General features: G+C 47.0%; 2 protein-coding genes and 2 pseudogenes across 2 annotated transcripts; all 4 read right to left on the reverse strand.

Moving 5' to 3' along the window:
- Positions 1-11130: 11130 nt before the first annotated feature.
- On the reverse strand, positions 11131-11680 carry LOC144930604 (olfactory receptor 5G9-like; annotated as a pseudogene).
- Positions 11681-25044: 13364 nt separating this feature from the next.
- LOC144930605 (olfactory receptor 5AP2-like) lies at positions 25045-25639 on the reverse strand (annotated as a pseudogene).
- A 4289-nt stretch (positions 25640-29928) lies between these two features.
- LOC144930697 (olfactory receptor 5J3-like) lies at positions 29929-35701 on the reverse strand. The gene is made up of 2 exons (XM_078853477.1): positions 35690-35701; positions 29929-30858 (listed from the first exon to the last, which is right to left on the reverse strand). The coding sequence occupies exon 2, from the start codon at positions 30853-30855 to the stop codon at positions 29929-29931; it is 927 nt and encodes a 308-aa protein (XP_078709603.1). The 5' UTR covers positions 30856-30858; positions 35690-35701.
- Positions 35702-48239: 12538 nt separating this feature from the next.
- Positions 48240-57250, reverse strand: LOC140912590 (olfactory receptor-like protein COR4). The gene is made up of 2 exons (XM_078853041.1): positions 57236-57250; positions 48240-49205 (listed from the first exon to the last, which is right to left on the reverse strand). The coding sequence occupies exon 2, from the start codon at positions 49062-49064 to the stop codon at positions 48240-48242; it is 825 nt and encodes a 274-aa protein (XP_078709167.1). The 5' UTR covers positions 49065-49205; positions 57236-57250.
- Positions 57251-71835: the final 14585 nt, after the last annotated feature.

The raw sequence follows: 71835 nt of genomic DNA on the forward strand, positions 1-71835 counted from the left end.
CTGATATCCCCAGCCCAGCAGACAAACAGCTAGGAGGACCCTGCTGGGTTCTCCTGGCTTGGGGGATTCCAGGAGAGATCGGATTTCATGGGGCAGGGATACTTCGATCTAGCCAAGAAAGGCACAACAGGAACCAACGGCTGTCAGTTGAAGCCAGAGAAATTCAAATGAGACGTAAGGCACACATTTTTGACAGTGAGGGAGACTAAACCCTGGAACAAATTACCCAAATTACCCATATTCTCTGTGTGTATATAAAGTCTGCTGCAGTTTCCACGGTAAACATCTGATGAAGTGAGCTGTAGCTCACGAAAGCTCATGCTCAAATAAATTGGTTAGTCTCTAAGGTGCCACAAGTACTCCTTTTCTTTTTGCGAATACAGACTAACACGGCTGTTCCTCTGAAACTAGGGAAGAGGTGGATTCTCTGTTTCCTGGTATACTCGCATCACAACTGCTTATCATTCTGGAAGGTGCCATGGCACCTTTTTGTGAATTACAAGCAATTGGGCTTAATATGGCGGTAAGTGTGTGAAATGTCATAGCCGGTGAAATAGAGGCCGGATTAGGAGATCAAATAGTTTCACAATCTATGTCTGTATGGAAAACCCAGTGTGGGGTGAAGAATAGCCTCTGCTGTTTTGCTGGGTGGCCTGCTTGCTCCCCAGAATCAATAATGAGCAAGTGGGGAGATCCAGGGTGCAGCTGAAACATCCAGCCGGGCTGGCCAGGGGCAGACATCAGGCCTGCAAGGGAAAGGTGAGTGTGGCAGTGACTTCACAAAGGCCTTTGGCAGGAACTCAGCCTATTGGGCAAAGATGATGAGGCGGGTGTGACCCCACAGAGCTCCCTTGACAACAGCCCGGCAGGACAGGGGTGTGGGGCAGGGGGAACCTCGGAGACCCCTGTAGCCTTGCTGCAGCAAGCCTCCATCTCGCAGTCTCTCGGTGAGGACCAGGAGACGGTTGGTGTGGAGGAGATTCTCCGGGATTTTTTTCATTACTGTGTTGATTTTGTGGAAAGAAATCATCATCTGTGTAGAAGGTAAGAAAAAATATAGGCTCTAAGTAGAAGATGGGGGACTCTATCCGAGCAGATTCAAAGGCATCCCCAGCCTCCCAGTGAAAAAGGTTTTCCTAATATCCAAGCCTTCCACACGGCAACTTGAGATCATTGCTCCTTGTTCTGTCGTCTGCCAGCTCTACGAATTTCATGAGAATCAAACTTTCATTAGGAAAATAATTGAAAAATACAAATACAAAAAACTTGGAGTGAAATCAGTCCATCCTGATCTTTAGTATCTCCGTGTGTGGGCCTCAGAGGCCAGACTGAGACTCTCATTGGCTAGGGACACCCAGGAAGCCAGTAGAAAAAATCAAGTCCACTTAGGAATCAAGCCTCCATAATCCAAGGAACACTTGAGGGCTGCGGGAGACAGGGGGGTGCTGAGAATGTCTAACTCATGTTTGCAGATACAGAGATGTGTTATTGGCTTTGGATGGGGGACAAGTATCAAATCCACCAGGATTCTTGACCCGAACAACCATCACTCATTGTCCTTTCGAGCACAAGGGCTCTAACACATCTGACGTAATTAAATCTTTTGCTTGCTAGGACTTAGAGAATTTTCTCCATCCCCATGATACAGAGGGAGAGTGAAAAGAAGTGACCTCCCTTTGGTCACGCACCAAGGTCATGCCACCCTAGAACTACCCTGTGCCCATTGGCTCACCAAGGTGCCAGGACTGAGCCACAGGAGCCCCACTGACACCAGTGGGAGTGGCCCAGCCACATCCGGTGGCAGGGGATGCTGGGCAGTGTCAGGGGAGCTCCAGCCTCCCCTGATGATGTTGGGATGGGGGGCTGATGGTCACGGGGCCCTGAGGCTGATGGGGCTGAGGGCATCTCTGAGAGGGGCAGGGTGGGGCCCTCAATGCCGTGGGGTTCCTTGAAGAGGAGGGGGGACATTGAGCCATTTCTCTAGTATGCATTCCCACAGCATCAGCACAAATGACCCTTTCTCCTTCTCTCCCTGGTGCAGAGACCCTCAGTGCCCAGCTGGAGGATGAGGATGAGGATGAGGCGGAGGAGGATGTGTCCCCTGAACAAGACACCATCAGGGTCATCCAGCAGCACCTCCAGGACAGAGCTGAGATAGAAAAATCTTCAAGCTGTGCTGCCCCCGAGTCTGTCCTGCCCCTTGTTCCATCCCCACCCACACTGGGGGGTTTTGTCCCAGAGAATCCGTGACCCTCAACGGGGAGAACTTCTCCCCTGTTATCTGGTACCCCAAAGTGGGGGTGTTTGTCTCTCGCAGGCCAAGGTGTCCGCTCCCCGCAGACACTGACCCAGTTACAACCCCATCTGTGCAGGGCGACACTGGTTTGGGGAAGCAGGGCGGCTTTCCCTTTCCAACTCCATGGGGTTCCTGAGCCCGGGAGCTGGTGTAGGTGGGGTGGGGAGGGCCCTACCTAACCATCTCTCTCTCTCCACCAATCCCACTCTTAGTGGGTGGAGGACAGGGACAAACAGCTCCACTTCCTCCACGCTGTCCCACGTCTGTGCTTGTCGGCACAGCAGCAGGGGCGGGACACTCTGGAGCCGCAGTTCTCCAAAGCTGCCCTCGTGCAGAGCATTGCGGTGAGTGGGACCCTGTGCCTGGCCCCTGGGGTGAGGAAGCCCAACATGGGAGGAAGAGTTAGTGGGGCTGGAGTGGGGAGCAGAGCACAGGGGTTCCTGGGACTGAGGGCTGGGGAGCAGGGAAGGGGGAAATTCTGACTCTGACACTGATGGGGAGGTGGCAGTAGGGGAATTGTAAGGCCGGAGGGGCAGCTGAGGCTGAGGGGAGGGAGGAATTGGGTGGGAGAGGGGGAAGGAAGGGGTAAGTTTGATGGATGGGAGGAATGAGGGGCCCAGCTGGTTGCGGGTGGGGGTGACACTGACTGTTTCTGCAGCGCACTGTGGCCTCCTCCCGGGGAAGCACCTGAGGGTCTGCGCTGACTCTCACATGGGGTTTTATCTTCTTGGGGTCTGTCAGGAGCTGATTGAAAATCTGCCCATGGAGTCTGAGCTGAGCTCCATCGTCTCCAGCTCCATGGCCCCGGTTTGCAACCTAGAGGTACCAGGACCCTCCCATCCAGCTTCCCTAACCCTGGTGCTGATCAGGTCCAGAGCCAGTAGCCCCAGATCCTCTCCAGCCTAGATTACCCCCAGCCATGGCTGTTTGCGTCCCACAGCAGAGGAGGTGGGAACATCCCCTCTTTCCTGGCTGGGGGGTGATTTCACTCCCGTAATGTTACAGTGGCCATAGGGAGGGGTCATTGCAGGGGAGGAGGGTCATGTGCATAACACGGTCTCCTCTCTCCCACCAGCAAACTGAAGCCACCACTTGCCCTGGAGCTGGAGTCTTGCCTCCTGCGGGCTCTACAATACACCATCTTCACCATGGGCACTGGGCAGACACCACCCACTTCCGGGTAGGTCATGATCCTACTTTTCTGTCCCAGGAGCAGGAGCGGCCTCTGGTCCCTGCTCCCTTGGTTTGATGGAGCTGCTGAGAGTAGGGGAGGGGTGAGCGGAGCTGGGAACAGGCCCAGTCAGGGTGGGGTTGGGGGGGAACACCACAAACTCTCAGGGAGGACCCCTTCCCCTCCAGAGGGGATTGCGTTACCCCTCTGTGGCTGATCCCAGCCTTTCCTCCTCTCCTCAAGCTCTGCTTTGCTGCCTGGACTCTCCCGGGGATCCTACCTCCAACCCATTGCAGTTTGGCTGTTCCATACTCTGCTGGGTACCAGGCCCTGCACAGAGAACTGCTAAGGGCAAGGATTGAAGAGCCAGAAGGCATCCGGCCATGAACTCTTGCGAAGTGTCCCTGCAGTGATGTGAATGGCAGAGGCCAGGATGTACCTTTTGGGTCTGGCCAGGGCTCCCCAGAGAATCCTCCAGATCCCCTGACTGGGGTAGCCCCATGTCCCATGACTGATGGGCGCAATCACAGACATGAAGGTCGCTATCTTAAAACAAAAAAACTTCAAATCCAGACTCCAGCGAGAAACTGCTGAATTGGAATTCATTTGCAAATTGGATACTATTAATTTAGGCTTAAATAGAGACTGGGAGTGGCTAAGTCATTATGCAAGGTAGCCTGTTTCCTCTTGTTTTTTCCTACCCCCCCCCCCCGATGTTCTGGTTTAACTTGGATTTAAACTTGGAGAGTGGTCAGTTTAGATGAGCTATTACCAGCAGGAGAGTGAGTTTGTGTGTGTATGGGGGTGGGGGGGATGTGAGAAAACCTGGATCTATGCAGGAAATAGCCCGACTTGATTATGTAAAGAGCTGTCACTTTGGATGGGCTGTCACCAGCAGGAGAGTGAATTTGTGTGGGGAGGTGGAGGGTGAGAAAACCTGGATTTGTGCTGGAAATGGCCCACCTGTTGATCACTTTAGATAAGCTATTACCAGCAGGACAGTGGGGTGGGAGGAGGTATTGTTTCATATTCTCTGTGTGTATATAAAGTCTGCTGCAGTTTCCACGGTATACATCTGATGAAGTGAGCTGTAGCTCACGAAAGCTCATGCTCAAATAAATTGGTTAGTCTCTAAGGTGCCACAAGTACTCCTTTTCTTTTTGCGAATACAGACTAACACGGCTGTTCCTCTGAAACCTCTTCTTGCAGGCTCTGCACAACACCTATTCAGAGAGCCTTGGACACCATGCTTGGGGGCCTGCTCACCGAGACCCCCACCACAGACAAGCTGCAGCACCTCTTGGAGGTGAGCAGAATGGGAGGGTCTGGGGGGGGGGGGATTTCCTATGAACCCCGTGGGAGGGCTGCAAAGGAGAGACTGGAAGAACCATGTTTCCATTGTGTCCTCCCACCTCGGTCCCAGGTGGCCACAGTTCCCCAGAGCCATCAGTGCAGTGCAATGTTGGGGCCCTTCCGCCATCCGGGGTAGTGGCGGACGGGAAGGGGGGGCAAAGGGAAGGAGCTGGGACTGTCAGCCAGAGCTCTGCACGGTTCCATTGAGCACTAACAGTGAGCACCAGGCCTGGCTGGGGACTGAGAGACTGAAACCCCTGAGTGATCTGGGACACAGGCCTCTGAGAAACGTAACTGGCTCCTTTCTAGGGAGACCCTGAGATACAGGAGGAGCCTCAGGAAATCAGCTCTTCTGTCCTAGAGACACAGCAGTTCCCGAAGGGATTGAACTCATGGTCCATCCATCCATCCTACCAAGGCCTCTGGAGCTGGGGGCTGGGGGGCCCAGGGCATGTGCCTTGATCCTGATGGGCTGTTCATGGATCAGGGGTTAAGAGCAAATAGACCATCCCCAAGGCCGAGCTTTATCCCAGGCTGGAGGGACACTGACAGCTTGTGCCCAGCAAGACGTGGGCAGTGTCATGAACCCCCACATGAGGAGTCAGATATTCCACCCTGAACATAAGGCCTCAGACTCTTGTGGAGTGGGACGGGCTCGTCTGTAGAGCACGTACGCCTGCCCGCTGACCCTCCCCACCTTCTTCTCCAGCAGCATGTCCATTTCTCGCTCAACTCCAGGAATACCAAGGAGAGAGCCAGGGCCATAAGGAGCAACGCTGCCCTGCTCCGATTCGCCACCTCCCTCGCCGGATTTGACATAAGTGACCTTTGATCCCAGCATCCTGCAGAGCCAGGGCTTGAGTCAAATTCCTCATCCCCTGGTTAAGTGGTCCCCCCTGGCTCCGTAAGGGACTGTGATGTTCCATAGGCCACTGGCTGGAAGGGTCGTGTCTGGCCTCAGTGCCCTTGTTACTCTGGAGAAGCCTGGCAGCTAGTGCTCATAGAGGGCCCAGGCCGTGGGTCCCTTTGCTCCAAGCTCCCTTGGGGGCAGAGAGAAAGAGGGTTCTAGTTCCTCTCCCCCAGCGCCTCCTACAGATGGATGGGAGCAGAGCTCTGGCCCAGGGAACTGGGGAGCTGAAGGCAGAATGTTGATGGATTCCCCTCTTCTCGTTCTCCACCAGACCTCCTCCGATTTCCCCAAGGCGGGCAACTTTGTGCTGCAGCTGGGTCTCTACATCTCTGACCCAGCCAAGGACATCAGCCAGCAAGCCAGGGATGGGATCTATTGGCTGCAGAGGCTCCTGCTGCAGAGGAGGGGTCAGAAACCCAGCTGGGCAATGGGTCCCCATAGAAATGAGTCCCTTGGAGACTAGCTCCAGCTGGCCATTGGGACACCAATAGAACTAAGGTCTTGTCTGTTACACTAACTGCAGCAGGGCAGAGGGACCCCAGTGGAAAGAAGGCCCCTGTTTTGGGCCATCCACTTACTGGCCAAGGGACCCTACAGAAAGAAGCCTCCTCCTCTGAGACTGACCCCAGCTTAGATGATGACTCACACTCATCTCCCTAATTCAGGGAGCGAGGAAGGGGGTGAACATGCCAAGGAAATTGGTTGCTTTTCCTCAGAGCCTGGCTCTGTCCCTCAGTCCAGGGAAATCAGCCCCCCCAGGGGGCTGCCAGCTGGTGAGGGGACAGGAACAGAGCTGTTGAGACACATGGAGGGAAGGAGCCATCATGAGGGCAGGGGACGGACACAAAGCTTGTAGAATGTCACCAGTTGGGTAGCTAGGGTCAGATCCTGAAGTCAGTGGCTGTGGGGGGCTTTCAGCATTAGCAGCCACCATTATCAGGCACCCATGCCCAGAGCACAGTGACCGTAAGGGTCAGATGATTACTTGGATGAATGAGACAAATCCCCCTTCAGGTACTAAACCACCTGGGGGGGACCCTGCGAGTCCATTGGGCCGTGGATTCCAAGAGGACCCCGGCTAGTGTTCACCCAGCAAAAGGAACAGAAGGAAACAGGCACTAAAGCCGGATGCCAAACCTCCCCAATGGGTGTGTCTTTCTCCCCCAGGGCTAAACATCAGAGAGGAGAGCAATCTGTGGTGTCGGGACGGGCTCCAAGACACCGAGTGCCTGGCCTACAGGAACATGGCCAGTGTCGAAGAGGTAAGGTTTCTCTGCCGGTGCTTTTCAGTAGATCAGGTGTGGAGCTGTCTCCCCCTGCACTGAGTGTGTTTTGGAGGGGGAGGGATAGCTCAGTGGTTTGAGCATTGCCTGCTAAACCTAGGGTTCTAAGTTCAATCCTTGAGGGGGCCATTTAGGGACCTGGGGCAAAAATTCACTGGATGATTTAGTCGGGGATTGGTCCTGCTTTGAGTAGGGGGTTGGACTAGATCAACTCCAGAGGTCCCTTCAAACCCTGATATTCTTGAATACTTATTTCCAGCAGAGAGTGTTCAGCTGCAAGAGGCTGAGGACCTTGGGTTGGGTTGGAGCCTTGCTAACTTTCCAGACTTGTGGGTGTTGCATGGGTCCATTGTTACGTAGCATAAAAGGGATCCCCTTGGGGGGTTGAGTTAACAGAGGATTGTATCTACAGGGATCTGGCTCTGCTCACTGTCTCCCTGGTTGACACCCTGGTGTCTGAGAGGGGAGCCCCTGGGTCAGTGAGTTGGGAAGCTCACACCAGCAAGTGCTGGAACAGGTCCTTGTTGGATTCCCTGCACCTCTAGAAGCACAGGCAGGATGTTGAGTTTGCCAGGCACCATGGAGAGTCAGGGAGCAAAACCTGACCTGCCCCTGCCCTGGGCGTTGGGTGAGGGACACTGAGCTCCTTTTCTGGGCTGAATCACAGCACTTTTCAAGGTTCCTTCCCCACTCTGAACTCAAGGGTACAGATGTGGGGATATGCACGAAAACCTCCTAAGCTTACTTTTACCAGCTTAGGTTAAAACTTTCCCAAGGTACAAACTATTTTACCCTTTGCCCCTGGACTTCCACTGCCACCACCAAACTTTATCTGGGTCCTGAAAAAACGTAGTTTGGACACGTCTTTCCCCCCAAAATCCTCCCAACCCTTGTACCCCACTTCCTGGAGAAGGTTTGGTAAAAATCCTCACCAATTTGCATAGGTGACCACACTCAAACCCTTGGCTCTCAGAATAATGAAAAAGCATTCAGTTTTCTTACAAGAAGACTTTTAATAGAAGTAAAAAGGAATCACCTCTGTATAATCAGGATGGGAGATACCTTACAGGGTAATTAGATTTAAAACATAGAGAATCCCTCTAGGCAAAACCTTAAATTACAAAAAAGACACACAGACAGGAATAGTCATTCTATTCAGCACAGTTCTTTTCTCAGCCATGTCAAGAAATCATAATCTAACACATACCTAGCTAGATTACTTACTAAATTCTAAGACTTCATTCCGGTTCTGTCCCCAGCAACGCATCACACAGACAGACACAGACCCTTTGCTTTTCTCTCTCCTCCCAGCTTTTGAAAGTATCTTGTCTCCTCATTGGTCCTTTTGGTCAGGTGCCAGCGAAGTTACCTTTAGCTTCTTAACCCTTTACAGGTGAGAGGATTTTTCCTCTGGCCAGGAAGGATTTTAAAGGGGTTTACCCTTCCCTTTATATTTATTACAGCACTGTATGTGATGCTCGTGGGATTGTTGGTGAGGAGCAGGAGTGGAAGCAGATCAAAAAGGCCCCTTACATCTAGTGGGTGAGCCACAGGAGATAGCGCTGCTGGGAGCAGTAGGGGGCCTTTGTTGTCATTGTGAGCTGGGATCCAGAGCGCGCAGACACGTTCCCAGCCTGTCATGGCACCTGTGGTGAATCCTGCTCCAGAAAGAGCTATTCCTCAGTGCCTGCAACCTCTTACTGAAGGGGGGGTTCAATGATCCATGGGACCCCAAAGGTTGGCTGCCCCAGGTCTCTTATTCACCTTGTGAGATGCGATTTGGAGCCTGGTTCTGGGCAATTGACAAGGGCTCTGGTGCTGTTGGTTTTCGGTCTTTGGAGAGATCTTCATGGAAGGCCAGAAAAGATCTTTCCTCCAGGCGATGCTTCTGGCCATCCATGACCCCCAGCTCTGTGTTATCCAGGCTGGGGTGGTGATAACAGATTCCATTCAGGGTAAGTCGGCCAGCTGATAGGGAATGAGGTAACCAAAGAAGGATCAATTGGGGAGGGACCCCCAGGGCCTTTCACCTCCAGGCCCTAGTAGCATGTTTTCCCAGCCACCACCTGCTCTGGGAGAACTGGAGAAGTCAGTCAGCAGAGGCTGCTGAAGTGCCCCATTCCCCTCAGCTACTGTCCAAGGCATCATCTTAATCACAGGGGTGGGGCCCTTGGGAAAGGTGTCCTCTCACCCCACAGCACTACTGCCCAGAGCCTTCCAGCCCCTCAGCTGGATGGGGAGAGGGAGGCTGAGGGGATTCTGGGGAGCGGAGTTTAATCCCCGGCTGGATTGGAAGGTAGAACAGCTCTCCCAGTGGGGCTGAGAGGAAGGGGACAGGAGTTCATTCCACAACGGTGGGAGAGGGGTTGGAGGTCACTAGGGAGGACACAAGATTTCATCTTGGGGGTTGGGTGAGGGAATCTGTCCCTCAGACGTGGGGAAGGTTGGGGTGGAAATTTTGCTGGTTCCCTTTGCCGTTAATGCCCTTCGTTGCCGTGTATGTCAGAATCTCTGACTGATTCTTGTTCCCTTGCAGCAGGAGGAGGTTACAGTGATGATAATGGCCCACCTCTTCTACATCCGGTGCTTGTGTCAGGTGCCCAAAGCACTTCAGGGGCCAGGCGCTGGGGCCAGGCCAGATACGGTCCCTCCCGCATGCCCAGAGGCCAGTTTCAGAAGCATCAAGCTATCAGGGCCGTGGGGCTGGCCCAAAAATGAGAGCATCCTCAGGGCCAGGGGTTATCCTCAGTAACCATTGCAGTCTGGGAGGGCTGGCCCAATGTGGAGCCCCTCCCCTGTCATCACTGCTCAGACCTCCCCATGGCCCATGTCACCCCATTGCAGAGAATGTCTGACTATCCCCCACCTGAGCCCAAGCCACTCACCTGGTATCTGAACCCTTCCCATCCACAAAGGAAACTCCCCCCTAACACCTTGGGGCAAGGTAGGATTCTCCCCATCTGGCAGGTGGGGTCTGAGACACAGAGGAAGGGCTGAGATCCTGGTCACACACTCCTGGGGGTAGATCTGGGAACTGGACTGGGTCCCAGGCTAGTCCCTTTCCCTGAGGAGCAACTTCAGGTTCTGCCCTTTAGTCTCCCCTCCTGCTGGGGGGAGTCTCTGAGTGTGAAATGAACAGGGAGGTTTATGGGGTCCTAGCACAATGCCTGGGTAGTAGCTCCCCTTGGCTTGCATCCCAGGGTCAGAGACATCTTTGTCATCTTGCTCTCCTTCTTTTATTCCTAGAAAGAGAGACCCCCCGCCCCCGATGAGGGGTCTCTAGGGATCCAGCTGGGCAGGGCCTAGGAGAACCTGTAAGTCATCCTGGTTCCCACCTGCATGCACCACCCTGTCGTGCTCTGCCCTCCGGTTCTTCACTGTTTACTCTGGCTTGACCCTTGGCTCCGGGCTCTGATTATGACTTTGGCGTGACCCTTCTTAGCTCCAGATGTTGGCTACCCATCCTAGTTCCATACTCTCCTTGCCCTTCTCTAGCCCCACTCCAGGCCCTCCACCAACCCACTCCAGCATTGCATTCTCCTCCCGATCTTCCTCAAGCACTCGGAAATTGGCTACCCGTCTTTGACCCTGTATCTGGACTCTGGCTTGCATTGACTTGGCTGATCTTTGCTCTCTGACTATCCGGCTATGATCTTTGCTCTCTGACTATCCGGCTATGACCTTTGGCAGGGATTTAGACTCTGGCTCTGGTTCTCCTTCTGCTTTTTTGATGGACTCTGATCTTGGTTTGGACCGTGGTGTGTTCCTGGACCTTGATTCTAGCACCACTCTCAGCCTAGGCGCAATCCTGCACCTCACTGCAACCTGCGCTCTAACCCCTGGGCCTAATTATCGGATGCAGCACGTGACATTAGGTGGTGCAACTTTTTGGAGAAAAGCAGGCTCTACGCAAGTAAGTGGCCCGTATGCAACAGGGACACACCACACCAGGTGTGAACAATGACCTCACTACATGAGCCTAGCCCGATGATGTCCCTGCTGGAGTTGCGCAATGGAAATGACTGAAAAAGTCGGGGGTTCCTTGATCCAGCTTCCGCCCCCGGACCAACTCCACCTTCTTGACTCGGACACCCAGCATTCCTGATCAATACCCAGATTACATGGATACCTTTGAAAGAAATGGGGACTCGTTGCCTTTGCTCGAGGACAGACTGAATAGAAAGAGAGTTTGCACAATTGAATTCACAGAGCCACAGACATATGTGCCAGCCACCAACAGGACACAGTGTCTCTTGGGCATAATGGTTCTGTAGAGCAGTGGATTACAGATAGCTTTGAAGCAGTCATACGCAATCACAGCCAGGAGGCAACATTCACTGGTCACAAAGAAACAGACAAAGAATAGTTGTGCCGCACACTCAATGAAAGGAATGGTTCTCGTCTCTGCTACCAAGGTCATGAGCAGCCTGGGAGCTATGGCTGTGGAATATCCAATATCTACAATGGACATCTGGCTTAGGAAAATGTACATGGGGGTATGAAGTCGTGTTTCAACCATGATTAACGCTATCATCCCAAGATACCCCATCAGGCTGACCACATACATCACTAGGAACAACATAAAGAGGGGGATCTGTAGATCTGGATGAACATCTGAATCCTACAAAAATGAACTCTGTCACCGTGGTGTGATTTCTCTCTGCCATTTCTTCCAGAAACTCTCTCCTCTGCTGGTGAAAAATAAAAATAAGGATTCCAATTAATCAGGGGCCAATAAAGTACTGAGTACAGATCCCTCATAATCCCGTGATTATACACCATTTCATAAGAACAAACATAATACATCAAAGGACACTCCTAGGGAATGTTCTCTTTGTATTACCCACATGCTTTCCATTAGAGATAGGATATGTTCTAGCTACAGAAATATTGTATACTCTGTGTTAATATGCATGAAACCATCCAGTGGGGCAAACCTTCTATAAAATAAGAGATATATAGATTGGGAGTGTTTAGTTTAGAAGGGAGGCAAATAATCTCCTATCAATGTACACAAATAATCAATGCTATAGAGTTTATTCATTGTCATTGATTTTCTCTTCCTAATCCAAACAACCTCAAAGGGCACAAGGGATGCTCAGTACCCCTTTTACATAGGTGTCTAAATAGAAATTTAGGTGCCTACGATAAGGCAGCCCCAGCAGAAAAGTTTGGTATCACTGTCTATGTAGCCTTAAAGTGTCACAGTCCTATTGGAGTCAGTGTATGTTTTACAGACATTCTTTGTCACCATGTGCATTACTTTTCCTCCCTCTTACAAATCCTCCCAGAGGTACTAACATTTGTAAGTGGTATGGACTGTAACTGATTCTATGGTTACTTTTGACTCTCAGATTCCCAGAGCCTAGAAAGGAGAAAATGCATCTCCTAGGGATAAATACTAAGTTAACCTGCGGAACACCTTGCCAGAAGATGTTTTGAGGGCCAAGACTATAGCAGCGTTCAAAAAAGAACTAGATAAGCTCATGGAGGATAGGTCCATCAATGGCTATTAGCCAGGATGGGCAGGGATGGTGTCCCTAACCTCTGTTTGCCAGAAGCTAGGAATGGGCGACAGGGGACGGATCACTTGAGGATTGCCTGTTCTGTTCATTCCCCCTGGGGCACCTGGCCCTGGCCACTGTCAGAAGACAGGAGACTGCGCTAGATGGACCTTTGGTTTGACCCAGCATGGCTGTTATGTTTCTATGGAATTTCAGTGCCACATTCACCAAGAGATGCTCAAAAGATAATAATAATGACATTTCTTACCAGTCATGGTGTAGGTGTACACTCAGTAAATTCCATTGTGGTTTGTATTTGGTGGAGGAAGTGATGGGCTGGTTTGGCTCCCAATAATTGATGAGGAGGTGTCAATTCCAGGAGAGGCAAAGCTGCTTTTGTAGTGAGCCAGCCACTCCCACTCCCTATTCGACTCCAGTGACGCCATCAGAGGACCCAACCACATCAGCCACACCATCAGGGGCTCATTCACCTGCAGGTCTACTAATGTGATATATCCCATCATGTGCCAGAAATGCCCCTCTACCATGTACATTGGCCAAACTGGACACCTCGTCATCAATTATTGGAAGTGGACCACATCCACCCTGATTGAACTGGCCCTGCAAACACTGGCTCTCCACTTGTGAGGGAACTCCCTTCTCTTCATGTGTCAGGATAACAATGCCTGCATCTGTAATTTTCATTCCATGCATCTGAAGTGGTGGGATTTTTTCCCACAAAAGCTTATGCTCAAATAAATCTGTTAGCCTTTAAGGTGCCACCGGACACCATGTTGTTTTTGTGGATACAGACGAACATGGCTACCCCCTGATAGAATGTCAGAAGAGATCATGAAAATGTCTTTGATGTCTCCTGGAGGCTGGGGATAATAAATCACAGATTCCAAAATAGAACAGCTCTAACAGGAGAGATTGAGGGAGAACCACACCAGAATATCGCATATTTCAGCAACTAGAGTGCCCACAGGAGAGGTGGGAGACACCTGGTGAAATCTCTTCTCCTTTGAGGTGGAAGAGGTAGGCATCTGGATGCTCAGAAAGAAGTAGCAGTGTGCATCCTCAGAGGCTGAAACAGGCACAAAGGAGCTTTTACTGCAAGAATGTAGGTGCCAAGTGAGTTTAGGCATCTATGGGATTTGGCCTCAGTTGAGAGGGGATTTCAGGAATAGCAATGGGGCCTGGTTCTGGATTGAGATGCCCAAAGTGGCAATTCAATTTAGGAGTACAGGTTTCATCTCTGCCACGTGCCAACACTTAGATCTGGCCTACAGCCGAAAGATTTACAGGTGTTGCTATATCTGTTAGGGATGTGCTTCTCCTCTGATATACTGGTATAAGCATCGGCGTGGATGAAGTTATATCAATATAAAGGTGCCATATACTGAATAGGTCCATGGATTATAGGCCAGAGAGGACCATTGTAACCAGCTAGTCTGACCTCCTGCATAATACAGGCCATAAAGGAAATGTTGAAATGATTGACTCAGGTGAAACCCCAATCTGTGCATCTCCACCTCCATTAGCAGGGATCATGGACTAGCCATTGCACCACAGAGCTACCTATCACATTGCATCAGTGCTTTCTCCCTCGTGCTACCCTAGAACAAAACAGCTTTACCCTGCTGTAGCTGAGTCTATTCTACAGGGCAGAGCTGAGTGAAATTCAGAATTTCCATGCCATGGGAAAAACTGACTTGAGATCTAAACAAATGGTGACAAATCAAGGAAAAAAGCTAAAATATTAACATTTTGAACAGAATGGAAATTCTGAAAAATGTCCATTTGCAAATGTCAAAATCTTTGGTTTTCAAATTTTTGATCAGCATGAAACATGTGGATGTTCCAAAATTGAAATGCTTCCTGTCGGTGTATTGACCTGACTTAAAAGGCTGCTGCCTGCCTCAGATTGAAATGTAGTTAATTGGAAACTTTCAGCCTCCTCTGCCATTTCTGAGACCAAAGCTAGGAGAAAAGACATTGTTGTGCCCACATTAAAAAAAAAAAAAAAAAAAGCAAAACCCTACCACAGATGAATTTTCCTCTGAAAAGCTCTGGTGACCCCAAGCTTTGCAGCAGTGACTTGAAATGTGACAGGGTGGTGCCTTATGCTGGTCTCATGAAATTCTGCTCAAATTTGACCCTTTAAAAAATTGCTGCTCACACAAGATCAATCGAGATTTGCTAGAGCTTCCCAGTTTAATCCCCCCAAGAGTCCATCTGCCCTGGGCAGGCAACATCCCAGGGATTCCAGGGGCTGAGCAGGAGATTTTCCCAGCAATTCCAGTTCTGGGCTGCTGCAGGGTCTCAAATTGGGCACCCAAAATTAGTGGCAAATTTTGACCTTAATTTCTCTGTGCCTCATTTCCCTACCTCACAGGGGCATTATGAAAATAAATTCACACACTACAGTGATAAACACCTTGGAAAAGCACATGAGCAAATTATGAATTCTGTCTCCAGAGCAAGGCTGGAAGAGTTTAAATAAAGCCTGGTGTAGAAGGGCTCTGCAGGGCGCTCTTAGCTCCTGCCAGGCTGACAATGTCCCTAGGAGACCCTGGGGTTCAATAATCACTGGTGTCATTCATTTACAGGTTCTGTTTCCACCACCTTTTCACCATACACAGATTTAGGTTCCCATTCCACCTAGGAGAGATGCACTATCTCTGCCCCCACTCCCTTACTCTCCCCCACTTTTGGCGGCTGTTCTCCCAGGCTTTTCTATAGCCCCAGGCTAATTGGGTGGGTAACTGTCTCCCATTCACCAACTCGGTGCAGGTTTTTCTAGCCAGCTCCAATTTGCTTCCCTTATTGGGAGCTGGCCTGACAGAGGGCTGAGTCAGCAGCTCTTGCCCAGCTCTCCGTCACACCTGGGCCCACACATTGAATGATGAGGCTAAAACAAAATACTGAACAGCTGCTCACAAAGTGGGCAATGTCCATTCTCTGCACTCAAGCTGGCTGGGAACTTTTTAATAACATGGATTTTCCACCAAATATGGATTTGCCAAATAGGAATCTTTTAATTGGAATGTCTCAGTTTTGATTCAACGTTTCTCAGGTTCAGGGTGGAATTTGTGATTAAACTCCAGAGACATAGAGAGAACAACTCCAAAATAGCCAAATCCCAGCTAGCAGGGCATGCACCTGGGATGTGGGAGACCCTTATTCAAGTCACTTCTCTGCCTAATTAAGAGCAGGGAAATAGATCTATGTTTCCAATATCACAGGGGAGTGCCCGAATGTCTGCCCTGTTTTCTATTCTATGGTGCATCTCTGTCTCTCAATCTCTCCTGTTGGATGAACAATAAAGGATTCATTGGGACACACAAAGAGAAAGTCTATCTTGATAGCCCAGTGATTGTAAGCCTGATCTGGGATGTGAGAGACCCAAGTCCAAGTGCCTGATTTAGAATGGGGAAGAAGGAGTTGTGATCAGCTTGGAGGGGAAGATAGTGAGTTTGGGGAGAGTTAGGTGTGGCCTGGGGAAGAGCATCCACAAGAAACTGTGGGTTTGCCTAGAGGGAAGAGAGCTATGGGGAATGGTACTGCAGGTGATGGACATGGATGATGACAAACGGATGCACCCCTTTCTATAAGTGTTACTAGAGACTCTCCAGCATCCTTTCTCCCGCAACCTTTTCTGTGGTGGTCAAGTCATCCTGACCCACCAGGCAATTGCTTGGTGGCATTTTGAGTGGTAGTATCCGGGACTTATCTGGAGGGCCATGTCACATTAGTGACTGTCAGCAAGTCTCCCTGGAACTGTTGAAAATCACCAGTTCATCCCTTAACCTAGATGAGTACCCTAACCACTGGGCTACTGGTTATTCATGGGTCAAGCTTCTCTATCTCCCACTTTCTGTGAAGTTTTTCCAGAAGACCTGGTTTCATCCCAATGTAGAATGGGAAAATATTTTGAAATCTTGAATATGTTCAGGAGACAGGAAATCCTTTTCCCACCTGTATCTACTCTGTACCCACTTATAATATTACCACTTAGATTAATTATCCTTTAAAACAATTGTCAAAGTTAGGTTTTTGGACCTACACCACTTCTGTAGAGATTGAGGAATACCCAAGCTGAAATCACACCTTGGAATGGTGCATAGATATACCCAATTAGCGGGGGGTGGGGGGGGAAATGATTTTTAGAACTTCTTATGGTCCTTATGTTAGCTATCACTTATGGTCATCTACATGTATTATTGCCCTTTGGTGCTCATGACTCTCTAAAGTTGAGCAGATCTTTCCGTTTAATATTTAGCCTTCAGGAAGAAAAAAAGACATTCAATGACATGAATGTCTCTACAGGTACATATTAGACCTGCAACACCTTTCTGCTGGGGATTCCCAACGTTAGACACAGATCCTTTGTAGGACTTTTGCTTTGAGTTTCAGTGGTGCCAAGTGCCATCAACTCCCACTGACATTGATGGGAGCCAGAAGAGAAAACCAGTGTAAATGAAAATGTTCTACACCATTCATTATTGTCTATACATTTACAAGAGATGATTTACCTCCTTTCCAAACTAATCTGATTTAACAACAGAGAGGGTGAGCAAAAGAGACATGGATGGCAAAGCCCTGTGCCCTAAGGGACATTTCTGGGGAACAATTCAGATTTGGACAGTCTCTCGTATTGTGGCGGAATCTCTGCACATATTTAATTGAATGAAAAACAATGCACAGTGTGCTGTGTTTCTGTAAGGAGACAGTGCACCAGCTCCAGGGGGAAGTGTGTGCATAACCCATAATACATTCCCCAAGACACACTATTTCACAGGAGCCGTCAGAGTTGTTACAAGGAATCTACACATGCTCCCTTTTTGGCTCCAGTTTATTTGCAAATTTAGATTTCCCACCTATGCCGCCTCATACCATGGTGACACAATTGATTTTTCTGGGATTCATTGACCACCCAGAGCTGCAGGTCCCACTCTTCATGTTGTTCCTACTGAGCTATGTTATCACACTGGTAGGCAATCTTGGGATGACTGTTTTAATCAGGATTGACTCCATCTTCACACCCCTATGTACTTCTTCCTCAGTAATCTGTCCATTGTAGATGTTGGTTATTCCTCTGTCATTGCACCTAGGGTGCTCATGACTTCTGTAGCAGAGAGTAATAGAATCATTTCATTCACTGAGTGAGCTGTGCAATTTTTCTTTGTCTGTGTCTTTGTGACCAATGAATGATGCCTCCTGGCCACCATGGCCTCTCACCACTTCACAGTCATCTGTAACCCCTTGCTCTAGAGGGTCATCATGTCCAGGAAACTCTGTGTGCTGATAGTCGTTGTGTCTTTGTGAATTCAACGGCCCGAACAATTTGTATATTCAGCTTGTCTTTCTCTCACCCCAGAGTCAGCAATCATTTCTTCTCTGACATCCCTCCCCATCCTTAAGCTGTCCTGCTCTGACATACACAACGCAATGATGTTATTCATTTCACCTTGTTGACTATATTTGTCAAGGTTACTATGCTAGTTGTTCTAGATAGTCTCTTATATGTACAGCCTTGTCGCCATCAGTGGTCAGATGTTGGCTGCGTGTGTGTTCGTTCAGTGTGCTGTCCCAGCTCTGTGGAGATAGCAGATCTCAATTAAACAGCCCAGTAAATCCACAGACTCAATTTTCAGTGAAGGCTCCTGGCCAGGTTTACTGTCAATAGAGCACAGTAATAGTATCTGGATGGATAGTCAGACCTGTATGCTTGTGTCAATGGACGCAACTCAGTCAGTGGTGGGACTCTCACTGCTCCCTAGGCTGGCCAAAGACACTCCCTCTGAGATACATCTTTATACACAAATACAAACAAGTGACGTATTGCCCCTGACGTATCAGAATGACACCCTCTTACGTATTAGGGTGCCACCCATTGATGGATCCAAGGGCTGCCCATTACCTTGTACATGTTGGTTTGATTAAAACATCTCTATCCATCATGCTGTCATCCTGACCTTATCCTTAAGATGGGTCAGCATGCTCCTGTTATCTCTGGGGCATGTGGTTGGTATCGAGGTGTTCTGGTACCGCCTTTCTGGAATGTGCTGGCGTATATATACTTGTGCCTAGCACTACTTAAGCACGTGTGATTCTGCAATATCAGCCCTGGTCTTGCCAGATTCTGTGAACAGGGTCTGTCTCTTGCTCACAGCTTGGCTTTGGTTTAGATCTGCAAAGTTTTGGTTACTTTAGCTCAGGCTTTAGGCCTCACACCAGGACTCTGATACACGGCCTTATGTTTCAGGCTGTCTTCTTAATACACCATCCTGAAGATCCACTGAAACCTTTCTGTACTTTTGCCTCTCACCTGACAGCTGTCACTACCTTCTACAGTACTCTGATTTTATGTTTTTACGACCCAGTTCTGGCTACACCTTGGACCAAGACAACGTCACCTCTGTGTTCCCTATGCTGAACCCTCTGATCTACAGCCTTAGAAACATGGAGTGAAGGACGGCTTTAGAAGAATGATATACTAGAAGATATTTTCTCAATAAATGCAGTCACTGATTTTTTAAAAAAATCAATAAACAGCTGTGAGAGAGGTGGCAAGTTCTCTGGGTCACCATCCTGATTTTTCGGGTTGCACTATTTCTTTGAATTGCACAAAAATAATTGTGCATAATGCAGGCTCGTTAATATTGGTAATCCCAAGAGCAACATAGGACAGGAAGTGACCCCCCGAGGTCATTGAGTCCAGTCTACTGCTGTTGCAGGCAGCAATATGATATAATCCCATTCATAAACTTATTCAGCTCCACTTTAAATTGTTGTATAACTCCACTAATTCTAGTGGGAGGCTGTTCCTGAACCTCCCTCCTCTGATGGTTAGAAACTTTCTTCCACTTTCCAGACTAACTTTAGTCATAGACATTTTATACCCATAAATAATAAACAGGCCAGGGCTAGCTGACCCTGGTTTCAATCCACTGACCACTGGGTTATTATGGGAGTAGCACACTTCCAGCATTCTACTTAGAGGGCGTCTGCAGTTTGTTGTACTCAGTAAGGCTAGACCTCAAGAGATTCTGTTTGTAAATCACAGGCCTCTTATTCTTGATTTAAAGGTGAATTGCAGTTACCATTAGTGCTTTGGGTTGGATGCCCTCTGTAGATTAAAACTCAGGTAGAAAGATGCTGAAATCATACAAATACCTGAGCTGTTCTGAAATTGCATCTCAGTAGAGAATGCTGTTAAATATACAGGCCCATCCATTTTATATTCTCTTTTGTTAGACTGTGCTCAACTTCTGATGTGCTAAGATCACACAATCTCAATTCTAGCACTACTGTGACAGAATTGTAAGGAGGCCAGGACTGCAGAGAACAGTACATGTCAATCCTGTGGGATCAGAGAGAGAACTCAGGGCCTGGTATGTGGAAAATATTTCCATCAAACTCATAGATCATGTGAGGTTGACTCTGATCCCAGTGCAGACTCAGATATGGACCTGTACAAAGTCAGGGCGGGTTGTGGACAAAGCTGACAGTGCAGATGATTCTTAGGGAGAACTGATTAAACAACGTCAAGGGTTAGTTCCACCCAGGAACTTATCCTTGCAACAAAGCCCGTTGCCAATTGTGCCCACATATCTATTCAGGGGACACCATCACAGGGCCTAATAACATCAGCCACACTATCAGAGGCTCGTTCACCTGCACATCCACCAATGTGATATATGCCATCATGTGCCAGCAATGCCCCTCTGCCATGTACATTGGTCAAACTGGACAGTCTCTACGTAAAAGAATAAATGGACACAAATCAGATGTCAAGAATTATAACATTCATAAACCAGTCGGAGAACACTTCAATCTCTCTGGTCACGCAATCACAGACATGAAGGTCGCTATCTTACAACAAAAAAACTTCAAATCCAGACTCCAGCGAGAAACTGCTGAATTGGAATTCATTTGCAAATTGGATACTATTAATTTAGGCTTAAATAGAGACTGGGAGTGGCTAAGTCATGATGCAAGGTAGCCTTTTTCCTCTTGTTTTTTCCTACCCCCCCCCCCCCCAGATGTTCTGGTTTAACTTGGATTTAAACTTGGAGAGTGGTCAGTTTGGATGAGCTATTACCAGCAGGAGAATGAGTTTGTGTGTGTATGGGGGGGGGGGGTGAGAAAACCTGGATTTGTGCTGGATATGGCCCACCTTGATTATCATGCACATTGTAGGGAGAGTGGTCACTTTGGATGAGCTATTACCAGCAGGAGAGTGAGTTTGTGTGTGTGGATTTTGGGAGGGGGGTGAGGGGGTGAGAGAACCTGGATTTGTGCAGGAAATGGCCCAACTTGAATATCATGCACATTGTGTAAAGAGTTGTCACTTTGGATGGGCTATCACCAGCAGGAGAGTGAATTTGTGTGAGGTGGGTGGAGGGTGAGAAAACCTGGATTTGTGCTGGAAATGGCCCAACCTGATGATCACTTTAGATAAGCTATTACCAGCAGGACAGTGGGGTGGGAGGAGGTATTGTTTCATATTCTCTGTGTATATATAAAGTCTGCTGCAGTTTCCACTGAATGCATCCGATGAAGTGAGCTGTAGCTCACGAAAGCTCATGCTCAAATAAATTGGTTAGTCTCTAAGGTGCCACAAGTCCTCCTTTTCTTTAGACAATTCACACTTGCCCCGTGGGTGGATAATTTGATGTGCATCTGTAACACCGACAGGCCCCAGTCTTCGGCGGTCAGGATTGAATTTGGTAACTCTGCAGCTTAGTACATGAGCCTCTACCACATGAGCTAAAAGTCACATGGCTCTTGACTAAGGATGTAGGGTAGACTCATTAAACTCTCTCTAAGTGGTCTCAATGCCAGCAGATGGGACAGAGCACCACACCCAGGCGGTGTGTGGGTTACATATCTACACCAGGTTACAAGTTAAGGACATGATCTGCCAATTGGATAGAACAAGCCAGACTGCTGCCCCAATAAGGGGCGTTTGCCCGTAAGTCATTTATGTGCCTTGGGAAAGCCTATGGTCATAAGCGCCAGATCTTCTTCTTGTATAAATGTGTGTAGCCCCACTGACGTCAATGGAGTGACACCAATTTTGACTAGTTATGGTTCTGGCCCAATGCGTTCAGTCGCGCTCCACCTATTTACTTTGGGGTCTCACGCATTAACACCAATGGAGCTAATGCTGATTTTCACCTGCTGGGGATCTGGCCCCATTGACTGCAATGTAGTGATGCTAGCTTACACCAACTGGAGCTGGAACGCCATTGATTTCAATCTGTATCTGTGAGGTTTGTGTTGAGGTTGATGGATTTCCACTCAATTTAGCCGTATGGAATTGATTTCAATGGGGCAAAGATGATTTACACCCACTGGCAATATAGCCACATTAATTTAAGTGGCACTCCCTCAAGTTACATTACATTAGCTGGGGTTTCTGCCCCTTTGGCATCAATGTGGTGATGCTGATTTACACTAGCTTAGAATCTGGCCGAGTGTATTTCACTTCACCATCATTTTCAGTACTGATTTGTATTAATGTTGAATTGACATAAAACATTCTGAGGATTGCACTGTTTCTTCCAGATTAAATAAGATATTCTGCTTATTTCCCTAACATAGTTTTGTGGCTTTTTAATGGCAGATTTTTATGCCCTTACCCACACTTTTTCAGCAGGTGGAAGTCCATGAGACCACTCTCATAGTAAGGGGCTATTCAGTGTAAGGACAACAGAATCGAGCCTATAGTTTCGAGATGCTCTAACATGTTATTATGTATGGGATAAAGCCCCTTCTTGTCTGTCTTGTGCACATTAAAATTTTTAGTTTATTTGGAACCTAAGCCGATCTGGCTTTACTTGCACTGAGTAGAACTTGATCTCATTGGGGCTCCTGCTATGAGTAAGTGCTAGTCAATGTGAGCAAGGATCATAGACTCACGCCCGCAGTGACCTGGTTTAATTTGTCATGGCTTTGGACACAATGGGCCAAATATAGCCCTGGCATAAAAGAATGATGCCAGAGATGAATTTGGCCCAAAAGCGAAGATATTGAAAGGGGAAAAAAAGGGAAAGAGTAAATGCTATTGTCCAGCACTGGTTATGCCAGTAATGTTCATATTGACATAATTCTCCAAAGTTTGGAAACTATGTAGATGGCATCCATTATTATGGATTATAATAAGCTGCTGTGGGCCTCATTAAAAGATTGTTTTTTGAGCAATTCTGTCGTTATCTAATTGGGCAAGAAAACATATTGGGAATGGTTAGCAAAACAACATATGAGTCATGATACAGAAATAATGTCAATATTAACACTTGCTCTGCCAGAGTAATGAAGAAGTAAACCTATTTGTAGTGTAACTGAAGTTAAGATAATTTGCCAAGACAATTTGTACAGTGGCACCTTCTCCCAGAGAACAGCTGTGTATAAAAAAAAGAGCTGCCCCTTCTCATTCAAATCAATCTGAAAAAAACTATACCAGCCCCCTTGTCATTCATTAAGGACCAGAGCCATTGGCCATTGGACTCAGTGGAGTCTCTCCAGTGCATATTAGTTCAGCACCATAGATCTCAGTCCTGGACATTGTTATGGGAGTGCTTCAATTTACTTCTTTATCTTCTCTCCAAACCATGAAAGAGTTTCTCTGGTGATCATGAAATTATGTCAAAGATCTGCTTTGTTTGGCTTTCTTTGGACTTTGTAAACCCTGAGACAGATTCATCCTAGAAGTAACTCCATTGACTTGCGAGTATGATGTGGGGACAGATAAAGGATACATGTAGTCCAATCAATTCATAAAGATGTACGATTGTGATGTACTAGTACCTGTTATGAAGTACTAGTGTGATGGGGCTATCAATATTCATAGCACTAGCAAGCTTGCTCACACACTGACATATGAATATTCATCTGCTCTGGTTAGTCCAGGGAAGTTTTCTCTGAATCATCAATCACTTAAATCCACTTCTTGTGCTCCTAGGAATACTACTTATGATTTTTTCCATATATGTGCAAAATGGAATGAAGCTATACTGCCATAACTAAAAAGACATCAAAGTTACTCTATTGATTAACGTCATGATGTTCTTAAGCTGGCAATATGTGTGTGGGCCAAACTCATTTGGCTTCCAATGCTATTTTCCTTTCAACACTTCAATACCGGTCAAGGATTGGAAACCCCATAGTGCAATCAACAACTGCCCGTGAGCAAATGCACATTTTCAATGAGCAGTTAGACATCCAGTTCCCTGGACAACTCCCTGGAATGGGAGTTTGGTGCCTTTTGAATATCCCCACTTAAACTCCTGCAGACTGAGCCAAATATTGACTGAAGTCAATCAGAGTCTTTTCATTGGCTTCAATGAGCTGTGGATCTGTTTCTGGCTGGGGGTGGTTGAAAATTTCCCATCTAAACTTTCTGTTGATGCGGGCGGGAGGCGGGAGGGGGAAGCAGTGGTTGCTTGGTAGGGGTATCTGGCCATCCGCAGCGGCTGATCATGAGGTCACCTGACAGAGAGTAAGATGCTTATAAAAGGGCAAAAGCTGCTCAATTTGGGCTCTACCTGGCCATGTTTGACCAGCTCAAACTGAGAGGAGCTGCGTGTAGGAGCTCGATGAGGGGGGAGAGGAGCAGTCTTTCTGAACATAGATGTATACACAAGGGGACTCCCAAGGAAAGGATGAGCTAGTGAGGCCCATTGAAGTTAGGATGTGTGTCCTTTTCTGAATGAGCTTGTGCTTTACTGGTGAAGTGTTCGCTCTGCCGTGTTAGATTCCTGTTCAGAGTGTCTCTCTCTCTCTGTTATATTTTTTATACATACTGTGTGGCCCTATGGGAGAGTTCAGCTGTAACCTAGAAGGCTCACACTGTTTGGTGGCATTCTAGGACAGGGGGTGTTTAAGCTATGGCAGAGTCTAAAAAGTCATCCCTGAGCCCAGGGACTAGGCAGCTAGATAGCAGGTTCTAGCTCTCCAGAAAGGGCACTAGGCAGAGGGCCTGCACCCCATAGTGTGCCTAGGAACCCCAAGACTGCAGCAGTGACTAGCTCCATTCAATCTCTGGCACCTTAAAACAACTGGGGATCCCCTCAACACAAGTCGGTGCATATCCAGCAAAGGGAATCAGAGGGAAACTGTGACAAATGCTCCTTTACAATAGTGCACAGACTCTCCCCGAGTTACGCAAATCCGAGATTAAGGAAAAAATTCCGTAAACTAGAAATAGGAGTTTCTTTGGGGGTTTTTTTGCACGTAATGGTCGGAGATATGTTTCTGACTTACACAAAACTCGAGGTACACGAGGCATTCTGGAACGGAATGCTTGCATAAGTCGGGGAGCGTCTGTATTCTTTGCAGCCTCGCAGTCATTCCTGAACATGGGAAACTGAATTTTCAAGATTAACAGTCTTGGATTCTTTTATTTTTTTCAAACAAGCCACAGAATACAGTTAAAACAAAGAAATCAGAGCTATGACACAGAGAATGCACTATTAATTCATTACTTGTTTATTGATAAGCACAAATCCCAATAATTATATTAACTGAGAACAAACCTTCCTGTTTATCATCCTTCTAAAGGCTTCCTTCATCTCCTTGTTCCTCAAGCTGTAGACCAGGGGATTCAGCATGGTAATTATGAGTATATAAAACACAGAGATGATCTTGTTTGGGTCTGTGGTGTAGTCGGAACTGGGTTGTAAATACATGAAGATCACAGTCAAGTAGAAAATTGTTACGGCCATCAGGTGGGAGGTGCAGGTGGAGAAGGTTTTGCGTCTGCCCTTGGCAGAGTGGATCTTCAGGATGGTAATGAGGATGTACATGTAGGAGAATAGTACAATGAGAATCGTAGCCATGACCACGATAGTGGACAAGGTGAAATACACTGTGTTAGCATTGTGGGTGTCGGAGCAGGACAGCTTAAGGATTGGGGGGATGTCACAGAAGAAATGGTGGATGACATTGGAGTCACAGAAGGACAGGGTAAATTATAAATTGAGTCTGAAGAACTGCATTCACAAAGCCACATATGTAGGAAGCAACCACTAGTATCACACACAGTCTCGTTGACATGACGAGGCTCTTGAGCAAGGCGCTACCGAGGGCTAAGAAGTGATCAGATGCCATTACCACTGCCAGGCAAAGCTTCCTTGGTCAGAAATTTACAGACAAAGGAAACCTGTGTTGTGCATGCGGCGAGAGAAATGGGTTTGCCCTGAACCCCAAAAGTCATCAGCAACCGAGGCATTACTGACGTCGGCAAGAGACAAACTGCTGAGGAAATAGTACCTGGAGGTGTGGAGTCCGGAGTTGAACCTGATCAAGGCTATCAACCCTAGATTCCCCGCCAGGGTGATAACATAGATCATTGGGAACAACACAAAGAGGGGGACCTGAAGCTCCGGAAGATCCATGAACCCCTGGAAAAGGAAGTCTGTAACCACGGTGTGATTTCCCTCCGCCATTTCTTCCACCCATGATCTCCTCCTTTACAGGGGAAAAGTGAAACATACAATTAAACAGGAGCCAAGAAAGGACCAAGAGTGGATCCTTCACACGCATTCTGACTCCCCTCGGCCTGAGCCGCCGCAATGTACTTGTCATTCCCTATGCTCCCTCGCTGCAAGCTGGACATGGGCCCAGGCTCCCTCCTACCTGGAGCATCTCAGGCTGCCTGGTCTAATTAATTCCTCCTTGTACTAGCTGGGCAAGGTGACAGGAAACAAAATGTGAAGTGCCTGGCTGTTCTATGGCATCCTGGAAGGGGAAAGCCCACACACAAGGACACCCCAGAGCTCTGATTAAGATGAATGGGACTGTTAATACTTCTCAGAGCTATTGTTTTAGGCAGCCTGCAGACACAAGCAGATGGCACTGCATTGGCTATGCATTGAAGGTCAATTCCACAAAGGGCTGGACACCTGAGGCCTATTTAATGAAAGTGGAGATTCTGGGCCACCATTCTGGAAGCAACAGGGTGAATTCCGTGGCAAACTTTGTGACCACAGACTCACACTAGTGCAGAAGGACTTGTACTAGCTGAAGATTTATTTAAAGTTTTTTTTTCTGATGTTAAGGTGTCAAAAAGGTAGACATTGATCAGCTGAGAAAGATAAAATCACCTTTGTACAGTAGCATTGATCCAATATTGTGCTCTGATATTTTTCATTGAAACTGTATTAATACAAGATAAAAAGAACCCCCATGAATGGGGTTGGGTAGCGGGTCAACTTGAATCCTGAATCCTGGAGGAAGCTCCATTTGAGTGTTCTTCTGTGGTTTCTGTCCTCTCACTATTACTCACCATGGGCTAAACCCTATTATTCCTTGGCTCAAGTCTACCTAGCAGAGCTTAAATGTAAGGCATTTCCATGAGGTAGAAAAGATCCTAACGACAGCTGGGTAAAATTCTTTGGCTGAAACTTTTTTTCAGAGAAAAATGCGGATTCAGCTATACCAGAATGTTTGTAAAATTGTATTGGGTTCTTCGGGATGGGAAAAACATCAAATAAATTCATTTCCCCACTGATAAACCTTGCTGTTCAGTGTCCCACCTCTGCATGGAGGGGTGAAAGGACAGCTCCAAATCAGTGTTTGTGAGAACAGGGTCTTGTCTGCACTGGGAAGTTATTCCTGAGCAAGGTAATAGGTGAATGTAAGGCACTAGAGCTATTCTGGAATAGCTCCTGGTATGGACCCTCTTAATCCACTGGATTAAACTAAACTGGACAAAGAAAAGTGGCCACATAGGGAGTTACATTAGAGTCAGTTACTGCGGAGTCAGTTTCCCATGTTGACCAGCCCTAAAGCAGTAGAATTGTATCACTGGTGAGAATAGGGCTAATCAGTAGATAGCAATGATGAGAAACAAAATGTATGATCAAAAGAGCTGTGTGAATACCTGACTTCTTGGTTTGCTGGCTCTTCTGAAACATAAATGAAAAATTTAGTTTCTGATTGAACCTAATTGATTTTTTTTTCCAAATTTTTGGCGGACTGACAAGTTGAATGAAATGTTTTGTTTGATCAGTTGCTGTTTTTCCAATTGTTATATTTTTTAATAAAATGAAAGTAAATTTTGAAACAGTCTTTTAAATGGGAAACTTAAACTATTTAGACCTTTTTGATTTTTCTGAGGTTTTAGTTCAAAGCAAAACAATTCAGCTCATTTGATACAAATTCATAAAATATTTCAGTGAACCCAAATCTGCGTTGCTCAGAAAAAACAAGTATTTTAGCCCAATTTCCCCCCACCCCCAGTTCTACTGAACAATATGTCATGTTGCTCAGAGAAAAACTATCCCAATTCAATTTAGTCTTGAGGCTCACATTTTCAACAGTGAGGGTGGTTAACCGCTGGAATGAAGTACCATGGGAAGTGGTAGATTCTCCAGCTAGAGATGCTGTGAAATCAAGACCCGATGGCTCTCTGGAAGACACACTTAATAAAACACAAGTTAATGGGCTTAATACAGAGGGTAACCATATCAAAGTGTGACTTGAGTTATACGGTCAGACTAAATGATCTCATTGTCCCGTCTAGTCGTTAAAATATACAACCAATTTATAGCATTGCTGTTAGTAAACCTATAAAATCACTATATGGCATTGATAACGAGGAGCCCTGTGGCACCTTAAAGACTAACAAATTTATTTGGGCATAAGGTATCATGAGCTGGAACCCAGAAGTGGGTTATAGCCCACGATAGCTTCTGCCCAAATAAATGTGTTAGTCTTTAAGGTGCCACAGGACTCCTCATTGTCTTTGCTGAAACAGACTAACCCAGCTACCCCTCTGAAATATACGGCATTGGTGGGAGTAACATTTCATGAGCATTATTATTATTATTATTATTAATCCGAACCCCATTCTGTTAGGTGCTGTACAAAGATATAACAAAAAGACAATCTCTGGCCAAAGGAGCTTGTAATGTAAGCTTAAAATAAGAGACAAGAGGTACAGATGGAGAACAGAATAAGGTGACAGAAAGATGATTGAGAAGAAAGCTGTGCAACAAGTATAGATAGCCTTGTTCAGAATTTGGTTTTTTAAAATATTTTTTATAATTTTAATTGATAATATCAATGTTTATTTTTAAGTCTTTTTGTTTTAAATATTCAAACCTTCTCAGTCGCAGGAAATTATGGGGGGTCAGGCAATGGGAGGTCAGACATAATTTTTTTTAATGACAGCCAACACTGAGATTCAAAAAGTTAAAGCTTTATAACTGTTAAAACACAAATTGTCAACATCACATGTCAAAATAAATATCCTTAAATCAAACTCTGGTACATTCTCAAGCTGCAATTTTTCTTACTCTTGCCTAGCTGTACATTTCAATTATTGAAGGCAATATTTTTTTCATTGGTTTGTGTGCTTGTGGGGAAATCAACATTTACCAACATTTATTGAGAAAAGTCTATTCCTTCCAAGCCTAAGTATATATGATAGCACTGTTGAGAATAGATGTATATAGGACTGGTCTGAGTATAGATGTGATCAATATAAAGACAAGTGCAAAGTACTTCACTCTGGAAGGAAAAATCAAATGCACAAATACAATGTGGGGAATAACCAGCTAGGGAGAAGCGCTGCTGAGATGGATCTGAGAGTTCAAGCGGATCACAAGTTGAGTATCAGCCAACAATGAGATGCAGTTCTGAAAAAGGCTGTCTGGGGTGTATTACCATGAGTGTTGTATGTAAGACCAGGGCAGTAACTGTTTGGCTGTACTTGGCACTGGTGAGTCTGCAGCTGAAGTTCTGTGTCTAGGTTTGGGAGTCACACTTTAGAAAAGATGTGGGCAAATAGGAGAGAGTCCAGAGGGGACCAACAAAAATGACAAAAAGGGTTTACAAAATTTGATTTATTAGGAAAGGTTTTAAAAAAATGGGCATGTCTTCTTTTGAGACAAGACGACTGAGGAGGGACCTGATAGGCTTCAACTACGTTAAGGGCTGTTATAAGGGGGATAGAGATTAATTGTGTCAGGCTCACAAAGCGCTTATGAGGCCCAGACGCTAAAGAGAGTAAAAGTATTGAATTTTCAAAGTGCAAGTTACATACTGAGTATTAATCATAGCAACACATGAAGAAATTAAAGTTGGAGGCAAGTTTTATTTTATTTTAAATCTCAGATAACCTTGCAGGGCAGCATTTCAAATAGATTCATGGTCAAGAAACAAGGAAGGGTGTCTGTTGCAACAGCCACATAATGACAGGACATTAGGTAACATTGTTCCTCTAAAGCAATTGAAAAACATAATTTCCACATGCTACATCAGTTCTTTGAGGTTCATTTAATTCCTGTACAACATTTGAGATACACAAATGAAGGCAGTGACACATAGACGATACTCCTCTCCTTCTTCCAATTGTTTTTTCTCAATAGACTGGGATCGCCATGGTGAACAAATTAGCTGAGAATGTTTTTCCAGTCTATCACCCTCTTAAGAGCATCCTTAACCTCCTTGTTCCTCAGGCTGTAAATAAGGGGGTTCAGCATGGGGACCACCAGGGTATAAAACACAGCAGAGATTTTCTCCTGTTCCAGCGAGTAGGTGGAACTGGGTTGCATGTGGCTTAAGCTTACAGGTCCATAGAACATGGTGACAGCTGTCAGATGAGAGGCACAGGTGGAGAAGGCTTTCTGCCTGCCCGTGGCGGAGCGAATCCTTAGGATAGAGAAGAGGATGTACAGATAAGAGATGATGACAGTCAGGAGGGTGGACATGGCAATAACCCCAGAGAACATTACGAGCAAAATCTCATTGATGTGGTTATCAGAGCAGGCGAGCTTCAGCAATGGGTTAGTGTCACAAAAGTAATGATTGATGATCATTGATGATTTCGGCCCACAGAACGACAACCTCAGCAAGCCACATGTGTGGGTCAGTGAGTTCACGAGCCCCCCTACATATGAGCCAGCCACTAGACGAAAACAGATTCTCTTAGACATAACAGCCGTGTACAGCAGAGGGTTACAGATGGCTACATAGCGGTCGTATGCCATCACGGCCAGCAGGAACCCTTCTGTGGTCACAAAAAAAACAAAGGAGAAGTGTTGGGCAATACAGGCAGAGTAAGAAATGCTTTTACTCCCCACTAAGAAATTCACCAGCATCCTCGGAGCGAAGACTGAGGAATAGCAAAGGTCAATGACAGACAGGTTACTGAGGAAGAAGTACATGGGGGTATGGAGTCGGGGATCAACCCTGATCAACATGATCATCCCAAGATTCCCCACCAGCGTAAGAATATAGATCACCAGAAACACCGCAAAGAGGGGTATCTGCAGCTCCTCACGATCCGTCAACCCCAGGAGGATGAACTGGGTCACCATGCTGTGATTGCCCTCAGCCATTTATACAGGGGTACATGAAACCATACCTGCCGGGATAACAAGAGAAAGCAGCGTGGAAGAAGGAAATTTCATGGCATGAATTAAATCTGAATGACACCACCGGGCTTGAGAGTGGGTAGTGAATATCTTACAGGAAACCAGCCACCCTGATGTCTGGGAAAAGTTGAGATGGACTTTTTGATTTACACTCCCTTTTCATGAGGACTGGGATTTTCAAAGCTGTCTAGGAGATTTTGACATCCCAGTCTCCATAAAATTGACTGGAATTAGGCATCCAGTTCCCCTTGGGGAATTTCCAAATTCAAGCACATTCTTACAAATTTTCCCCAATGAAATATACCTGCATGAGTTATGAGTTCACTTTATATTGTCTGCTCACTAAGGGTAAGTTAGAAAGCTCTCGTACTTGGGATCCTATTCTCTGGGTTCAGACTCCTCCCAGATAACCCTTTTAGATGACTACAGCATCTCAGTTGTGTCCCAGTCACTTGGTTACTGCTGCTTCATAACATATCCTCTGTTGCTAATCCCAAGCGTTTGAAAACCAGGAACCAGGCTTCCAAAAATCATGCGATTGGCTTAAAATCTTGAGATCATTTTAAAATAATACAGAAAGGGTTTAGAAAGGGTAGATCCATCTTTAGGATATATGGGGTCCTAAGAAGTATTTTTAAACCCTGTGCCCAATGGCAGCCTTAGGGGGATGACAGCAATTTTTTTAGAGTTGTGATTTTATAATCTTCAGCAACATACTGATGAAATATTTTTAAAGCAGATTTTAAACGTAGCTCCGGTAGACTAACATGTTCTGAGTAAATATTACAGTGATGCACAACTGTTTTTGTCAGTAAATTCAGAAACTGACAGTACATACCCAGGAGCTGGCAAATGCCCATTAAATGGTTTCATTACCACTTTAATGGCTCTTTAAGAATTTCAATGTTGTGCTAATAGGTCTGGCAGGCTGGAGGCTTTTTCACTTTTAAGTTCAGTTGATCCCTTCCAGAGGAAGACTCACCAGGCTGCAGCAGCCACCAGCAACAGGGATAGGAAGAGGTGGGTAGGTGGATATTAAGACTCAGGGGTGGCCCAAATTTTCAGGTGCCCTACTCAGCTGTGTTTGCTGCCTATACCTAAGGGTGGTCCGGAGAGAAGGGCAGGGAAAGGTTTTGTTTTGTGCAAGATTTTGTTATTTCAGAATTTGTTGGGTTAGGACCAAACCCCCAGTATTTGAAAAGTCTCTGAAAAAGGGAATGGATCCCTGGAGCCATGGACCCTGGAAATTTTGGGTGTACCCAGCCCACAGGGCAATGGCATGTGTAGCAGCTCCAAGGCCGTGGACTCTGGTTGCTAGCAGGCCACATGTCAAGTTGCCAAGGAGCTGGGCAGGTGAACTAGCAGAAACCAGGCAGGATTCTCATGTCGGCAGAGTTTCCCCAATTCCGTGGTGCTGCAGTGAAATTGGCCCGTCTTCGAGAAATGTTTCAATTTCATTCAGTCAGCAAATTGCAATGGAACAATGTTTCTGGGCCATAAAGGGGGTCACGTTTCCAAGCTTTTCTTAGCAACTCTGAGGGCTAGAAACATACTTAAAAAAATCTGAGATTCTTAAGTGATCACATGGCTGAAGGAGCTGGGGCTTTAAGAGAAGCACCAGATATCATGAGAATTGGCAACTGTGCCTTCGGTCTATGCTTTCCTTGCTCTAGGAGCTTTCTGGCCACTTGTCTGCAGTCCCAACTGCTTACACCTACTAGTGGTACACACTGCCAGATCCTTCATCTCTCTGGGCCATTCGCCATGACACAGGAGTATGAGGTAGACAGGAAACGGTGAAGGAATAATGTTGGCACAGAAGCGACGATGGGAAGCTGTGTGCAAAGCAAGGCTCTGAAGGAGGGAGGCAGGATGCCTGGAAAAGGTAGCATACAGGGAATGCCGGAAGCCACAGGTGAGAGAATAAGATAAACGGAGAAGTTGCTGTGTAGACAAGGAGTGTGAGAAGAATGGGGAGGAAGAGAGAAAGAAGGAAGAAAGAAGGCTGAAGAGACATGAAGCCAAAACTATGTAACACCTCAAAAGTGAGGCTTTCTCCATTTGCTTCCTTCTTCTGGCTCCCCCTTCCCCATTTCATCACACACAAACAGCTTGTTTTCAATCCAAGGCCCTTCACAGGCTCTCAACACCTTGAGGATCCTCTGCTATTGCAATGTCATCTACCACCTCCGCCTTTCCAATGCTACCCACTGGTCACATTTCAAACAAACACAAAGATGTCTGGAGCTGCCGCAGTGCAAATAATTATTGTTATTTCCCCCTTATGGTGAGAGATCGGCCACACCACAACCCACTGGATCCAAGTGTCTGTCCTCCCCCTCCCCCTCCCCCACCCCCACTCACATCCATACACAACACTGGATAATGGTCAGACTGGCGCTAGGGGCATTAGTCTGAGATCGGCCTTTTAAGTCCTGGCTCTGCTACAGAATACCTGTGTGATTTCGGACAAAGATTTCCTCTTTGCCTCAGTTCCCTCTTTATTAAATTTGGATAATAAACCTTCCTTTCACCCACACTCTTCTGTCTTGTTTGTTAGCCTATAAGCTCTTGAGGGCAGGAACTATCTCTTACTATGTGTTTTTGGTGAACCCAGTACAGTGGGGGCTCTGATCTCTAACTGATAACACAACAATAATAAATACAAGTTTTACAACCCTGACTTATCTCTATAATTGGCTGTAACCAAAGCCCAGAATCTGAAAATCATCAAAGGTTACAGAAGTTGGATCTGAATCTGATTCCAGATCTCTGAAGCGTGTAACTCAGAGGCATCTCTATGTACAATACTGGATTCTTACCTCGTATCCACCTGGACCTTTCAGGCTCTTTTTCACGAACCATGTCCGTTTTCACTGTTATTTATCCTGAGACAGAAAAAATGAACAACAAACAATGTCTGCCTCAAGTTGCCAAAAGGTTGACTACACTAACATCACACGTCTAAGTAAATGGAGAAAATGAAAAGTTATGTCTAGGAATCAGAAGGGAAGAAAAATAGTTATCCCACCTCCACTGAAGGAAAGAGGTATTGAATCATAGCTGCTGGTGGACGAAAGTGTTCACTCACTCTTCATCCCTAAGGAACATGTTAAGGCACCACAAACCTTATATATTCATTTCTGTGGCATTTAGGGATCAAGTCTCCGAAGTACGTTACACCTTCAATTATAGTCTCAAGCCAGGCATAGAGGGGCTCATTACAATGCCCTCCGTGGTGCCCTATCTTACCTCCAAACGATGAACGTGCTAAGTAGCTTTCTTTATTATTCTTTGCTTAGTTTTACAGAAAGCTCTCACTGTTTTGCTAAGCCACAAAAGAGGTCTCAGGGGCAGTGTAACTGAAAATGAATGGCTAAGTCTGTCTTTCCGTATGGAGGAGTCGGTGAATTCAGTGTCAAAGTTAAGCTTAAAAGAAATCCAGACATGTTAAACTATGGAAAGAGCACAGTTACAGCAATCAAACAACTTTAACTTTGTAAAGCACTAATTGTAAGGCTTGGCATCCACACAGAGCAGAGTTTACCACTCCTCATGGGGTAAAATTGATTTTTCATACATTTTAAGTCCAGAAGAGGACAATATGATCATCTAATCTGACCTCCCGCATAACAAAACCTTGTCCAATAATTTCTGTATCAAGCTCAATTTTATTATTATTATTATTATTATTATTTTAGCTCTAACACATCATTTAGCTAGGTATCCAGTTGGGAAGACTTCAAGTGACAGACAATCCACCATTAGCAGGAGTGTTGTAAGCAAGCCACAAGAAGTAATGCTTCCACTCTACAAAGCTCTGATAAGACCTCAACTGTACCATGTATTATGTCCAGTTCTGGGCACTACATTTCAGGAAACATGGGGACAAATTGGAGAGAGTCCAGAGAAGAGCAACAAAAATGATTAAAGGTCAAGAAAACATGACCTATGAGGGAAGATTGAAAGAATTCGGTTTGTTTAGTCTGGAAAAGAGAAGACTGAGAGGGGACATGTTAACAGTTTTCAAATACTTAAAAGGTTGTTACAAGGAGGAAGGAGAAGAAATTATTCTCCTTAACCTCTGATGGTAGGACAAGAAACAGTGGGTTTAAATTTCAGCAAGGGAGGTTTAGGTTGGACGTTAGAAAATAATTCCTAACGGTCAGGGTGGTTAAGCCCTGGAATAAACTGCCTGGGGGGTTCTGGAATCTCCATCGTTGGAGATTTTTCAGAGCAGGTTAGACAAACACCTGTCAGGGATGTTCTTGGTGGTGCTTGCTCCTGCTATGAGCTCAGGGAGCTGGACTTGATGACATCTCAAGGTCCCTTCCAATTCTGTGATTCTAACATGGGCTGAGTGATGCTTTTTCTTAAGATGGCTGGTGCTGGTAGCTGGGGGTGGCTCTATTTTTTGCCCTCTTCCTCTGCCTGCACAGTTCTCAGCTCTAGGATACCGCTGCTTCGGTAGGCCACGCAGCTGGCTCCCCTGCCCTGGGTCTGAGCTGTATTGCGGCAAGGGAGCAAGATAAAATCTCCACTGTGTTTGGGTGAGGGCAGAAAAGGGGTAGCAGCAGCCAGAGGCAGAAGGGAGCAAATTGCATGAAAAAGAGGGGAAATGTTTGAGTATTCCAATCATGGATTTAGGGAAACCTAATTTAGGCTTCTCCCTGTGAAAGGGAAAGGAAAAGTGAAGTGCTTCAGGAAGATCAATATTTTCAGAATGAAATGGTTCAATTTTTTTGTTTCAAAACTACATTTGGCTTCAGAATTTTATTTCATTTTTTACAGGATTGTGTCTTTTATGTTATGTGGCACACAAGCAGAGAAGTTAGAGAAAACATAAAATACTCTTGCTGGAAGTTCACAATGTCTCGCTAATTTGTTTCTCAGGAGCCAGAACAATAACATGTAAGAACCCAAAAATCAGAGAGAGAGAATGTAGGCTGCTGACTATAACAGAGAGGCACAACTCACTGGCTACCTGCTGACTGACTGCTACTACGCCCTGATTGCGTGCTGCCCTACTGAGCTCTCCAACATGCAAGCAGATCCAGGAACCATGCCCCAAATTTAAACTCACAATTTCAACACAATCACAAATACACCAGAGCATGAACATTTTCTGTTTTACAAGGTCTCTCCTTGTTTTGGAACACTGGTTTCGAAACATGCCATGGGGAATTTGAATCAAATTTCTGCTACTAATTAGCATGTGTGTGGAATCACCATTAATGTGTTTTCTGTGTTGTTGGTTTCTTTAAGAAATTAGCGAAACCAGGAGCACTGGGAAAACCTGTTTCCCCGCCCCTCCCCCCATGCACATTTGCTGCGCACTGGTGCTGCCTGAGCAGTAGCATTGTGACATCAGAGATAATCCACCACTCAGCGCTCCCTGCCTCCAGCTCCTTGTCACACCTGGGGAGAATGACTAGCCCCTGGCTGCCACGGCAACAGCTACCTGTGACAACTGCTTGTCCCCTTATGACCAGAACATCATCACAGAAAGGCAGTTTGTAATGAAACAGGACCAGATTTGGGTAAGCAGGACAGCCTCCTGCTGTGCTCATTTGGGTTTGTACTGTGGTATGGTACAGTGTTTCTTCTCAAAGGACAATTGTTTGCGACTTTACTTAGTAAGGGCTCACTGAAAATAAGATGCAAAATTCCAGCTCTTCTTCTTGGATATTGTTTATCTGCTTCTTACAAATTGACGATTATAGCTTAGAATTTTCACTGAAACTGAAGTTGCATAAAATGAGGGGTTTTTTTAATACAGTTTAATTTACTCACTTTCTATACTGTGATCAACACAGCATTGAGTGGTGAAACAGGGATTTTCACAAAGATAAGAATGGCAATAAAATATATACTGAAAACAACACTTGAGTAAGAGCTTCATTGTTTAAATAGCACATATATAAAATATTTTCTTTCTATTAAAAAAAATTAACAAACAAAAACCCCTTCATTTAACGTTACTTAAGTTGGCTTTCATCAATAACTGAAACCATACATAATTAAGAAATACAAAGTCAAGGTTTTAAAAAGGATTAAAAGGTTACAAAGTTTAGCATGCTCAGGTTAGCAAATATCCAAATAAATGTTGCCCTGGCACCCTTAATTTAGTCCTCTTGTGCCTTTGCATGATGATGCAGACTAATTACATGATCCTATATTATTTTTTTCCCTCTGGACCCCTTCCTTATTCAGTACACATGATCTTTGGCTCTCGGGCTGTGTATTGAAGGAGTCTGTTGTCTGTAGGATCCCTGCCTCATTTATTGCAGAGTTAATGTTGCATGGGCAATGCTCATTCTGGTATTTCCTAACCTGAGTTTGCAGCTTTTTGGTTCTTTGTGCCTTTCCTAATTTTTATGGCTTACTTTACTGACAAGACCAACCTTTATGACAAAGGTTTTTTTTTTTGGTGTGTGCATGATGTATCCATTATTTATCTGTCCAGTATCAACAGTGTGTGCTTTACAAGGCAGAAAAAGTAAGGACACTCCCTAATTCAAAGACCCTCTGGTCGAAGGAAGACTGAAAAATACAAAGAAAGAAGGGTATATAAGAACTAGCAATTTCTTTTTCTTTTGATGAATAATCATTAGTATTATAAAAGAAAGGGTGGTGCATTGGGGAACTTGCATGGTGAGGATGTTCCATGCAGAGGAAGCAATTTGAAAACACACAGGGAATGGAATGGGAGAAAGAAACCCATGGTACTGGTGCTAGCTGGTAAAGCAGAGAGGGTGGGAGGTGATGTAGAAAAGACCTAGATTTTTGATTATGGCCTGTCCCTGTAAATAGCCCTGAACTGGGGTGGTTTGGCATTTTAAGGACTGGAGGCCTGAGCTCAGCCAACCCTAGATTCGTAGAGCTAAACCCGAAATTCGTAGAGCTGGCAGACGACAGAACAAGGAGCAATGATCTCAAGTTGCAGTGTGGAAGGCTTGGATATTAGGAAAAACTTTTTCACTGGGAGGGTGGGAATGCCTTTGAATCTGCTAGGATAGAGTCCCCCATCTTCTACTTAGAGACTATATTTTTTCTTACCTTCTACACAGACAATGATTTCTTTCCACAAAATCAACACAGTAATGAAAACAATCCCGAGAATCTCCTCCACACCAACCATCTCTTGGACCTCACCGAGAGACCGCGAGATGGAGGCTTGCTGCAGCAAGGCTACAGGGGTCTCCGAGGTTCCCCCTGCCCCTTATCCCTGTCCTGCCTGGCTGTTGTCAAGGGAGCTCTGTGGGGTCACACCCGCCTCATCATCTTTGCCCAATAGGCTGAGTTCCTGCCAAAGGCCTTTGTGAAGTCACTGCCACACTCACCTTTCCCTTGCAGGCCTGATGTCTGCCCCTGGCCAGCCCGGATGCATGTTTGAGCTGCACCCTGGATCTCCCCACTTGCTCATGATTGATTCTGGGGAGCAAGCAGGCCACCCAGTAAAATAGCAGAGGCTATTCTTCACCCCACACTGGGTTTTCCATACAGACATAGATTGTGAAACTATTTGATGTCCTAATCCGGCCTCTATTTCACCGGCTATGAAATTTCACACGCTTAACACCATATTAAGCCCAATACTTGTAATTCACGAAAAGGTGCCATGGCACCTTCCAGAATGATAACCAGTTGTGATGCGAGTATACCAGGAAACAGAGAATCCACCTCTTCCCTGGATAATTTGTTCCAGGGTTTAGTCTCCCTCACTGTCAAAAATGTGTGCCTTACATCTCATTTGAATTTCTCTGGCTTCAACTGACAGCCGTTGGTTCCTGTTGTGCCTTTCTTGGCTAGATCGAAGTAGTCCTGCCCCATGAAATCCGATCTCTCCTGGAATCCCCCAAGCCAGGAGAACCCAGTAGGGTCCTCCTAGCTGTTTGTCTGCTGGGCTGGAGATATCAGACGCACCAGAGGCATGCAGAAGAGAGTGCACTGCATCAGCCCTGCGTTGGGCTCAGTGGTTTGGCCTTGGCAACTTCTGCTCCAGTCACATCTCTGGGTGCCTGGGCTCAGGGCTTCTGACCCCCGTGGTTGCAGCTAGGGCTGGGGTGCTGAACTCAGGACTTTCATGCCCCTACTCACTCCTGCTCGCACTCTGGGTGCCTGGGCTCGGGGCTTCTGCCTGGCATCTGCAGCTGGGGCTCAGGGCTTCCCTTGCACTTCCTACTGGGGCTCAGGGGTCCATTTTTAAGGATGACCCCAAATTGGCCCTTTTCTTAATTTGCCAGGGGACTAGTAAGTAGGAGCCCCCAGCTGAGCTGCTCTCAGAAGCAGGGACCCACTCACACATCTTAGAACCTCATCTAACTACAGAAAGATTCTTGGCTGCTGCCCTCAGAGCCCAGGTCTGAAGGCAGCACGGAAGTGAGCGTGGCAATGCTGTGACCCCCCCACAACAACCTCTGAACTCCCCCACGATCCCATTTTGGTCGGGACCCCCACCAAAGAAAATGTCATTGAGATGGATGTGTTCCCAAGGAATGTGTCAATTTCAAGGAATCAACATTTCCCAGCTGAAAACAAATGTTCTCCTGGAAAACTTTCAATTTTTTTCAGAGTGGTGGCCATGTTAGTCCGTATCAGCAAAAACAATGAGGAGTCCTTGGGGCACCTTAGAGACTAACAAGTTTATTTGGGCATAAGCTTTCGTGGACTAGAACCCACTTCATCACATGCATGGAGTGAAAAATACAGTAGCAGGTATAAATACACAGCACATGAAAGGATGGGTGTTGCCTTACCAAGTGGGAGGTCAGTCTAACGAGACAATTGAATTAAGAGTAGGATACTAAGCAAGGAAAAATCACTTTTGTTGTGGTAATGAGGGTGGCCCATTTCAAACAGTTGATAAGAAGGTGTGAGTAAGAGTAGGGGAAAATTAGTATGGGGGAAGTTAGGACTTTTGGCTGCAGAATTTTATTTCATTTTTTAATGAGATTGCGTCTTTTAGGTTTTGTGGCACACAAGCAGAGAAGTTTGCAAGACATTGCAAACTTCCAGCAAGAACAATAACACACAAGAGCCCCAAAATCAGAGGGAGAGAATGTAAGCTACTGCTTGTAACAGAGAGGCACAATTCACTGGGTACCTGCTGACTGACTGCTGCTAAGCCCCCACTGAGCTGTCTAGCATGCAAGTAGGTCCAGGAACCGTGTCCAAAATTTAAAGTTGCAGTATTCAATTTTAACACAACCACAAATACAGCAGAGCCTCCAAATGTTCTGTTTTACAAGGTCTCTCCTTGTTTTGGAACACTGAGTTCTAAACATGCCATGGGGAATTTGAATCAAATTTCAGCTACTAATTAGTATGTGTTTGGAACAATCACTACTGTGCATTCGGTGTTATGTTGTTGGTTTCTTTAGGAAATTTGGGGAAACAGGAGCACTGGGAAATCCTGTTCCCCCCCCCCCCCACACACACACACTGCACATTTGCTGCCCACTGGTGCTGCCTGAGCAGTAGCATTGTGACATCAGAGATAATCCACCACTCAGCGCTCCCTGCCTCCAGCTCCTTGTCACACCTGGGGAGAATGACTAGCCCCTGGCTGCCATGGCAACAGCTACCTTTGACAACTGATTGCCCCCTTATGACCAGAACATCATCACAGAAAGGCAGTTTGTAATGAAACAGGTACAGATTTGCATAAGCAGGGCAGCCGCCTGCTGCGCTCATTTGGGTTTGTACTGTGGTACTGTACAGTGTTTCTTCTCAAAGGTCCAGTGTTTGTTACTTTCCTTAGTAAGGGCTAGGTGAAAGTGATATGCAAAGATCCAGCTCTTTTTCTTGGATATTGTTTATCTGCTTCTTACAAATTGAGGATTGGAGCTTAAAACTTTCACGGAAACTCAAGTTGCATAAAATGAGTTTTGTTTTAATATAGTTTAATTTAATTATTTTCAATACCGTGTTCAACATAGCACTGAGTGGTGAAAAGGAACCTTCACAAAGATAAGAATGGCAATAAAATATATACTGAAAACAACAGATGATTAAGAGGTTCATTGTTTAAACAGCACTTATAAAATAGTTTTTCTTTCTATTAAAAAAACGAAGGAAATTAACAAACCAAAACCCCTTCATTTAATGTTTCTTAGTTTAGCTTTCAATAATAAATTAAGCTGTCAAATAATTCGGATATACAAAGTCAAGGTTTTAAAAAGGATTAAAAGGTTACAACTTTTAGCATTCTCAGGTTAGCAAATGTCCAAATAAGTGTTGCCCTGGCACCCTTAATTCAGTCATCTTGTGCCTTTGCGTGATGATGCAGATTTTAATTACATCATCCCATGTTGTTTTTTTCCCGTCAGGACCCTGCCTTATTCAGCGCACAAGATTTTCTGCTCTGGGGCTCTGTAGTGCAGGAGTCTGTTGTCTGTAGGATCCCTGCCTCATTTATTGCAGAGTTAATGTTGTGTGGGCAACGCTCATTCTGGTATTTCCTAACTTGAAAGTGCTTGACTTTGAAACCTCTTAATCCTTTGTGTATTTTCTATTTTTTAAGGCTTACAACACTGATGAGACCAACCTTTATGACAAAGGGTACTTTTTTGGTTTGTGACATATTATTTGTCTGTTTAGTGTCAATAGTGTGTACTTTACAAGACAGAAAAACTAAAGACACTCCCTAATACAAAGACCTCATGATCTAAGGAAGACGGACACATACAGAGAAACCAGCATGTGTGAGGACTGGGAATTTCTTTTTCTCTCTTTCTTTTGAAGTCATTTGTACTTAATTATTATTATTTATTAGTGAAGAAAGGGTGGTGCATTGGGGAAGTTGTGTGGTGAGGATGTTCCATGCCGAGGGAACAATATGGAAACACACGAAGAATGGAATGGGAGAAAGAAACACCCATGGTATTGGTGCTAGCTGTACTGGTAAAGCAGAAAGGGAGGGAGGTGATGTAGAAAAGGACAAGATTGCTGATTATGGCCTGTCTCTGTGAATAGCCCTGTACTGGGGTGGTTTGGCATTTTAAGGACTGGAGGCCTGAGCTCAGCCAACCCTAGCAGCTAAGAAGGCCCACCTGAACACAGATCAGCGGATTCTCTTACTGATCATCTGGGAGCAGAAGAGGAAGTGGCTGAGAGAATTGCAGGAGCTGCAGAGAAAGGAAGGAGCAGCAAGGAGGGCTAGAGACAGAATCTGGCAATAACCTTGGAGGAAAGACCCCGAGAGCAGAGACTAAGGCCAGCAGCAAATTTGCCTTATGCTGTTCTTCTCCTTTTGGTTTGTTGTCTCTGGAAAATAAATAAAACCCAGCTGGAAGGGCCGGCGAGACCGATCTGTTGTAAGTGCAGCTGTAAAACCTGGAGGAGGGAGAGATGGATGGCAGAGTTCTGCAGGACCACTCAGGCCACCAGGGGGTGCTTGGGAGGAGGTCATGAGCAGGGGAGGAGTGGGGTTTGGGAGGAGACTGCTGCACAACAGGGCTAAATGGGGACCCTGAATTTGTGCACCCACCAGCTTTCCTGATGTTTCAAGTTCTAGACTCCAACCGGTCGGAAGGTGACTGTTCAGAACCATTCATAAGACACATTTAATTGGGCTGCGAAGTTTCACAGACACAAGGTCATGTTCCCAGAGTTCAAATAAATTGGAAAACCAACATTGTACATTGCAAATGGCACCCTGGGCTGGCAAAGAGAATGGAACATGGCAGGTACCACTGTGGGAGCAGGGATGCTGCATGCCAGGGACCAAGTCATGCTCTCCGCCACACTGTTACAGACCCTTGAGAATCAGTGATGAGAATGATGGGGTCTAAGTTAGCTGTTACCACTCAAGGAAGTGATCTCGGAGTCATTGTGGACAGTTCTCTGAAAACATCCACTCAATGTGAAGTGGCAGTCCAAAAACAGGACAGACTGGTGGGAATAATTAAAAAAGGGATAGATAATAGGACAGAAAATATCATCTTGCCTCTCTATTAATCCATGGTATGCCCACATCTTGAATACTGTGTGCAGATGTGGTCGCCCCATCTCAAAAAAGACATATTGGAATTGAAAAAGATTCAGAAAAGGGCAACAAAAATGATTAGGGGTATGGAACGGCTTCCATATGAAGAGAAATTAATAAGACTGGAGCTTTTCAGCTTGAAAAAGAGACAGCTAAGGGGAGAAATGATTGAGGTCTATAAAATCATGACTGGTGTAGAGAAAGTAGATAAAGAAGTGTTGTTTACTACTTCTCATAACACAAGAACTAGGGGTCACCAAATGAAATGAATAGGCAGCAGGTTTAACACAAATAAAAGGAAGTATTTCTTCACACAATGCACAGTCAATCTGTGGAACTCCTTGCCAGAAGATATTGTGAAAGCCAAGACTATTACAGGGTTCAAAAAAGAACTAGATACATTCATGGAGGATTGGTCCATCAATGGCTATTAGCCAGGCTGGCCAGGGATGGTGTCCCTTGCCTCTGTTTGCCAGAAGCTGGGAATGAGCAACAAAGGATGGATCACTAGATGATTACCTCTTCCGTTCATTCCCTCTGGGCACCTGGCACTGGCTACTGTTGGAAGACAGGACACTGGGCTAGATGGACTTTTAGTCTGACCCAGTATGTCCGTTCTTATGTTCTTATGTAATGATGTTAAATGTACTCAGGGCCATTACACCAGCACAGTATAGCCACAAAATACTGCAGTCTGGCCACACCCTGTCACAACTGGGCCCTGATTTTCTTCAAATGCTTTCACCTCTATCCACAGCTTTATTCCATAGCTTGTCTCTCTTTCTTTTAATGGTCATTTCTGAATCAGCTAGTGGATCATTTTCAAAGCATCTGGCCTATGGAATCTTTCATGTCTCAATCCAGAGTTTAGGATATTTGCCACAGAAGAGGAAAGGAAGGGGCAGGCCTTTGGGAATTCGTATGAAACAATTCTTTTACTAATTCAACTCCCCTCCCTTCTATCTCCTTTTCATGCAAAAATGTCCTGTGCTATGAATGTCAGGCGTGATATCTATCAGAAAGGACACACACACACCACACCAAAGGCGTCCCGATGGCTCGGTTATAGGAATGTTCTTATTGATAATGGTAACCATTTTCTACATCTGTCTGAGCCACATCACTGGACTCTTATTGAGGGGTGACATCTTATTCCTGCAGTAGTGAATGGGACAGCTCATGTGGATCAGCATTCCCCAACATAAGTAAGGTATTTGCAATGTGTTTAAAGGACATATATGGCTCCAGATACTGCAACGATTGAGTATCTCACAGCCTTCTCATGACTGTGTCCTCAGAACACCTCTGTGAAATAAGGAAGTGCTATTAACCCCATTTTACAGAATTTCAAATGAGGGGCTAAGTGACTTGTCCAAGGTCACACAGCAAATCTGTGGCAGAGATAGGAATTTAACTCGACTTCTAAATTCCAGGCTAGCACCCAGAGTGCTGGCCCTTCCTTCCTGTTTGGCCTTTTGCTCTCAGTATTGATCAAAGTATTCGTTCACCTGCTGCAACACTAGATATGCTCTTGGGTATAAACATAATGACGATAATCAACTATATTGGGAATATGTAAATACCAGCATCTGAAGACATACCTTGAACGTCAGTTGCAATGGGCATTGTTAGCAGACAAGTATAGTTTTGTGTCTGTAGAATTAAAGTTTATTCTTCTTAACCCTTTTGCTGCTGTTCTTTGGGAACTCTCTTTTCTTGCAGTTAGTGAGACTAAGAGAACCTTGCATTGTATTGGAGCATCTTGGCAAGACCCCCAGTTCCTGGTTCAGGATGGGAGGAGATATAGGCAGAGCTGACTCTTCCCAACAAGGAAGAGTTAAGTAGTGCATCAAATTCTATGCCTTGATCTGAAGTCAATGGAAAGCTGTCATTGAGTTCAGCACCTTTGGCTCAGGCGCTTATGCCATCGTTAAGCCAGTGAAATCTGTGAAGTTATTCCAGATTTATACGTGCCTTGTTAAGCCCAGGCTTTCGCTCAGTGTCTCCACTTCCACACTGCTATGGGATGTGCGAATAGCTGCTGAAAGAAATGTCATATTCTGAACAGAGATAACAGGGTTATTGTTCTGTATCATTATAGGTCAGAGATCAAGATGTGTTGGGAAGACATAAAGAGACTCAGATTCCTAGATTTGTTTAAAGTGACTTAAACATGCTGAAAGGAATAATATCTTCATCTAGTTGAATTTCCTTCATAACACAGGCACAAGTCCCTCACCCCTTAATTTATCCATCGAGCCCATGAATTCTCTTCGAGCTATAATATATGATTTAGAAAGATATATCGCCTTGATTTTAAGATGTTACATGATGGAACATCCACTGCAGTAATAAGTAATTTGTTTAAATAATTAATTACCCTCAGGAAGAAAAGGTGCACCTCATATCTTGACTGAGTTTATTTAGCTTCCGGCCACTGAATTTTATGCCTCTGTCTGCAGAATTGAAGATCCTTACCCGATTGGAAAGCTTTGTCCCACACAGGCACATATATAGCATGCTTAAGGCACTTCTTGACCTTCCCTTGGATAAACGAAGTAATAAAAATAAGATATATCAGTAGAACTCCTTATTTGCAGGGTCAGATCCTCATTTGCTGTCATTTGTGTAGCTCCTTTGACTTCAAGTGACTTCAATGAAAGTATATAACAACCTAGGGTCTGGAATTCAGTTCCTAAAACACAAGCCAATGTTTGAGGTGTATAAGAAGAATTTTAACTGTCAGCAGTAGAGCTCTGCAGAGGACAATGATTGCCAGGGGATGTTGTGAGGCCAAAAGTATAACTGGGTTTTTAAAAGAATTAGATAAGTTCTTGGAGGATCGGTCCATCAATAGCTATTAGCCAGGATGGTCAGGGATGCAATCCCATGCTATAGATGTCCCTAAACCTCTGACTGACAGAAGCTGGGAGTGGATGACAGGGGATGGATCACTGGATAATTGCCCTGTTCTGTTCATTCTCGCTGAAACATCTGGCATTGGCCATTGTGGAAGACAGGTCACTTGGCTAGATGGACCATTGGTCTGATGCCGTATGATTAGTTTTATGGTTCTGTGCGATGGGCTGGGTGATGCTTTCTGTTAAGACGGCTGGTGCTGGTAGCTGGGTGTGGCTCTGTTCTTTGCCCCCTTCCTCTGCCTGCACAGCTCTGGGATTCCGCTGCTTCTCTAGGCCATGCAGGAGGCTCCCCAGCCTTTAAAATTGCTCTGTCCCCTGCCCTGGGTCTGAGCTGTGTTTTGGGCTCAGATAAAACCAAACGGTGTATGGGTGAGGGCAGAAAGGGGGTGGCAGCAGACAGAGGCAGAAGGGAACAAATTACATGAAAAAGAGGGAAATGTTTGACTGGGTGTCATGGGTCTGAAAGGCAGCAGGCCTAGGGGTTAGACTGGGATTCCACAGATTAGTTCAATCTCTCCATTTCCTGAGGGGAGCTCTGCTGCGTCATACGTATGAAATCAAAGAATCTTAGCAGGAGCCTGGCAGGTGGTTGAAACTTGCCCGTAGTTCAATGTTCTCACTTTTACAGTCGTGACTGGAGGTGCAAACTGAGACCAGAGCCCCATTGTGCTGAACACACAGCCACACCACAGTGACTCACGAGCTCTCTGAGGACATGTCTACACTGCAGTGTAAGCCCTGGGCTAGTAGGACTCACATTTGCAAAGCCTGAGTTTGTTAACCTCGGGTTTGAGAATCTACACTCATTTGTAACCCCAGGTTAGGGATTGTTGTATCCTGGATCCCAAACTGGGGCTCCAGCATCTACACAGCATTATGTGATCCCCATTTCAACCACCCAGATCCCAGAGTTGCTGGCACACTTCCAAAATGTGACCACTCTAGCTCTTTGTTCGTGGTGCAGTGTGGACAAAGAAACTCAGCCTTCGGGATATTTTTGGCTGACTCCCAGAGCAGGAGTCCAGAGGGGCTGCATCTACACTGCAAACCAATAAAAAATGTAACCCCTGGGTCTTAGCTTGACTCAGGCTTAGACCTTCTATCAATGTGGGGTCCTCGGACCCAGGCGTTGAGCCCTTGGTTAGTGCAATTTATGTGGAGATGGAAGGGGGCTTGAGTTGACTTGAGCATGAGTTCAAATCCTGGGCATACATTGCAGTGTGGACGTACCCTGAGGTGACTGGTGCTTTAGGTATTCACTGTTGTAATTCGCCATGCCCAAAAGTTTCAGATCTGGCCAGTGATTTTGGTGCCCAACTTCAGTCCCCTCGATCCCTCATTTCCAGAAATAAAAGATCCATCACTCCAGCTGAAGTCAAGGGGAGCTGCAAGTATTCAGAACTTAGGAAAATTGGGCCCAAGGTCTTTTACATTGAGATCTCAATAACTGTGGCATTCACCAACAATGACTATCCTTGAAAATGTGTCTGTATGTGTTTGTGAGTTTAGGAGTTGCAATTAAAGACCAGGTAATTTAGGTGACCAAAGAGTTATGTGCATGTGTGTGGGGTGGGGGCGGGGGCGGGGGAGATTTTTGGTGTGAGTACTGACAAAATATTATATCTGAGTGAGCATTCATGACATTCTCCCTTTCAACAGACAAAGTTTTCAACATAATTACATGGACACAAGTGTCTCTAGGAAAACAGATGAGTTGGGCTGTGGATCTGATTGAAGCAAAATCACAACATTTATTTGAATAAATATCTGTCAATGTTTTTGGAGTATCAAACCAGCCCTGGTTATTGCTCATGACTCCATGGTTGCAGTGTGAACTTTTCCCTTTTATTCAGTAATTCTAAGCAATATTTGAATCACACTCTTACATCTTACACTGAAAAATCAATTTCAAAGTATTTTACTATCGGTACAGGGGAGCCAAACCATCATTTAATTACTGACATGGCCTTTTTATGCACATAAGGTGTCTGCTCAGAAAAGCATCTCTGTCTGAGGCAGCACTTAAATACATGTTTAACTTTAAACATATGGTTATGTCCCACTGAAGCTGAAGGGAGACATGCTTAAACATGTGCTTATGGACTTTCTGAATCAGAGCACATGGCCTAGTTTACACTAAGGGAACAGGTCAATCGAAGCTACATAATTTGAGTTGTGTTAGTAGTGACACTCAAATAGATGTAGCTTAGATCTACTTATTGCTGGGTCCACACTTCGCTGAGTCTACAGAAGAAACTCTCCTGTTGACTCCCCTTACTCATCTCATTCTGGTGGAGTACCAGAGTCAATGGGAGAGCAATCGGGGTCGATCCAGTGAGTCTTCACAAGACCTGCTAAATTGTCCCCCAGTGGATCGATCGCCACAACATTGATCCACCCCATAGTGGAGCCAAGCCCTATGTGTGCAGAGCAGCCATTGAAGGATTTGGTTGTCCTATTATGACACCCTTTGGGGGAAAATGGGCCCTCAATTTTGTCTCTATTGCTCTCCTCAGGGCATCCATCACATCCTTGTTCCTCAAGCTGTAGACGAGGGGGTTCAGCATGGGGATCACCACCGTGTAGAACACTGAGGCCATTTTGTCTGTGTCCAGCACGTAGCTGGTGCTGGGTCGGAAGTACATGAAGAGAATTGTCCCGTGGAACATGGAGACGGCCGTCAGGTGGGAGGTGCAGGTGGAGAAGGCTTTGCACCTGCCGTCGGTTGAGCGGATCTGCATCACAGTTGCAATAATTAAGATGTATGAGATGAGGATGGTCCCAATGCTAATCACCTCTATCAGACTGCCAAAGAGGAAAACAAGTAGCTCGTTGACATAGGTGCCAGAAGAGGAGAGCTTTAGAAGTGGGTTCATATCACAGAAAAAATGATTCAGGATACTGGAGTGGCAGTAGGATAATCTTAGCAAACCGCTTGTGTGTATCACAGAGTTCAGGAAGGCCCATAGATATGAACCAGCTGCCAGCCGTAGGCAATGCTTTGGTGACATGATGACTGTGTACAGCAGCGGGTTACAGATGGCTACATAACGGTCGTACGCCATTACTGCCAGCAGAAGGCACTCAGAGATGGCAAGCAATATGAAGCTAAAATATTGGATGATGCAAGCTGTGTAGGAAATAGCTTTCCTCTCTGCTAAGAAGCTCATTAGCATCTTAGGAGTGATGACTGTGGAGTAACAGACATCCACGAGGGACAAATTCTTGAGGAAGAAGTACATGGGGGTGTGAAGTCGGGGATCGATCCTGATTCAAACCATCATCCCCAGATTCCACACCAGGGTGATACCATAGATCACTAGGAACACTGCGAAGAGGGGGACCTGCAGCTCCAGACGATCAGTCAGTCCTGTGAGAATGAACTCGGTCACTGCCGTACAATTTCCTCCAGCCATTCATTCAGCCTTGGGCGCTCGCTGCGGGATCAACCATAAAGGAAGGCATTAGTTCTTATGCGAATTGTGTATGCTAATATAAAGAACTGTGGTCATATGCACAGAGACCCTTTGAGTTATGGAATGGAACCTATAACAACTGATGGGAAAACCCAGAACTCCTTCACTTTTTCTAAGGGAGAAAAAAAAATCCTTTATCTCTAGGAAAGTCCATTATCCTGCTATTTAGTCTGATTTATATTTTGACCCTGATTCGCCTGATATTTTAATTTCATTGATCAGTGTAGACTTAGGATCCGTGGATCTCCATTATGCCTGTGGACAATAACATGGGTAGGAGGAAGACACAGAGTGCATCACACTCTCTGGTTATTGGGTGACAGTTTCCAGCACCGAAATTTGCCTTCATGTTTTTAAATCATTGGCAACCAGGCAGTACACAGTATGTACATACATTCATTGAGGAAATAGTTCAAAAACGGAACTTCCAAATGTATCCCTTCTGGACACTACAGCCATGCTGACTAAATCCTGAAGCTTCTTGTTCTTTGGCTGCTGAAAAATTACCACACATACACTTCTAATGATCAGACTAAAAGTGTGTAGCCAGGGGCGAATATTTGTGAGAAAATTAACCACAGTGAACATATTTTCAGAAACATACATTTATAATGATAAGAAAAAATATTGTCAGAATAGATTTATCTTTTAACCTAACTTTATAGAGATAAGAATAATAATATTCTATTATGATTATTGAGTTGGGATCAAACTGCCTGTAAACCTGTTTCATCCTATGTGAATATCCTCACTGCATCTCTTTCCTCACCCCATGTCACAATAGTGATTGCCAAATCATATAATAGTTAAATGTATTTAGCTCATGTCGCACATTCCAGTTTGTGAAATTATGAGAATGTTGTGGTTCTCATTCATAACACCCCTGACAAGTTAAAAGGTAGAGAACATCGAGTGTGATCAGCAGGTATGTATGTGTGGTATGTTTATTGTGGCCAAAGACGAAGAAAAAGTGTGTACGTGTGTGTGTGTGTGTGTACATATTCATACACATGCCGTACATACACACACGTGTCATTTATTTCTTTACCCACTCTTTGGTTGTGGCCAAATAGCATGCCAGTCAGTCGGCATTCAGACAAATATTACAAATAAAATGATTATTTAACTTCAAAAGCAGCTTGGTTAAAGTGCAGTTCTACAGAAGGTACCAAGGAAGAAGGACTTGACTTCTTTCATCAAATGCGTCCAAGCAGAGAACAATAGGTCATTTAAGCCTTAATCCTGCATGGATCTTGCCTCAGTCCAGCAGAACATTTAGGCAGCTGCATTATCTTTTCATACAATCATAGAAACGTAGGGCCTGAAGAGGTCATCTAGCCCATCCCCTACCACTTCTAAACCTTTCATCATTTTTGTTGCTGTCCTCTGAGCTGTCTCCAATCTATCTCCATCTTTCCTGTAGTGAAGCACCCAGAATTTTAAGCATGTTGATTTCAATGAGGCTTCTTACATTCTTAAAGTTGCTTCAAGTTAAGCATGTGCTTATATGTTTCTTTGGATTGGGGGCAGCATGCTCAGTACCCCTTGCTGGTTTGAGCTTGTATTATGGGTGAGCTGAGAAGTTGGGAAATGTTTGTAGATCCTAGGAGTGCTGTTAAGCAGAACTACAAAGAAACTGGAGGGATTTGACAGCTTTATATAGCATAGTGTATGGATCTGGATGCCTAAGGGATACTAACATTATGCTTCAGGGCTTAAATGAATCTCTAACTATTAGAGTTCAGGGCGAGATGCGGGGAAGGGCTGATTATTCCACGTCTCACTATTAAAGGTCATTAAACCTTCTTTTGAAACATCTAGTAGTAGCCACTATCAGAGACAAGACACTAGATGGAGCTCAGGTCTGATCCAATCTGGCAATTACTGTGTGTTTATTCAGTGTTTCATAAAAAGACCGGTGAAGCCAAATGCCCCTGCAGACCAAATTCCTTCTCAAGAGAGACTCTGAACCAGAGATCAGATAGCTTAATAGAAATTTGCTATAATGTAACTATTTCCTACCCCCACTTTTAAAGGAAGAGCAGGATTGATGCTAAAAGAGCTCTTCTGTCTGTTCATATAGCTCAGATCTATCTATCTATCTGCAAGCAAAAAGTTCTCTCAAAAGAGGCTGTTGAATTCCCCTTTATATAATTCAAGGAAAGATGGAGTTAAAAACATCAGAGAAAAGAGGAATGTAAACACATTCTACATAATGCTCAGTAGAGCAACTGAGCTGGCCATATCACTGAAAGCCCATTCAATTCACGGAAATGATTTCTTTTCATTGGACTCAGCTCACCACAACCAAACCTCCACACAGCAGTCAGAGAAAGAGCTGAGCCTTACACTGTGCCTTGAAAACGCAGAGTTTTGACCTGTGTACCCAGGGAAATGACCTCCAGGTTTAGAAGAGTCCCCAGTGAGAATGATCAACCATCACTCCCCACATATTTAATCTTGGCCTCACTGAAGTTTATGGCAAAATTCCCATTAGTTTCAATGACCCAGTTTTTTTTTTTCTTAGGTGTAATATCCCCTGCAATTTAGTGGATAGCTGCATTGGGCAATATCTGTGCTTGGGCTGAGTTTCTCATGACAGAGAACATGACAATAATCCACTCAGAAAGTCACCCAAGGTATGGACTACGAGAGAGAAGTCATGTGAAAGACTCAGAGCAATCTCCTTTCTGTTCCCACATCTTCTGATGTCTTCACAAGAGAGGAGTGCCCTGTCAAGACTATAATTTTATCCTGAAAGAAAAATATGGCTGCATTTCAGATTCAAATAATCAACAACTTGACTTCTGGACATTTCTGTCTTGGGCAAGGTGACCTGAAAAGAGTTATTTCCTGATGTAAAAACAAAAGGAGATTTCACTTCTATTGTAAAGGTAATAATGTTCACTCCTACCTTCTGAGAGATGTTGTCTTTCTTGATTTCAAAGTATAGGATGGAAGTATGTTTTAATGTTTGGCATAGCATCGTTTTGAGAGAGAATCCCTGTTGCACTTTTTAGCTCTGATCATCAAGACAAGCATGGGCAGACTCATTAAAATATACCATATTTCTCTTGGGGACAGAGGATAATCACATGTAGATGCATTATCTTTGAAAATTTTGCAAAGGTTTCTGCCACTGAGGAGATATGGGCTCTGTGGCTGATGTAGAACCCATCCCCTGGCTCCCTGACCCAGCACCTGTCATACGAGGCAGGTTGGAGCTATCCAGGGGAAGGTCAAGGTATGGCCAGCCTTGCATTATTATGTGGTTATACTGTGCTGGTCCTGAGTAGGTTTAACATCATTCTCATCATTGATTCCCAAGGGGCTGTAACAGTGTGGCGGAGAGCATGACTTGTTCCCCGGCATGCAGCAAGCCTGCTCCAGCAATGGTACCTGCCATGTTCCATCCTGTTTGCCGGCCCAGGGTGCTACATGCAACGTATGGTGCTGGTTTTCCAATTTATTTGAACTCTGGGAGCATGACCTTGTGCCTGTGAAACTTTGCCACCCAATTAAATGTGACTTATGAATGGTTCTGAACAACCGCCTTCTGACCAGGTTGGAGTTTAGAACTTGAAACATCAGGAAAGAAGGTGGGTGCACAAATTCAGGGTTCCCGTTTGGCCCTGTTGTAGAGCAGTCTCCTCCCAAACCCCACTCCTCCCCTGCTCATGACCTTCTCCCAAGCATCCCCTGGTGGTCTGTAGCACCCTGCAATCCATCTCTCCCTCCTCCAGACTCCACAGCTGCACTCACAACAGATCAGTCTCACTGGCCCTTCCAGCTGGGTTTTATTTATTTTCCAAGAGACAACTAACCAAAAGGAGAAGAACAGCATAAGGCAATTTTGCTGCTGGCCTTAGTCTCTGCTCTCGGGGTCTTTCCTCCAAGGTTATTGCCAGAGTCTGTCTCTAGCCCTCCTTGCTGCTCCTTCCTTTCTCTGCAGCTCCTGCAATTCTCTCAGTCACTTCCTCTTCTGCTCCCAGATGATCAGTAAAGAATCCGCTGATCCGTGTTCAGGTGGGCCTTCTTAGCTGCTAGGGTTGGCTGAGCTCAGGCCTCCAGTCCTTAAAATACCAAACCACCCCAGTACAGGGCTATTTACAGAGACAGGCCATAATCAGCAATCTTGTCCTTTTCTACATCGCCTCCCTCTCTTTCTGCTTTACCAGTACAGTTAGCACCAATACCATGGGTATTTCTTTCTCCCATTCCATTCTTCGTGTGTTTCCATATTGTTCCCTCTGCGTGGAACATCCTCACCACACAACTTCCCCAATGCACCACCCTTTCTTTACTAATAAATAATAATAATTAAGTACAAATGACTTCAAAAGAAAGAGATAAAAAGAAATTCCCAGTCCTTACACATGCTGGTTTCTTTGTATGTGTCCATCTTCCTTAGGTCTTTGTATTAGGGAGTACCTTTAATTTTTCTGTCTTGTAAAGTACACACTATTGACACTAAACAGACAAATAATAGATATGTCACAAACAAAAAAATACCCTTTGGCATAAAGGTTGGTTTCATCAGTGTTGTAAGCCTTAAAAAATAGAAAATACACAAAGGATTAAAAGGTTTCAAAGTCAAGCACTTTCAAGTTAGGAAATACCAGAATGAGCATTGCCCACGCAACATTAACTCTGCAATAAATGAGGCAGGGATCCTACAGACAACAGACTCCTTCAATACACAGCCCCAGAGCAGAAAATCTTGTACACTGAATAAGGCAGGGTCCTGACGGGAAAAAAATATCATGGGATCATGTAATTAAAATCTGCATCATCACGCAAAGGACCAAGACAACTGAATTAAGGGTGCCAGGGCAACACTTATTTGGACATTTGCTAACCTGAGAATGCTAAAGGTTGTAATCTTTTAATCCTTTTTAAAAGCTTGACTTTGTATATCCAAATTATTTGACAGCTTAATTTATTGATGAAAGCTAAACTAAGAAACATTAAATGAAGGGGTTTTGGTTTGTTAATTTCCTTAGTTTTTTTAATAGAAAGAAAAACTATTATATAAGTGCTGTTTAAACAATGAACCTCTTAATCATCTGTTGTTTTCAGTATATATTTTATTGCTATTCTTATCTTTGTGAAGCTCCCTTTTCACCACTCAGTGCTGTGCTGACCACAGTATTGAAAGTAATTAAATTAAACTGTATTAAAACAAAAGTCATTTTATGCAACTTGAGTTTCAGTGAAAGTTCTAAGCTATAACCCTGAATGTGTAAGAACCAGATAAACAATATCCAAGTAAAAGAGCAGGAATTTTGCATCTTATTTTCACCTAGCCCTTACTAAGGAAAGTAGCAAACACTGGCCCTTTGAGAAGAAACAGTGTACCGTACCACAGTACAAACCCAAATGAGCCCAGCAGGCGGCTGTCCTGCTTATCCAAATCTGGTCCTGTTTCATTACAAACTTCCTTTCTGTGATGATGTTCTGGTAATAAGGGGGCAAGCAGTTGTCACAGGTAGCTGTTGCCGTGGCAGCCAGGGGCTAGTCATTCTCCCCAGGTGTGACAAGGAGCTGGAGGCAGGGAGCCCTGAGTGGTGGATTATCTCTGATGTCACAATGCTCCTGCTCAGGCAGCACCAGTGGGCAGCAAATGTGCAGTGTGTGTGTGTGTGTGGGGGGGTGGAAATAGGCTATCCCAGTGCTCCTGTTTCCCCAAATTTCCTAAAGAAACCAACAACATAACACCGAATTCACACCAGTGATTGTTCCAAACACATACTAATTAGTAGCTGAAATTTGATTTAAATTCCCCATGGTGTGTTTAGAACTCAGTGTTCCAAAACAAGGAGAGACCTTGTAAAACAGAAAATTTGGAGGCTCTGGTGTATTTGTGGTTGTGTTAAAATTGAATACTGCAACTTTACATTTTGGGCATGGTTCCTGGACCTACTTGCATGCTAGACAGCTCAGTGGGGGCTTAGCAGCAGTCAGTCAGCAGGTACCCAGAGACTTGTGCCTCTCTGTTATAGGCAGTAGCTTACATTCTCTCCCTCTGATTTTGGGGCTCTTGTGTGTTATTGTTCTTGCTGGAAGTTTGCAATGTCTTGCAAACTTCTCTACGTGTGTGCCACAAAACCTAAAAGACACACTCTAATTAAAAAATGAAATAAAATTCTGCAGCCAAAAGTCCTAACTTCCCCCATACTAATTTTCCCCTACTCTTACTCACACCTTCTTATCAACTGTTTGAAATGGGCCACCCACATTATCACAACAAAAGTGTTTTTTCCTTCCTTGGTATCCTACTCTTAATTCAATTGTCTCGTTAGACTGACCTCCCACTTGGTAAGGCAATGCCCATCCTTTCATGTGCTGTGTATTTATACCTGCTACTGTATTTTTCACTCCATGCATGTGATGAAGTGGGTTCTAGTCCACGAAAGCTTATGCCCAAATAAACTTGTTAGTCTCTAAGGTGCCACAAGGACTCCTCATTGTTTTTGCTGATACAGACTAACATGGCCACCGCTCTGAAAAAAATTGAAAATTTTCCAGGAGAAGATTTTTTTCAGCTGGGAAATGTTGATTCCTTGAAATTGACACATTCCTTGGGAACACGTCCATCTCAATGACATTTCGTTTGGTGGGGGTCCCGACCAAAATGGGATCGTGGGGGAGTTCAGAGGTTGTTCTAGGAGGGGGTCACAGCATTGCCACACTCACTTCCGTGCTGCCTTCAGACCTGGGCTCTGAGGGCAGCAGACAAGAATCTTTATGAAGTTAGAGGAGGTTCTAAGATGTGCGGGTGGGTCCCTGCGTCTGAGAGCACCTCAACTGGGGGATCCTACCTACTAGTCCCCTGGCAATTTAACTCAAGGGTCAATTTGGCGGCATCCAGAAAAATGGAGCCCTGAGCCCCAGAAGGAAGTGCAAGGGAAGCCCTGAGCCCCAGCTGCAGATGCCAGGCAGAAGCCCCAAGCCCAGGCACCCAGAGTGTGAGCAGGAGTGGGTAGGGGCATGAAAGTCCTGAGTTCAGCATCCCAGCCCTGGCTGCAACCACGGGGGTCAGAAGCCCTGAGCCCAGGCACACAGAGATGTGGCTGGAGCAGAAGTTACGAAGGCCAAACCCCTGAGCCCAACGCAGGGCTCATGCAGTGCACTCTCTTCTGCATGCCTCTGGTGTGTCTGATATCCCCAGCCCAGCAGACAAACAGCTAGAAGGACCCTACTGGCTGGGGGGATTCCATCAGGATGGGAAAATTGGATTTCACGGGTCAGGGCTACTTCGATCTAGCCAAGAAAGGCACAACAGGAACCAATGGCTGTCAGTTGAAGTCAAAGAAATTCAAATGAGACGTAAGGCACACATTTTTGACAGTGAGGGAGACTAACCCCTGGAACAAATTACCCAAAGAAGAGGTGGATTCTCTGTTTCCTGGTATCCTCACATCACAACTGGTTATCATTCTGGAAGGTGCCTTGGCACCTTTTCATGAATTACAAGCAATTGGGCTTAATATGGTGGTAAGTGTGTGAAATTTCATAGCCAGTGAAATAGAGGATGGATTAGGAGATCAAATAGTTTCACAATGTATATCTGTATGGAAAACCCAGTGTAGGATGAGGAATAGACTCTGCTGTTCTACTGGGTGGCCTGCTTGCTCCCCAGAATCAATCATGAGCAAGTGGGGAGATCCAGGGTGCAGCTCAAACATCCATCCGGGCAGGCCAGGGGCAGACATCAGGCCTGCAAGGGAAAGGTGAGTGTGGCAGTGACTTCACAAAGGCCTTTGGCAGGAACTCAGCCTATTGGGCAAAGATGATGAGGCGGGTGTGACCCCACAGAGCTCCCTTGACAACAGCCCAGCAGGACAGGGGTGCGGGGCAGGGGGAACCTCGGAGACCCCTGTAGCCTTGCTGCAGCAAGCTTCCATCTCGCGGTCTCTCGGTGAGGACCAAGAGACGGTTGGTGTGGAGGAGTTTCTCCAGGATTGTTTTCATTACTGTGTTGATTGTGTGGAAAGAAATCGTCATCTGTGTAGAAGGTAAGAAAAAATATAGGCTCTAAGTAGAAGATGGGGGACTCTATCCTCGCAAATTCAAAGGCATCACCATCCTCCAAGTAAAAAAGTTTTTCCTAATATCCAAGCCTTCTACACTGCAACTTGAGATCATTGCTCCCTGTTCTGTCATCTGCCAGCTCTACGAATTTCATGAGCATCAATCTTTCATTAGGAAAATAATTCAAAAATACAAATACAAAAGCTTGGAGTGAAATCAGTCCATCCTGATCTTTAGTATCTCGGGGTGTGCGCCTCGGAGGCCAGACTGAGACCCTTATTGGCTAGGGAAACCCAGGAAGCCCGCAAAAAATTCCAGTCCTCTTAGCAACCAAGCCTCCATAATCCAAGGAACACCTGAGGGCTGCGGGAGACAGAGGGGTGCTGAGAATGTCTAACTCATGATTGTAGATACAGAGATGTGTTATTGGCTTTGGATGGGGGACAAGTGTCAAATCTGTTGGGATTCTTGCCCCAAACAACCATTGCTTATTGTCCTTTCGAGCACAAGGGTTCTAACATGCCTGACGTGCTTAAATCTCTAGCCTGCTAGGACTTAGAGAATTTTTGCCAACCCCATGACACAGAGGGAGAGTGAAAAGGAGTGACCTCTCTTTGGTCACGCACCAAGGTCATGCTACAGCTAGAAAGAGAAGCATAAGAAAAAAGTTGAATCAAAATGTTTTGCATTTAACACTGATTTCTTAAACAAAGGAAATTTGAAGGGTGGTTAGTGAATTGAAATGATACGTTCTGGTCTCCACATGATTCTAGATTTAGGAACTCGTAGATCCATCCCCTGGCACCTAGTTTTTATCCATAGATTGAGGGAAGAAAAGAAGTTTGTCTGTTTTGTGAACTCCCAATGGCTTTCTTGACTTTCAATGAACCAGCCATTGAACTGAACTCTTTGAATAAACTGAAAGGAAGACAATAGTTTCTGCACCTTCCAAGGAAGCTATTGCTGTCCAAAGCTGGGTTAGTGTTTCAGCTAACTTTGCTTGCAGGGCCTTAGCTATCATGTCAGTGGTGTGACTGTCTTTAAAACTTGGCAGTGAACATGTTCCACTTCATGTTATTTTTTCCTCTTTTATTTAAATTATCTAAGAGATTCTCATAAATTTCTCCCTTAATTTAAAATAGATGATTTTTTTTGTGTGTGTGTGTCAAGCTGGGCCTTACAAATCTCTAAGGATGAAGATTCCACCACCTCCATAGGTCACACTCAGGGCCAGGGAGGCTGGGAGTAGAAGAAAATCACCAATGAAAACCAGGAGTCCAGACTCCCAACCCCCTGCCTCAGTCACGACAACAGGTCACACTCAGAGCCAGGGAGACTGGGAATCGAGTCCCGCTGGCACTTCCCAGCTCTGGAAGGGAGTGTTCCTCTAGTGGTTAGTGCGAGAGCCTGGACAAAGGCTCCATCCCCGGCTCCATCCCTGACTCTGTTTGCGACCCTGAGGCAGTGGCTTCTCCTGACAAGACCTTTGTTTCCATCAGTGGGGCTGGAGACACTCCTCTATAGCCCTTGGGTCGTCACGCTTCAGGAATGTGCATGAGGTATGAGGAGACCTGGAGATGGGAGGTGTGCGGCTGGTTGTAGGTCAGTGTTGTGAACCCCGGCTTGCTAGCCTGGGTGTATCCATCCCCTGGCAATAAAACATCATCTTGTTTTCACAGCCACTTTTGATCTCCAGGCTTATACCCCCTGCTCTGCTGGCAGGGCATTGGACAGCACCCTTTCCAGCCCACCTGGATGTGGGAGATCGAGGAGGAGGGCAAGAGACTAGGCATCGGTGAGTATCTGCCACCCAGCGCTTTCCCTTCTAGAGCAGGTGAGTGGAGTTCTCCAGAGCCATCCCCAGTGTGCTGGGAATGGCCCAGCAAGAGGACCCCCAGCCTTTCCCTTGCAGGAGACTGTTCCCTGTGTCAAGAGTATTTGGAGAGGACAGAACCTGCCAGGTGCTGAACACCCCTACCCCGAATCAGTGAAATCAGTGGGAACTGAGGGCGATACCTGCCTCATAGGATTGGCACCTTGTAAACTGTCGCTGGGGACAATCCGGGTGCTGCTCTTTCCCTGGCCTGGGAGGGAGCGGGACCTTCTGGGGTGGAGGGAGCTGCTTGTCCAAACTAACGGAGAGCCCCACTGCTCTGAAAGGACGAGACTCCCCTGGTGTCACAGGGCCCCAGGGCTGAGGGGGAGCGTTGAGAGCAGCCTGTGCTGTGAGCTGCTGCCAGTGGGTGAGGACGGCAGCCCCCGTGCCCTGGGGTGGGGTGTGTGGTGAGGAGAAATTGCCTCAGCGGAGGGGAGGTGGATGGAGGAACAGGCAGGCACATTAATGAGAGGCTGCCTTGAACCCAGACTCATGGCTGCTCCCCACTCATTCCCAGGATGCAGCGGCTGAGGCGGATGCTGAGGAGGAAGGCCGGGCAGGTGGCTCCAAAGCCGGTAGGGAGCAGCAGCTGGCTTGCCCAGGAGGAGAGCGGCCCCTCTGTCCCCGTGGGCAGGGAAGAGGCCAGTGGCCAGTGGCCAGGCGAGGAGGAGGAGCTCCCTGGCCTTGTGGAGGAGGAGGAAGACACCAGCTCCCTTACCATACCCTGAGGCACCTTCTGGCCCCAAATGGAGGTGGCCCAGGGTGATGCTCTGTAGGAGGGACCCAGGAGCAGGCAGCAGCCGGGCAAGGCAGTTCTGCGGCTTCCTTTACAGGAAGCAGAGGAGCCAGGAGCCGCTCCCCAGTGCCCAACTGGAGCCATCCACCTGCCTGGCCACTGAGGAGCCCCCAGCCAGCCCAGAGCAGGAGCTGGGCGACTCTGGCACGGGGACCAGCAGCTCCTCCTTCTCCCGAGGGGCCAGCAGCCCTCCGTGGGGTCTGACAGCCCTGAGGCTCAAGGTTCCCTCTTTGCAGGTGAGGGGAGACCCAGGGGACACGGGGGAGGACAGGGGCATTGGGGAGTAGTACCAGTGTGTGCCCTTTGGCTCACCAAGGCACCGGGACTGAGCAACAGGAGCCCCACTGACACCAGTGGGAGTGGCCCAGCCACACCCTGTGGCAGGGGATGCTGGACAGAGTTGGGGGAGCTCCAGCCTCCCCTGATGATGTTGGGATGGGGGGCTGATGGCCACAGGGCCCTGAGGCTGATGGGGCTGAAGGCGTCTCTGAGAGGAGCAGGGTGGGGCCCTCAATGCCGTGGGGTTTCTTGAAGAGGAGGGGGGACATTGAGCCATTTTTCTACCTTGCATTCCCACAGCATCAGCACAGATGACCCTTTCTCATTCTCTCCCTGGTGCAGAGACCCTCAGTGCCCAGCTGGAGGAGGTGGAGATGAGGAGGAGGAGGATGTGTCCCCTGAACAAGACACCATCAGGGTCATCCAGCAGCACCTCCAGGGCAGAGCTGAGGTACAAAAATCTTCCAGCTGCGCTGCCCCCGAGTCTGTCCTGCCCCTTGTTCCATCCCCACCCACACTGGGGGGTCTTGTCCCAGAGAATCCACCCCCAATAGCGGGCACTTCTCCCATGTTACCTGGCACCCCAAAGTGGGGACATTCGTCTCACGCAGGCCAAGGTGTCCGCTCCCCGCAGACACTGTCCCAGTTACAACCCCGTCTGTGCAGGGCGACACTGGTTTGGGGAAGCAGGGCGGCTTTCCCTGTCCAACTCCATGGGGTTCCTGAGCCCGGGAGCTGGTGTAGGTGGGGTGGGGAGGTCCCTACCTAACCATCTCTCTCTCTCTCCACCAATCCCACTCTTAGTGGGTGGAGGACAGGGCCAAACAGCTCCGCTTCCTCCATGCTATCCCACGTCTGTGCTTCTCGGCACAGAAGCAGGGGCGGGACACTCTGGAGCCACAGTTCTCCAAAGCTGCCCTTGTGGAGAGCATTGCGGTGAGTGGGACCCTGTGCCTGGCCCCTGGGGTGAGGAAGCCAGACATGGGAGGAAGAGTTAGTGGGGCTGGAGGGGTAAGGAGAGGAGGAGGGGTTCCTGGGGATGAGGGCAGGGGAGCAGGGAAGGGGAAATTCTGACACTGATGGGGAGCTGGCATTCAGGAAATTGTAAGGCCAGAGGGACAGCTGAGGGGAGGGAGGAATTGGGTGGGAGAGGGGGAAGGAAGGAGTAAGTTTGATGGATGGGAGGAATGGGGGGCCTAGCTGGTTGGGGTGACACTGGCTGTTTCTGCAGAGCATTTTGGCCTCCTCCCTGGGAAGCGCCTGAGGGTCTGCAGGCCCTGAATCTCACATGAGATTTTATCTCCTTGGGGTCTCTCAGAAGCTGATTGAAAATCTGCCCATGGAGTCTGTGCCGAGCTCCATCCTCTCCAGCTCCATGGCCGCGGTTTGCAACCTAGAGGTACCAGGACCCTCCCATCCAGCTGCCCTAACCCTGGTGCAGATCCTCTCAGGCCTAGATTAACTCCAGCCATGGCTGTTTGCATCCCCCAGCAGAGGAGGTGGGAACATCCCCTCTTTCCTGGCTGGGGGGTGATTTCACTCCCGTAACGTTACAGTGGCCATAGCGAGGGGATCACTGCAGGGGAGGAGGGTCATGTGCATAACACGGTCTCCTCTTTCCCTCCAGCAAACTGAAGCCTCCACTTGTCCTGGAGCTGGAGTCACGCCTCCTGCGGGCTCTACTCTACACCATCTTCACCATGGGCACTGGGCAGACACCACCCACTTCCAGGTATGTCATGATCCTACTTCTCTGTCCCAGGAGCAGGAGCGGCCTCTGGTCCCTGCTCCCTTGATTTGATGGAGCTGCGGAGAATAGGGGAGGGGTGAGCAGAGCTGGGAACAGGCCCGGGCAGGGAGGGGTTGGGGGGAACAACACAAACTGTCAGGGAGGACCCCTTCCCTCCAGAGGGGATTGCGTTACCCCTCTGTGGCTGATCCCAGCCTTCCCTCTTCTCCTCACTCTCTGCTCCGCTGCCTGGACTCTCCCGGGGATCCTACCTCCCACCCATTGCAGTTTGGCTGTTCCATACTCTGCTGGGTACCAGGCCCTGCACAGAGAACTGCTAAGGGCAAGGATTGAAGAGCCAGCAAGCATCCAGCCATGAACTCCTGCTAAGTGTCCCTGGAGTGATGTGAATGGCAGAGGCCAGGATGTACCTTTTGGGTCTGGCCAGGGCTCCCCAGAGAATCCTCCAGATCCCCTGACTAGGGTAGCCCCATGTACGATGACTGACGGGTGCTCCCTCTTCTTTCAGGCTCTGCACAACACCTATTTAGAGAGCCTTGGACACCATGCTCAGTGACCTGCTCACCGAGACCCCCACCACAGACAAGCTGCAGCACCTCTTGGAGGTGAGCAGAATGGGAGGGTCTGGGTGGGGGGGAATTTCCCATAAACCCTGTGGGAGGGCTGCAAAGGAGAGACTAGAAGAACCATGTTTCTATTGTGTCCTCCCAGCTTGTACCCAGGTGGACACAGTTTCCCAGAGCCCTCAATCCAGTGCAATGTTGGGGCCCTTCCGCCATCCGGGGTGGCGATGAATGGGAAGGGGGGACAGAGGGAAGGAGCTGGGACTGTCAGCCAGAGCTCTGCACAGTTCCATTGAGCACTAACAGTGAGCTCCAGGCCTGGCTGGGGACTGACAGACTGAAATCCGTGTGTCATCTGGGACACAGGCCTCTGAGAAAAATTACTGGCTCCTTTCTAGGGAGACCCTGAGATACAGGAGGAGCTTCAGGGAATCAGCTCTTCTGTCCTAGAGACACGGCAGTTCCCGGAGGGATTGTCCTCACGACCCCTCTATCCATCGTACCAAGGCCTCTGGAGCTGGGGTCTGGGGGCCCAGGGCATGTGCCTCGATCCTGATGGGCTGTTGATGGATCAGGGGTTCAGAGCAAATAGACCAGCCCCAAGGCCAAGCTTTGTCCCAGGCTGGAGAGACAGTGGCAGCTTGTGCCCAGCAAGACGTGGGCAGTGTCATGAACCCCCACATGAGGAGTCAGATGTTCCACGCTGAGGACGAGGTCTCAGCCCCATGTGGAGTGGGAGAGGCTCATTTGTAGAGCATGTATGCCTGACCGCTGACCCTCCCCTGCCTTCTTCTCCCACAGCATGTCTATTTCTGGCTCGACTCTAGGAACACCAAGGAGAGATCTTGGGCCATACGAAGCAGCACTGCCCTGCTCCGATTTGCCACCTCCCTCTCCGGATTTGACGTAAGTGACCATTGACCCCAGCATCCTGCAGAGCCAGGGCTTGAGTCAAATTCCTCATCCCTTGGTTAAGTGGTCCCCCCTGGCTCCCTAAAGGACTGTGATGTTCCATAGGCCACTGGCTGGCAGGGACGTGCCTGGCCTCACTGCCCTTGTTACTCCAGAGAAGCCTGGCAGTGAGTGCTCATAGAGGGCCCATGCCCTGGTCCCTTTAGTCCAAGCTCCCTTGGGGGCAGAGAGAAAGGGGGCTCTAGTTCCTCTCCCCTAGCGCCTCCTACATATGGATGGGAGCAGAGCTCTGTCCCAGGGGAACTGGGGAGCTGAAGGCAGAATGTTGATGGATTCCCCCCTTCTCCTCCTCCACCAGACCTCCTCCGATTTCCCCAAGGCGGGCAACTTTGTGCTGCGGCTGGGTCTCTACATCTCAGACCCAGCCAACGACATCAGTGGGCAAGCCAGGTATGGGGTCTATTGGCTGCAGAGGCTCCTGCTGCAGAGGAGGGGTAAGAAACCCAGCTGGGCAATGGGACCCCGTAGAAGTGAGTCCCTTGGAGACTAGCTCCAGCTGGCCATTGGGACACCAATAGAACGAAGGCCTCTGCTCTTAGACCAACTGCAGCAGGGCATAGGGACCCCGATGGAAAGAAGGCCTCTGTTTTGGGCCCCCACTTGCTGGCCAAGGGACCTTACAGAAAGAAGCCTCCTCCTCTGAGACTGACCCCAGCTTAGATGATGACTCACACTCATCTCCCTAATTCAGGGAGAGAGGAAGGGGACGAACATGCTAGGGAAATTGGTTGCTTTACCTCAGAGCCTGGCTCTGTCCACCAGTGGAGGGAAATCAGTCCACCCAGGGGGCTGCCAGCTGGTGAGGGGACAGGAATGGAGTTCTTTAGACACGTGGAGGGAACTAGCCCATCATGAGGGCAGGGGCAGGACTACAGGGGATGGACGCAAAGCTTGTAGGATGTCACCAGTTCGGTAGCTAGGGTCAGATCTTTATGTCAGTGGGTGTGGGGGGTTCTCAGTATTAGACGCCACCATTAACAGGCACCAACTCCCAGAGCACAGTGACCGTAAGGGTCACATGATTACTGTGATGAATGAGACAAATCCTGCTTGAGGTACTAAACCACCTGGTGGGGACCCTGCCAGTCCATTGGGCCACGGATGCCACGAGGACCCCGGCCAGTGTTCACCCAGCAAAGGGAACAGAAGGAAACAGGCACTAAAGCCGGATACCAAACCTCCCCAATGGGTGTGTCTTTCTCCCCCAGGGCTGAACATCAGAGAGGAGAGCGATCTGTGGTGTCGGGAGGGGCTCCAAGACACCGAGCGCCTGGCATACAGGAACATGGCCAGGGTGGGGGAGGTAAGGACTCTCCGCCAGTGCATTTCAGCAGCTCAGGTGTGGAGCTGTCTCCCCCTGCAGTGAGTGTGTTATGGAGGGGGAGGGATAGCTCAGTGGTTTGAGCATTGGCCTGCTAAACCTAGGGTTATGAGTTCAATCCTTGAGGGGACTATTTAGGGAGCTGGAACAAAAATCTGTTGGATCATTTAGTTGGGGATTGGTCCTGCTTTGAGCAGGGGGTTGGAATAGATGAACTCCTGAGGTCCCTTCCAACCCTGATATTCTCGGATACTTATTTCCAGCAGAGAGTGTTCAGCTGCAAGAGGCCGAGGACCCTGGGTTGGAGCCTTGCTAATGGTCCAGGCTTGTGTGTGTTTTATGGATCGTGGCAGAAAAGGGATCCCATCAGGGGTTGAGTTAATGGAGGATTGTATCCCCAGGGATCTGGCTCTGCTCACTGTCTCCCTGGCTGACACCCTGGTGTCTGAGAGGGGAGACCTTGGCTCAATGAGTTGGGAAGCTCACACCAGCCATTGCTGGACCAGATCCTCGCTGGTTTCCCTGCACCTGTGGAAGCACAGACAGGGTGTGGGATTTTTCCAGCACCATGGCCAGTCAGGGAGCAGAACCTGACCTGCCCCTGCCCTGGGCATTGGGTGAGGGACACTGAGATCCTTTCCTGGGCTGAGTCACTGCACCATGTGTGACGCTCGTGGGATTGTTGGTGGGGTGGGGAACAGGAACAGAAGCAGATCGAAAAGGCCCCTAACCTCTAGCAGGTGAGATGCAGGAAATAGCGCTGCTGGGAGCAGTAAGGGGTCTTTGTTGTCTTTGTGAGCTGGGTTCCAGACTGCGCAGACATGTTCCCAGCCTGTCATGGCACCTGTGGCGAATCCTGCACCAGAAAGAGCTATTCCTCAGTGCCTGCTACCTCTTACTGAAGGGGGGCGTTCCATGGTCCATGGGACCCCAAAGGTTGGCTGCCCCAGGACTCTTATCCACCTTGTGAGATGCTAGAGGGATTTGGAGCCTGGTTCTGGGCAATTGACAAGGGCTCTGGTACTGTTGGTTTTAGGTCTTTGGAGAGATCTTCACGGAAGGCCAGAAAAGATCTTTCCTCCAGGTGGTGCTTCTGGCCATCCACGACCCCCAGCTCCGTGTCAGCCAGGTTGGGCTTGTGCTAACATATTCCATCCTGGGGGAAGTCGGCCAGCTGATAGGGAATGAGGTAACCAAAGAAGGATCAGTTGGGGAGGGACCTCCAGGCCATTTACAGTCACTCCCATCCCATCCCCATGTACTGACCTGGGAGCCAGGAGAGGATGAACCCGGGCAGGTGCCATTGATAGGAGCCAGCTTGTCCCCTGAGCAGCTCAAAGCAGAGCAGACCCAGCTTGGGTATTTCCTAACAGGCATCACATCAACATGACACGCTCCTATTGCTCATGCTAGGGGCTGCCAACTCTCCCTGTGAGCCTTTCATACGCCTGCGGGCCTCAGACTGGTTCCTAGGGCCCTAGGATCATGTTATCCCAGCCACCACCTGCTCTGGCAGAACTGGAGGAGTCAGTCAGCAGAGGCTGCTGAAGTGCCCCATTCTCCAGAGCTACTGTCCATGGCATCACCTTAACAACAAGGGGGTCCCTTGGGAAAGTTGTCCACATCCTCTCACCCCACAGCACTACTGCCCAGAGCCTTCCAGCCCCTAAGCTGTATGGGGAGAGGGTGGCTGAGGGGATTCTGGGGAGCGGAGTTTAATCCCTGGCTGGGTTGGGAGGTAGAAGAGCTCTCACGGAGGGACTGAGAGGAAGGGGGCAGGAGTTCATTCCACAATGGTGGGAGTGGGGTTGGAGATCACTAGAGAGGAGACAAGATTTCATCGCAGGGGATGGGTGGGGGAATCCATCCCTCAGACGTGGGGAGATTTGGGGTGGAAATTTTGGTGGTTCGCATTGCCGTTAATGCCCTTCGTTGCCATGATTGTCGGAGTCTCTGACTGATTCTTGTTCCCTTGCAGCAGTAGGAGGTTACAGCGACGATAATGGCCCACCTCTTCTATATCCGGTGCTTGCATCAGGTTCCCAAGGAGCTGAAGGGGCTGTGCTGAGTGGGACAGCCTTGAAGGGGCCCCCTTCCCATGCCCAGAAGCTCCCAGTCCCTGCCGCAGGTACTGCTATTTCTCATTGGGCCTGGGGGAGAAGGGCTCGGGGGAGTGGACATAAACCCCACAGCACTGAGAGAAACCCAGGCCGAGCACCTCACTCCCACCACCATGTCCCAACCCGGCTCCTGGAGCTCAGGCCAGGCCAGATAAGGTCCCTTCCCATATGCCCAGAGACCAGTTTCGGAAGCATCAAGCTGTCAGGGCCATGGGGCTGGCCCAGAAATGAGAGCATCCTCAGAGCCAGGGGTTATCCTCAGTAACCATTGCAGTCTGGGAGGGGTGGCCTGATGTGGAGCCCCTCCCCTGTCATCACTGCTCAGACCTCCCCATGGCCCATGTCACCCCGTCGCTGTGAATGTCTGACCATCCCCCACCTGGGTCCCAAGCCACACACATGGTATCTGAACCCTTCCCATCCACAAATGAAACCCTCCCCTTAGCACCCTGGGACAAGGAAGGATCCTCCCCATCTGGCAGGTGGGGTCTGAGACACAGAGGAAGGGCTGCGATCCTGGTCACACACTACTGGGGGTAGATCTGGGAACTGGACTGGGTCCCAGGCGAGTCCCTTTCCCCCAGGGGCATCTTTATTTTCTGTCCCTTTCCCCGAGGGGCACCTTCACTTTCTACCCTTTATTCTCCTCTCCTGCTCGGGGGGTCTCTGAGTGCAAAATGAACAGGGATGGTGATGGGATCCTGGCTCATAGCCTGGATGGGAGCTCCCCTTGGCTTGGACCCCAGGGTCAGAGACAGCTTTGTCAGCTTGCTCTCCTTCTTTTATTCCCAGGAAGGGAGACCCCTGATGGGGGGTCTCTAGGTATCCAGGTGGGCAGTGCCTAGGAGAACCTGTAAGTCATCCTGGTTCCCATCTGCATGCACCACCCTGTCCTGCCCTGCTCTCCAGTTCCTCGTTTTTGAATCTTGCTTGACTCTTGGCTCCGCTCTCTGGCTATGACTTTGGCATGACCCTTGGCTCCAGATTTTGGTTACCAACCCTGGCTCAGTATTCTCCTTGCCCTTCTCTAGCCTCGCTCCAGGCCCTCCACCCACCCGCACCCGCACTGCCTCCTCCTCCTGATCTTCCTCAAGCCCTCAGATTTTGACTACCCGTCTTTGACCCTCGGCCTGTATCTGGACTCTGGCTTGACATGGCCTTGGCTGATCTTTGGTCTCTGGCCACCCGGCTTCGACCTCTGGACTGGACTTGGACTCTGGCTCTGGTTCTGCTTCTGTTTTGTTGTTGGACTCTGATCTCGGTTTTGACTCTGGTGTGTCCCTCGTCCTTGATTCTAGCACCACTCTTAGCCTAGGCACAACCCTGCACCTCTCTGCGACCTGCGCTCCAACCACTGGGCCTAATTATCACATGCAGCATGTGACATAAGGTGGTTCAACTTTTTGCAGAAAAGCAGTGGCCCATATGCAAGAGGGACACTCCACACCAGGTGTGAACTATGCCCTCACTACATGAGCCTGGCTCAGGGATACCCCTACTGGAGTTGTTGAATGGAAATGACTGAAAATGTTGGGGTTCCTTGAACCAGCTTCCACCCCTGGACCTACTCCACCATTCTTGACTTGGACACCCGGCATTCCTGATAAATACCTGGATTACATGGATACCTTTAAAAGAAATGTGGACTCGTTGCCTCTGCACCAGGACTATGACTGCCCTATTGACCTACAACCTTGGTTGAAAGTTACCTTTGGCTGTATTTACACATTGTTGGAACCAGAATTTTTGGCTCTCCCAGCGTACAGTCATGAAAACTGGTCCAAAGGGTTTATTAGCTACTCTGCATTTCCCACGGGTTTCCAGGACCTTTTGGGGAAGAAGAAATGTGGGACTCTACTATGCTTCTGTTTAGACAATTGGCCCCTGAAGAAAGTGATTGTTTGGAACCATAACCCCCTGCTGTGAATCCCACAATTGTTGGCTCACAGGAAATTTGCAAAGGTTTTTATCAAACTACATCTGTGAGGATTTGCAATCTAACACTCATTTGGGCAGGGGACAAATGGAAGACAGATTTCAAAACACACTATGGACATTTTAACTCTCTGGTATGCTATTTGGGCTCAATAACAGTCCCCTGCCCTTGCAACACTTCATCAGTGACGTATCTGGGGACATTGCGGATCCATAGAGTGTCATCTATTCAGGCGACAGACTTCTCTTTTTGGAGAACCCAGAGCAGCACACCCACAACAGCCAAAACTTTCTACCATTCCTCTTCCCTAATGCTTAATGCGATGACTTCCCCCCAGGAAGGGGAATAACTCACTGCGTGTGGGTGTGCCTTAGGCATGGCCTACACCAGAAAATTAGGTTGTCATCAATCCAAATCCCTGAGCGATGTAGTTAAGCCAACCTAAGTGCCTATGTAGGCAGTGCTAAATCAAAGGAAGAATTCTTCCGTCAACCTAGCTCCTGCCTGTCGGGGAGGGGGATTGCCTACGCCAACAGGAGACTCCCTCCCATCAGTGAAGGTCGCGTTTACGCTGTAGTGTTTTAAGGGTAAACCAGCCCTTACATTAAGTGGACCTAGCCTTAAGCCACACAGGCTATTTCTATACTGCTGCTGGGAGCTCGCCTCCCAGCCCGGGTAGGCAGACTCACTTTAGCTCCTCTAGATCTAGTGTGCTAAAACTTGCCATTTAGACATTGCAGCACAGACAGTGACTGGGTAGCTGCATGAGTTTGGACCCAGGGGTCGCGCAGGCTTGGAGACGGCCAGCTGGTTTGAGCTGCCACGGGTGCTGCAATGTCCACGTTACTACTTGTAGCATGTTAGCTTGCGTGCACTCTCTGAGGCGCAGTACAGACATACCCACAGTTGCTGTAACAACGGGCTGCTTGGAATTTCTCTTGGTTCAACAGAGACCTAGCACAGAAAATAGAATCCAAAGAAGCAATCAGATGTTTAAGCATATAGGAGAGAGGACTTTTAACCAAAAAGTGCTGCTCAATATTAATTGTAATATATCATTATAAAAATGGTCCCTTCTGGCCTTAAAAACTGAAAATCTATCTTATCCCTTATGCAGTCTGACGTTTTGGTTTTGCTTTCCTGGCTCGTGCTGTATATAGGAACACAGTCCCCGATCCTCAACGGTATTTAGACACCTAACTCCCAAGGATTTGGGCCATAAGAAATTATTTTACTGGTTCAGATTACAGTGGTGCCCAACCTTATTACACAGGAGGGCCATGTAAACCAAACAGTGGGGGCAACCAATTTCTACACATTTTAATAAGCTTTAAAGTCGCCGATATTGATTTATATTTTAAGATCAGCTTGTTTCCTGTGTCTTTGGGTTGTTTCTATGTACAGGATTATCTATTTGCACACATGTGTAAACTAAAATGATGTAAACATCGCACCAAAACACTAATGAATTGGCCCATGGGTGCTGGACCTAGGGGGGCTTCTGCACCCCCTGGCTTTAAGTTGTTTCCATCATATACAGGGTTTAATGTTTGGTTCAGTGGCTTTAAGCAGCCCCACTATAAAAATTGTTCCAGCGCCCCTGAATTGGCCATCAGTAGATTGTGTTCAAGTGGCCTGCAGACTTTACAAAATGCTCTGGTCGTACATATATGGACTGCAGGCCATAGGATGGGCACCCCGGTATCAGAAGAGTGGGAGATATAATCCTGCTAGACACCCCAGCTGTTTGAGGACAACTGCCACACAAGACACCCAAACAATAAGTCCCCTAAGGCAGCAGGGAAACTTTTCCAAAGAGACATTTTTGGTTTTCAGTCAAAAGTTTTAGGCTGAACATTTCTGGGGTTTAATATTTTCTGTAAAAAAAAAAACAAAACAAAAAAAAAACAACAACAGCAGCAAATTTCCTGTTTAAAAACTCCCCTGTTTTGTGACAAGCATGAGTATTTCCATTGTTCAGTTCTGAATTTGCCAAGTTTCCATTTCAATGGGGAGTAGTTGTCACTCAGCTCTTCATGGGAACCCCAGAGAATGTTTCACTGGCGGTTACTGAACTTAGAACACAGAACTGTGCATGAGATGTTCAAATCCTTTGTCAACAGTTAATGTCACCTGCCACTGAGCTGCCCATTCACACAACTTCCAGCTCGGTCCCTCTGAAGTTTTCACTCTCATTCCCCAGCCTGGACTCACCAAAACAATTCCATGTCGTCTGCAAATTTTGCCATCTTACTGCTCGCTCCTTGTACCAGATCATAATAAATATTTGAAACACCACCAGTCCTAATGCAGAACATTGTGTCCACCCATATTTTTCCCTGTTGCTGTGTTGAAATTGACCTTTTATTCTACTCTTTGGCCCAGATGCTCAAAGATAGGTAGACTCCTAACTTCCACTGAAATCAACGGACGTTAGGTGTCTAGATGTCTCTGATGACATGTGCACTTGTTTCCTGTTGTGTAACCAGTTTCTCATTCATGGCAGCATTTTGCCTCTTATTCCATGACTACCTAACTTCCTTAATAGCCTCATGTGAGGGACTTTGTCAAAGAAAGTCCAAGTATATTATGTCAGATGGTTCCCCACATATTCACTCTTTTGTCAACAAAATAAAAGAATTATAGCAGATCGATGAGGAATGATTTTCCATAGTAGAATCACAAGTTGTTAGTCTCTATCATGACATGCTCATCCTGGTATTTTTTAATTCCATTTCATCTTCACTATTAGAGACACACACACATTATTGCTGATATAGGGTGAGATATGTCCCAGGCCATGCCCTTCATCCCATTACTCTTGGCATCACTCTAGGCTACTGCAGCCCTTTCTGAATCCCTGAGTCTGCCAGTGCCCCTCAGTCCTGAT

Source organism: Lepidochelys kempii, chromosome 6, assembly GCF_965140285.1.
Source record: "Lepidochelys kempii isolate rLepKem1 chromosome 6, rLepKem1.hap1, whole genome shotgun sequence".
Taxonomy (NCBI): Eukaryota; Metazoa; Chordata; order Testudines; family Cheloniidae; genus Lepidochelys; species Lepidochelys kempii.

Coding starts and splice junctions, on each gene's coding strand:
- LOC144930697 (XM_078853477.1), bottom strand. CDS start 30,855: ATGGTGACCCAGTTCATCCTCCTGGGGTTGACGGATCGTGAGGAGCTG.
- LOC140912590 (XM_078853041.1), bottom strand. CDS start 49,064: ATGTACTTCTTCCTCAAGAATTTGTCCCTCGTGGATGTCTGTTACTCC.